Source organism: Phoca vitulina, unplaced genomic scaffold (genome assembly GCF_004348235.1).
Source record: "Phoca vitulina isolate PV1807 unplaced genomic scaffold, GSC_HSeal_1.0 scaffold3, whole genome shotgun sequence".
In the NCBI taxonomy this organism is placed as follows: Eukaryota; Metazoa; Chordata; class Mammalia; order Carnivora; family Phocidae; genus Phoca; species Phoca vitulina.
In genome coordinates this window covers 50,622,123-50,694,211 of record NW_022589706.1, presented here as the reverse complement: position 1 = coordinate 50,694,211, position 72,089 = coordinate 50,622,123, and the positions used below count along the sequence as shown (strand labels likewise).

The window sequence follows — 72,089 nt, the reverse complement described above, 5'->3', positions numbered from 1 at the left end:
CCTGGTTAGAAATGTTAGGTGAGGGGTGCCTGGGGGGCTCAAGTCAGTGAGATGTCTGCCTTCAGCTCTGGTCATGATCCCAAGGTCCTGGGATAGAGCCCCATGTTGGGCTCCCTGCTCAGCGGGGAATCTGCTTCTCCCTCTGCCCCTCTCCCAGCTGAGGCTCTCTCTCTGTCTCTCTCAAATGAATAAATAAAAAAAAAATCTTAAAAAAAAAAAAAGAAATGTCAGGTGATATGATATCATCTTCATAGATACTAATTTCTCAAATAGTTTTTAATTTCAGGGATTACTTGTTGTGCTCACACCAAACTCTGTTTCTAGTAATAATAGCTGTGAGGTGGGATCACATTGATTATAGCAATAGTAAGTCTTTTCTTTCCTATAGAGGATATTATTACCATTATCTTTTTTTTTTTAATCATTGACCTCAAAAAGGACACCTCACATTGAGAGTGTGTATCATCCATCAAAGAGCAGGAAGCATATGGTGAAAATCCTGGTGGGAGTGCTGTAATTTTAGCAATTTTGAGGATGGAACTGGAGTCATTTGCTCCAGGGAACATGGGAAACTCTTAATTGACCAATAGATCATTACCACCAAAGATATTAGCTGACTTAAGGACAGATTCTATAGGTGAGTTTCATTTTATCTAAGTAGTTGTTTCCTTTATTGTTGTAGTGTCTATTACTCTAATGGAAACTGTCTTTTCTCAGGAAAGCATCAAGTTTATGTTTAAGTAGCAAATTCTTCAGATCCACGATGAAAAAAAAGTTTTGTTTTTTTTTTTTTTAAGTGAAAAAGGGGAAGCTGTTAACAAAAGAAGGAGACTTCTCAATAAGGCCTCAGGAAGGTTATTTGGCAATTTAAGATTTTCATGGATACTTGACTAGGAAGAGTCCTCAGATACAGACTTTGAAAATGCTGATGTCATAGTGATGCCCACCCTTAAGACTTTGTATGGAGAATATCTTGAGATTTATCAGATGAAATGTCATGTGCGATTTTAAAAGAATCAATTGAGATAAGTGGTGTCTTCTATGGACACTAGAATTCCTACTTTAGAAAGAGACTATATATCTTCAAATTTTATTTATTTATTTATTGGAGAAAATAGAGTTATTAATCCTAGGTGCGGTGATTATAATCACTATTGGAATGTATTTGCTGAGGAGGTTTCAGGTTCAGTATCTTCATTCCTGAGAGAATTGCCAGCTTCAGATACAGGGAGGGAGGTGAGAGGAGCAATTACATCTTGAGATTTAATTATGACAACATCCACATTTTTGTCCTCTTCCCCTCCAGTGATTGGAATGTTGGGTCCATGAGTAAGGAAATTGTAATTGAAGGATGCATTGTCCTGTGGTGTCACTATTTTTTTGTTTCCGAGGAAAATGGCATATATTATAGCAGGGTCAGTTATGACACTCATGTGTGCTTTGTAGTTTGTAGGCTTCTCAGGGATGTCCTTTAGAATAATTGTTTCTGTATGTGACTGAAGAATATCAGCCCTAAAGAATTTCCTTTAGCTTGTGGTACAATAGAAATTTCTTGAAACCTAGATAATATTTTTTTTTTCTCGACAGTGGTTTCTTGTGTATCATTTGTGTTTTCTGAAGTTTGAAATTCAGTATTTGTTGCTCTGAAATTGGCTAATTAAATTCCAACTGAGGATTTTCCTCTACCATGGAAATGATCTCTGTGTAAGATAAAGATTTTTCATCGGTAGAAATAATGTCGATCACTTCTGTGAGCAAATTTGAGTTCCCAGTAATGAAGTAAGTTTTCTGAGGAACATAGCCATCTGGGAGGGAATCCTTTGGCTTGTGAAAGCTTGAGTAAGCTGCTACAGGGACAATGTCATCATCCTTATTCCCTGATTTATTATCAGCAATGACATTTTTATTTACAAGATAAGGCTTTAGGTCAGCATCTTTTAGAGAATTTGTTTCCACCTGAATAACTGGATCATTTCCTGTTCTATTTACATCTGTAAGGTGATTCACTTCAGCTGTGTCTTTCACTGCAGAAGCTTTAGTTATTTCCCTTGTGTAATAGAAATTTGGTTTACTATATTCATTAGGAGAAAGAGTAGAAAACTTGGTGGTGGTTTTCTTGGGTTCTGAATTTTGATCACTAAAGGCATCAATATCAAAAATTTTGCTCTTGGTGACAGTAGTAGCAGTTGTGTTCGCTTTGATATTAGCCATATTGTCTGAAGAACCTGTGGAATCAGCTTGGAGAACAGTATAAACCAAAGGGAAAGCCTTTGGGACTCTTTGACTTCTAGCGTTTTGTCCTTCTGAGGCAACGCCTTTATTGAAGTAAGGTGAGTCTATAGACACAGGCTCTGATGCTGCTGCTATTAACACTATTGGGTAATATATGTTTGTGCCTTTTATAAGTTTGGGGGCTGCAGTTTCTTTAGTAGGATCTTTCAAAGTTAGGATGAAAATTTCAGGTAGTCCCATAGATGCAAGTCTTAGAGACCTGACACTCTCTGATGATGGAAGGCTATAATGACCGATGTTATTTTTGTTCTTAGTAGAAATAGCAGGAGCATATGGAATGTTGGCTGACATCTTTTTCAAAGGATAAACGAAAGTAAGAGCTGTGTTGATTGCATCTTCTGCGTTTTCTTTCACATTGGAGATGTCATCACTGGAAAGCTGACCTATAGGAAAATTACTAAACCTTGAATCAGATATTGTAGCTATACCCATTTGATCTTCAGTAAAATCAGATGTACTGGATGTGGTAGTGTCTGCTTTCCTGAGTGTAAATGTCTTATAAATGGTAGGTGAAGTATTTCTCCTGAGAAAATTATCACTATTTTTAAAAGCATGATTAGTAGTATTAGTTGTGAATGTCTTGCTGTCAACTACCCGTTTCATGTCTGGAGAAAGGGAATGCTCAGTTATTTTATTTTCTAAGTCAAAGCCTTCAGAGGGAATTATGGTGCCATCATCACTATTTATGGTGCTTTTTCCTGCAGGTGTTTTGTCAGAAAAACTAGAAGGAAAGTTTATACTTGCATCAATTAGGAAGTGAGTTTTAGGTCTGTGAGCTTTGGTATTGACATTGGCATTGGAATTCTTGAGATCAATGGCATCAGTGTCAGTGCTATTTTCCTGTCTAGGAATCATAGGTTGGTAATTTTCTTTAGCTTTCAACACTGGAGATACTGTTTTAGATAAGCTGTCTGAAGCAGCAACTGTGGTATATGGTGCATGAAACACATGTGTCTTGGGGGCATATATGAGTATACCCATTTTTATCAGGGAATTATTTGCTCTATCTTCTAATTCAAAGGCATGCATATCTGAGACATATTCAGAACCACTGTCATCAGACGTCATAGTTATATGGTCCATATATGCTGGAGTGATTTTGCCTGCAGAAGAAATGTCATCCACTCTTTCTGAAATCTCTTCTGTAAAATAAGTTGTTCCATATTCAGCTGATGTCCCTCTCTTCATAAAATCTTTCTGCTCAGATATATTGCCTTGTAAATTACTTGCCATGTCTTTTTCAGAGGTAATAATAGGTGAAATGATAGCTTTATCAGATGGAATAATTATTTTCTCATGTGGAATGTTATAATCAGTCTCTTTGGTCATATCTTTTCCCATACTAGTAACTGGAACAAGTTCAGAATATTTGGAAGTCCCCGTGGATGTTGTGAAATCAGAAGGAGAAAAAGTTGACCTCCATTGTAGGCCATCTAGTCTAGTTGGAGTATTTGTGATGGACCCTCCTGTCTTAGTGACTTTATCATGAAAGGTAGGCCTAACATCTTCTGGAAGAATTAATGTGGAATTAGCTAAAAAGATTCCTTTTAAATTGGGAGGTGTTTGAGGCTTGTAGGAAGTAACATTAAATTTAGCAGTGAAAGAATCTTCCATATTGCTGTCCCTCTTGGAGAGGGGATTGGGTTCAGTTCTTGATGGAAGGATTTTCCTCATAGCTGGGATGAAAACTGTTGTATTTGTAAAATTATGTAATTCCAATTTAGCAGGTGGATCTTCTTGATCAAAAAGATCAGCTATTTTCCTTCTTTCATAGACACTATCTTGAGAGTCTTCTCTAAGGGATGAGGCTTTCATCACTGGTCTTTGAGATATGAAATATATTTTGTCAGTCTTAGTTTTATAAGTCTCAGGAGTATCTCTATTCAGAGAGAAAAATGAATCAACTTCACCATCTGTGGTACTATCTGAAAAAGTAGTCGATCCAGTTGGGGAAATATTCTGGGCCAATGGATAGGAAGGAATGTCAGCTTGACTTATTATGATTTGTCTCTCTGAAACATCACCACCATTAATGGCATCAGCATATTCAGTTGCTCTTTCTAACATTTCTGACCTATTTATTACAGATTCAGATCAGGATTTATCTGTTGTTAGACCAGAGGTTTCAGGATTTTCAGGCAAGGAATTAGGACTAAGCATGGCAGATGTTAATAGAGATGAGAATCCCCTAGATTTAACATCTTCTCCAGGTAACATAGAATCACCTCCTTCATAACTATCTTCAGCGGAAAGAACAATGGAATCAGCCACAGGGCTGGCTGCCTTATTCATAGATGAAGAAAAGATTGGAGCTCTGTTTCCTTTCTCAGTATTTTTACCAATAATGGGAAGATCATCATCAGGAATGACATTGAACTCAGCCAAAGGAATAATGTTGTTCTGTGAATGAGGCATGCCTGCCCAGTTTGGTTTATGTTTATTTGCATTGAATTTGGCTGATATGGTGGTTTTTGCTTCATTTGGGGTATCATGATTATACAAAGCAAATGAGACGTCTTTCCTGTTGAATTGGTCTTTATATTCTTTAGGATAGGTGATCACAGAAGGATTGATGGAATCAGTTGTGAATATCTTGCTCTCTACCTTTCTTATCATTAGTTCTGGGTCTGGAACAAATGGGGACTCCATTCTTTTGCATTTAGGGAGAATGATGATGGTGTTATCACCAACTGGAAAACTATTTTCCACAATTGTTTCATCTAGAAATTCAGGTAAAAAAAATCCAACTTGAATCAGTTAGAGAATAAATCATGGATCTGGGAAACTTGGTATTAAAATTGACAGAAGAACTTTTGAGAACATCATCAGAATTAAGACTTTTGTCTTTGGGAATAAAGACATGGTGTTTTTTGGTAGTTTTGATATCAGTTGGAGATCCTTGGGATGCATGTTCAGAGACTGCAGCACCGGCATGGTGTGAATGAGACTTAAATACATTGGAGTCATTACTGAGTGTGGTCTTTCTCCTAAGGGCACCATTTCTTTCCCTCACTAGTTCAAAGACATAGTTATCTGCAACATAGTCAAGGGAACTGTCAACAGGTGTAATAGTTAATATATCCTCATCATTTGGATTATTTTCCCCTGCCAAAAGGGTGTCACGTACCTCTTCTGAAATGTCTTCTGTAAAAGGATCTACTTCAGTGATACTTCAGTGGATATATCTTTTCCTATAAAAGTCTCATCTCCAAATTATTGTTATTAATAGTATTAATAGGGTTTTTCATGCCTTTTTTTAAAAGAATGATAGTAGGTAAAGTAGTAATTTTGTCAGATGGAGTATTTCTTTCTCCAGGTGGAATATTATTATTAGTCTTTGTTTTGGTGTCTTTTTTCATCTTGATACCTGGATCAAGTTCAGAATACTTGGATGAACTCATGAATGTTGTGAAATCAGAAGGAAGAAGAGTTGATTTCCATGGTGGAAGGCCATATGTCCCAATGAGAGTGTTTATGATGGTCCTTACTCCAGTAGCAACTTCAGGAGAAGAGCTTTGATCATTAGACCTAGATACTTCTGGAAGAGTTAATGTGGAACCAACTGAAAAGTCTCCTTTTAAATTGGGGGGTGCTTGAGGTTTAGTAGAAGCAGCATCAAATTTAACAGTGAAGAAATTATATTTCAGTGTACTTGCATCTTTTGGAAAAAAATTGCCTGCTTTAGAAATGTGTACTTCCCCTTCCACATTGTTGTAACTCTTGGACAGAGTATTAAGCTCAGTTACTGAGGGAAGGATTTTCTTCATAGCTGGATTGAGAATGTTTGCATTTCTGAGAATGGTTGCATTTGTAATGTAACTTAAATCAGATTTAGCAGCTGGATCTTTTTGATCAGGAAAATTAGCTCTTTTTCTTTCTTCAGGGACCCTGTGTTGAGAGACTTTTGTAGGAGAAAAGGCTTTCATGATTGTTCTCTGAGGTTCAGAATATATTTTATCTGTCTCAGTTTTAGAGCTGTCAGTAGTTTCTCTATTTGCTGAGGACAGTGACTCAAACTCACTATTTGTGGGATTGTCTGAAGAAGTAGTAGAACCAATGGGAAGTTTTGTTGAGATCAAGGAGTAAGGCTTGAGGTCTATTTTATTTTTAATGGGACTATCACCATCATTAATAGAATTAGAGTATTCAATCATTGTCTTAAACGTGTTTGACAATGCAATTGAAGAATTAGCCAAGGAGGTATTTGTCACTGGGTTAGAGATTTCAAGATTTTCAGTTGAGACATTGGGAATGAACATGGCCTTTTCTGGGATTTGTAGAGGTAGGAATCCCCTGGACCTAATATTGTCTTCTGTAAGCATAGAATCACCTCTTTCATAACTACTCTCAGTGGAGGGAGTAGTGGTTTTCTCCAGAGGGTTGACTGTATTCATAGGTAAAGAAGAGATTGAAGCCCTTTTGTTTAAAATTTCAGTATCTTCATTGATGAAAGAAAGTTTGCCCTTAGGGATGACATTGAACTCAGCCAAAGAATAATACTATCCCATGAGTGTTGCAGCTCTGCCCTATTAGTTTTACCTTTAACATTCTCTGCTTGGGATAATAAGATACTTTCTGCTTTACCTTGGGTATCAGTATTATATATGGCAGATGAAATGACTTTTTTGAAGAATCGATTCTTATTTTTTAATGGAGAGGTGATAACAATGGGATGCATGGGTTCATCTGGGAAAATCCTTCCCTCTGCCATGGTTACTGTTATTACCGGGTCTGGAACAAGGGTGTGTTCTATCAGTTTGTCTTCAGGGGAAATATTGATGGTGTCATCTCCTTGTAAAGTGTCCCTTTTCAAGGTTGTTTTACCTAGAAACTTGTGAATACTCTCACTTGTGTGAGTTAGGGGATGAGTCACAGATCTGGGAGACTGAGAATTTGAATTGACAGTAGAACTTTTGAGAACAATAGCATCAAGGTCAAAACTGGCATGCTCCTTTCTAGATACCAAATTTTGCAGTATTTCTTTAGTTTTAATCTCAGCTGGGGTTCCTCGAGATAAATGTTCAGAGGTAGCAGCACTGGAGTAGAATTGATGAGACCAAACTATTTTGGGGTCATAAATGAGAGTAGTTTTGTTAATAATAGTATTGTATTTTTCTTTCCGTGGTTCTAGGACATACTTATTTGTGGCATAGTTAAGAGCTCTGTCGTCAGGTACAATGCTTATCACATCTTCAATATTTGAAATATTTTCACCATCTAAAGTGATGTCTGAAATGTTTTCTGTAATAGGAACTATTTCATATTCAGTGATTATATCTTTCCCTAGAGAATCTCTGTGCACAAATATTTTATTAAAAATAGTGTTCACCATGCCTTTTGTTGAAGTATTGGTACTAGGTGAAGTGATGGCTTTGTGTGATAGAGTATTTCTTTCCTCAAATGGAATATTATTATAAGTGTTTGTTGTGGTATCTTTTTTCATTTTGACAACTGGATCAAGTTCAGAATATTTAGATGAACTCACAGACGTTGTGAAATCAGGAGAAAGAATTGATTTCTGTAGTAGCACGTTGGATCCAGTGGGAGCACTATGAAGCAAACCTGCTGTGCTTGCATCTTCTTCAGGAGGAGTGGAGTTTTTATACTTAGGCGTCTTTTCCAGAGACATGGTGGAATCAGCTGAAAGGATTCTTTTTAAATTGGGAGGAGCTTGAGGCCTAGCAGAAATATTAAATTTACCAAAGAAAGGATTATCTTCCAACATCCTTGAATCTCCTGAAACAAAATTTCCTGCTTCAGAAATGCGTTTCTCCTCCTCGTTATTGGTCTTGGAGGAGAGCATTGGGCTCAGGGATTGAGGGAAGTGTTTTTTCCAAAGTTGGAATGAGAACTGTTGCATCTGTAATGTGATTTAAATCAAATTTAGTAGCTTTGTCTTCTTCAGCAGAGAGTTCAGCCATTTTTTTTTAATTTCAGAAGAGAAGGGACTTATTTCTATGGTCAAAAGCCCTTTCATCATTGTACCCAGAGGTTGAGCATCTGTGTTAACTTCAGAAATGTTGATAGTTTCTCTGTCTGCAGTGGGTACTGAATCAGCCTCATCCTCTGTGGAATTCCTGGTAAAAGTTACTGACTCATTAGAAGGAATATTTGAGTCTAAGAGGTGAGGCTGAAAATCTGTTTGAATTTTAATGTCCTGATTTTCTGAAATATCATTTCCATGAATGAAGTCAAGGTATTCCATTCCTGTCTCTGATGCTACTGATACTAACTTTGAGGGGTCAAAGAATTATCACTCGTTAGAACAGAATCCTTGGTTAAGACTTTAGGCATAAGAACGATCCTTTTAGATGTTAGTAGAGATGGGAATTCTTTAGACCTAACATTATCTTTATCAGGTTGCAGAGAATCTCCCCCTTCATAACTGTTCTCAAGGGAAAGAGTAGTGGTATCAGTAACAGTGTGAGTTGTCCTCATTGGTGAAGAAGACATTGAAGCCCTATTTTTTTTATTCCCAGAATTTTCATCAACAAAGGGAAGTTCATTATTATGAGGGCTGACATCAAATGTAGTTGAAGGAGCAGTGGCATTCTGTGAATGATAGCTCTCTGCCTTGAAATGTTTATCTTGATTATATTCTGATTTGGGTGACATCTCAGGTTCCCTTTGGTAGTATGGAGCAGTGAATGTGACGTATTTCCTGTAGAGCTGGCCTTTGTTTGTTATGGGAGTTGTGCTCATGGTGAGATCAGTGATTTCATCTGGGAACATCTTGTTGTCTCCCATTGTTTCCATTGATTCTGGGTCTGGAGCATTGATATGCTCAATCCATTTGCCTTCTGGAAGAGTGATGATGTCATGTCCATTTAGGGTGTCCTTTTCTAGAGATAAATCATCTGGAAACTCAGGGGAGACTTTTCTGTTTCCATCTGTGGATAAGTGAGTCATGGTTCTAGTTGACTTGCTTTTGAACTTGGCAGTATAATCTTTGAGAAAGGTGCCATCTTTGTCAGAATCAGGGTTTCCTTTTCTGGAGATCAACATTTGGTATTTTTGTTTAGTTTTGGGTTCTCCAGGATTTTCATTCAGGAGACTGTCAGTGACATGTGCAGTGGGGAAAGGAGCATGAGATCCATGTCTATGGAGCCCTTGAACAGAAGGAAATGTTTTTGTTGTGGGGCTCTTTCCTTTTTCTCCAACATAAAAGGTATTTTTCTCTGATACATATTTAAAAGTATTGTCATCAAGCCCAGTGGTCATTAGGTTCATATCATTTAGATTGTTTTCCTCTGCCAGAAAAACTACATTTGACTCTGCTGAAAAGTCCTTTGTAAAAAGAATTGCTTCATATTGAGCAGCATTATCATTTCCTGTAGAATCTACATGCCTTTTTCCACTTATAGTGTTCCTTATATCATCAATAAAGGTAATATTGTCAGGTGAAATGATATCTTTGTCAGGTAGAACAATGATATCTCTAGCTATAATAGACTCATCAGTCATTTTTATGTTGCTCTCTCCTATAGCAAGCACTGGATCAAATTCAGCATTATTGATGTTAATAAAATCATCAACAAAATCAGTAGGAGGAAGAGTTGGTTGCACGGGTGGATATGATTTATTATAAGAGTTTGTGATAGACCTCTTTAAGTTATTACTAAGAGAAAATGAGCCCTCAGCCCTGGCCTTTCTCAGCTTTGTCATGCTCATTGTGGAATCAGGGTAAAATGTTTCTTTTAAAGTTCCAGGTGCTTTCTGTTCAGCAGAAGCAACATAAGGCTTAAGAATGAAAGGATTAATGTTCGCTGAATTTACCTCTCTTAAGATTACTGGAATTTTGGCTTCAGAAATATAGTATTCATTCTCCACAATAGCCTTACCTTTACCCAGGAAAGCATTCGTCCCGTTCCTGAGGTAGTGATTTCTTTAGCAGATGGATTGATAACTGCTTTATTTATATGGTGATTTACAGCATAGTCAAAACTTTTACTTCTCTGCTCTTTTTTTGTGGATTGCAGGTTGAAGAACTGTGTTAAGTGCAAAGGCCATTGTGCCAGTTTTAGGATAAATGCCCCCATTTCCAGTGGTAGGTATGTCAGTGGCTACACTTAAAGGGTTATCTGAAAAAAATAGTAGGATCCTCCAGAGGAACAAAGGAGACCACGGAGAGGGGCTGAGGTTTACTTTGCACCTTGGTGATTTCCCAGTTTTGGTCAATGATAACAGAGTGCTCACCTAGTGGCTCTAAGGTCACCAATTTATTAGATAAAGAATCATCATTTTGACTAAGAGCATCTGCAATTCTGTTTTTTTTCTGATTAGGAATTAATAGAGATTTTAATTTTATGGATACGACATCATCTATCTCAGGTACGGTAGAGTCACCATTTTTATTGCTCTCCTTAGAGTCAAAGGCAGGGGCATTAGGCGAAATGGTGGTAACATTTGTTGGCATTTTGGTGGCACTAACCAGATTAAGAGAAGCTGTTGAGGCTTTTTTGATTATACCTTTAGTATCTTCACCAACATAGGAGATATTCTTAGCTTCGGAGGCAATATCCTGAGCCAAGAGGTACATGTGATCCTGTGAAGGCATCACTTCAGCTAAGTCCAATTTATTTTCATTGACTTTTGATTTTTCTGATTTGATGGTATCTACCAACTCTGGGGCACTTGTGTTACCAACGTTGGATGAAATGCCTTTCCTATAGGGATAACCTTGACTTTTTATGGGTGCAGTGATTTCAGCATGATCAGTGGGCACAGTGCCAAAAGTGTTCTCTCCCATGGTAGCAATTGTTTCTGTGTATGGTACAAAGAAATACTTGATTTTTTTATTTCTCAAATCAGAAATTTCAGGGAGAATGATGATGGCATCATCTTCATTTAGAGTTTCCTCTCCCACAGATGATCTTTCTAGAAACTCAGAGGAAAAAGCCTCCGTAGCATCCGTTAGGGAGGGTGCCATGGTTTTCAGATGTTGAGTGTTGAAGTTTCTGGTATAATCTTTGAAAGAAGTGGCAACAATATCAGAGTCAGAATATTCTTCTTTGAGAATAATAGCTTGATATTTTTCTTTAGTTTCAAACTCAGGGTGAGTTATTCTATACAGAAGACTCTTTGAGGCCCCACCTTTAGGGGATGTTGAATGAGATACAAGTCCATTTGGTCCATGTATAAATGGAATAGGTTTTTTAACAGAACTGGTTTCTTCCTTCTCTAGTTCAAAGGAATGCTTATTTGAAATATATTCAGAATCACTTTTATCAGTTTCAGTGATGATCAGGTCCATAGCATCTAGATTATTTTCCTTTGCCAGAGTAGTCTCAGGCCTAAGAATATAGGAATCATCTCTTAATGTATTTGCATATCCTAGTGATAGAGGAGTACCTGTTTCAGATGTATGGGAATAGTTTTTCACATTTGTGTCTTCAGAGGAGATAGGAATGGAGAAGGTCACAGGTATAATGCCTATGTGAGAATTTGTTTTGCTATCTGTAGCAGTTTGATCTTTTTCTGTTCCTGGATCACTTTGCTCAGCAGTATAGGATGCATAATTTGTGTGGGAAGTTCCTTTACCTAATAACACAGTGCCTTCTGGAGCAGGGTTTGTATTATCTTTCATTGGAATTCTAAAATTTGGTGTTATAAAGGTAGATCTTCTTTCAGGGGAAAAGATAGAACCTTTTGGGACATTTTCTTTCATCATGGGATAAAGAATATCACCACCAAAGAATGGGTCATGTTCAGCATCACTATTACTGTTTCTCACTATCACTTTTCCTTGGAACTCTGGAGTAAATTTTATAAGTAGAGGTTTTGAGACTTCAGTCGTATAGGATGATGCAGGATTCTCAAATTCAAGTTGGTCAGCTATGGTTTTGCTTGTTCCTTTGAATCTGGTGGAATTATATACATCAGAGTGAAGAGAATAAAGTTTAGCTGTCAAGTTGTTGCCTTTACGAACACTATCACCTGCAATAGGTGTAACATAAATATTATCCCTCACATTTTCTTCTTTAAGTCTGTCTTCCTTTGCCATAATGCCTGTGTCTTTTTGGGGATATGCTTCAGAGTTCACTGTTATATCTTCCTTGAAAGGGCGCTTAGATTCATATTGTGTTCCGTAAAGCACGGTGTCTGTGTCTTCTTGAGAAGCGGCAGTGACAGCTACTGTCAAAGCTGCTGGGATAGACTTACTATGAAAAGTTTTTGGTATTATAATATCTGCCAAAGAGATCTTTTTTATAGGGTTTGTTGCATGAGGATTATTGAAAGGGTCAACAGACTGCATAAAAGCAGAGGAATCAGCTACTAATAGCGTTTCATCATCTGTAGACACACTGGGATCTTCTCTGGAAATGGTAAAGTCATCTCCTAGTTTGTTAGGTTTCTTATTAAGAGTATTAACTTTATTCATGATCAGAATGCCTTTCCTTATTGGCCAGGTGAAAGCTGTTGAAGCCAAGTCCGTTGCAGCATCAGTATTTTTATCCTCTTTGGAAATATCATTCACTATAGCAGGACTGCCAGGAGGGATATTTGTTATTTCCATCCCAGCCATTTTGCCTTTATTGATCAGTCTCTTATCATTGCTTGACATGATGGCAGCAAGGGTTTGATAGTCATCTCTATAATCAGTAAGGTCTGCATTGTCCATTGTGAAGAATGACAGTTTATGTTGCATGGTGTTCCAAGCAACATTTTGGTTCTCTTTGGTGATAGTGAGTGGATTATCAATTACACGGTAGTATAAATTAGAGAGTTTAGGGTGATCCTTTCTACTTTGGGGGTCAGAATTGCTTGGTGGAAGGAATTCTGTGCCATCTGCTGCTTCCACATTCTGTTTCACAGCTGCACTTTTGCCTAGACCATTAACTGTTGCTTTAGTGACTATAGTCTTAAAATGTATTTTGCCATTTGTGGGTTTAGTGACATCATATAGAATATCATTTTCTTCCCCAGGAGTGGTAAGGTCTCTGTCACTTACTGTTACTTCAGCAGTAGGTATACTACTACTTAATTTGGAAACAGATTTTGTACTATCCGCAGCTGCAAATCCCTTACTTTCAAAGCCACTGCTTAGTTGTGCAGGTAGAAGGTCTTCTTTTATCTGAAAAATACCATCTTCTCCCACTGCAGATTTTACTTCCATATAGGGAGTTGATTCTTCTTCATTAGTCCTTTCTTTATCTATGAAACTTCCAAATCTTTGTTTTTGTGTAAGAATACCAGCTGTTTTTGCAGGCAAGGAGTTAAAGGCTATAGTGGTCCTTCCTTCTGGTATGGTGGCCTTATTAATCATCAGTTCAGAGTTGTCAATCATATTTGTGGTTCCCTTACCTGTACTGTATTCAGCAGTGGGAGAGGTGAAATCAGGAGTAAGGAAAGTAGACTCCAATGGAATGTTTGAAGGATTTACTGATACTTTATTAATTTTCCATTTTTGTATAATGGCATCATTAATGAAATGAGGATTTTTAGCCACAGGATCTGATATCCAAGCATCAGTCAAGGAATCATCTTTAATTAGCAGGGAGTTTTGAGCTTGATTATTTTGGGCTTTGGGCATTAGGGTAGATGACTGAGCTACTGACAGAAGAGTGTGTCCTTTGTTCATAGGAAAGTCTGTTTCAGGGTTGGGACCTGTACCACTGCTGGCATGGTTATTAGTAGTAGAGAGACTAATGGTTTCCTCCAGAGTGAGTCGATTTATCTGAAGGAGTCATCCTGAGCTTTGAAACTGAGGTCATGTCAGCTACACTGTCTTCACTAAAATAGGCCGTCCCAGCAGTTCCAGGGTGAGTGATGATAGGAGTGATATTGCTCTGGAAATTGGCCATTTTAGACACATTAGCTCTTTCAACATCCATTTTGGCTTTGGCATCATTTGCAGTAGTCGTGGTGGGGGTTCTATGGTCACCTCCGTTTTTAATGAGGTTTTTGCCATCTATTATAAAGGGCTTTATTTTGTTTTTGGATAGGGGATTGAACACATCAGGGATTTCAGAAAGGAGGATGATCTTGTTTTCTGCTGTTTGGGCACAATCTGCATCAAGGTTAAGAGAGTAAACTTGTCTTCTCATTTCTGTCGTGGACGTGTCTGGGTGAAGAAAGAGACTTCCTCTGTGACTACGTCATCTTGGTCCATATCTGCAATTTGTTGGACCCCAGGAATGACCTCCTCAATTTCATCATTGCTCCCATACTTAAAATAATTCCTATCAGGTTTAAGATGTACACTGGCAGGGATATTAGAATGGAACTCAATTCCTGAATCATTGAGTTTAAATCCAGTTGCTTCAGCAATATTGTTATTGTTAGGTGTCGTGGTGTTTTCCATCTGCATAGGATGTCTGCCTCCTACTGTTGTATATTTCTTGGAAGGCCAAGTTATCTTGAAGTTAATGTTAGTGTTAGTTGCTGGCACTGTGGTGTTGGGGTTAGCATAATGCTTTGTAGAAGTGATGCCATATGTTTTGGAAACAATTAAGTCCCCTGCATGCTTCGTATTTTTAGCTACATCTAACATTGCCTTGGTATCATTAAAATTACTAATAACATTATTGCTTTTCTTATACATTCTGTAATTAGGGGAAGAATTTGTAGTGGGATTGATCCTGGAAGTGGCTTCGTCAACATCAGTGGCAGTCATGCTAGATTTGGTGTCAGCCTTGTTGTAAGTACTCAGAATAGGAGAAGATTCAAAGTCATTGGTATTTTTTGCAAAGAAAATCCTAGGCATTTGAGAATTAACTGTAGTTCTATGGTGATTCTTCTTGTCTGTGGCATCAATTACAATAGAATTGTCTTTCTGTGGAATATCTGGAGCATTGCTCATGGTTTTGCCATATCTTTCCAGGTAAGTAGTGTCAATTATAATTACAGTTTCATCCTCCATGTCAGGAACATCAGCCAGAGTTGTGTCATCTAGAATGTCTGTGGCATCAATCGTGGCTGTATTGCCTTCTTTCATAAGGGTGGTAGTACCAGTAAAGGGTATACTCTCTGGTCTTGTTTCTTCCTCACGAGTAGTGGTATAAGTTCCAAGGAGGTTGTTTGCATTTGATATGGCAATGTTGCTCTCATCTGCAGAGGCATTAAACTCATTCTTAGTGTTGTGCATGTATGCAGCAGGATTAGAGGCAAAGAATGGTTTAGATCTTCCAGTGGATGGGAAGAAGGATTCAAGACTTTGAGTTGCTTTGGAGTTTCCCTGATAGTGGGGAATAGCAATGGAATCAGACTTATACCGGTGGGTGGTTATGGATATGGGTGCTGAGATGCTCTTTTCCCCAGAAACAGCCATCCTGCTTTGTGTTATTGCGGAATTGGGTGCAAATCTGGAAATTTTGGTGCTGACAGCGGAAGTATCCTGCTTAGCAGCAGATGAAGGTGAAACATTCCTTGTTGGAGACTCTGCCTGAGTGTAGTTGCCTTCTATACCCTCAACATAAGCAAAGCTAGCTGAAGTCTTGTTAGCTGAAGGGTTACTTGGTACACCATTCCCAAATGGGGGAAAGTTATGTATGCTAGCTTGAAGAGTCTCTGAGTGGCTTCTCTTTAAAAGAGATCCAGAGTGCCTTGTTACTGTATCAGTAGACTCCGAGTAACTATTGGAATCATCTGTAGGTGCAGAATTATTTTTTGTTCTCAGGATGGATGAGAGTTGACTTGCTCTGTGGCTCTCTGATGCAGACAAAGGTGGATTGACAGACAAATGATTTGTCTGACTGTGTGTTTCCTGATTCCCATTATACTAAAGGGAAAGAAGTACAACGTTTTTGTGAGGTTCCTCTTGCTGATTATATTTTACTAAAAACCTGAAATCAGTAGTCACAGTGCTAAGTTGATCAAATAAAGCAACATTCTGAAGGTCTATGCTTTCTTTTTTATCCAGTAGTTGTTAGGTTAATCAAGTCAGAAGTACACAGTATCAATGTAAGAAGGAACAGCTAATATATTAGGGTTAAGTAGCCTCTGCAAATATAAATCCAGGTGTCCCATAGCAAACTTTCGGTATAGAATCTCTTACAGTAAAAGAAATATAGAGAAGCCCTTTAAATTCTATACTGTCATACATTATAGCTTCTGTTATCTTTACTTCATTATGTATATGATTAATTTTAAGGGAAGGAAATTTATAAATAGAAAATAGAACATTAAAAATACAATGATGTTTTGTTTAGCAAAATGTTCTTTCTGCATTAAACATAAGCTAATGATCTAAATCCATGTTTTCCCTTCATCTAATTTTTAGTTTCATAAGGATACTTTTATCCAAAATATTGAAACTTACCGGGAAGCAAGCCACAAAATTCAAGATGGTCATAATTAAGACTAGAATCTTCATCTTGTCTTGCTATTCCCTGCAACTGAGTGCAAGATTGTCCTATGTTACATTAAATCACTGACAATTTAAATGACAATTTAAAAAACATCAGAAATAATCTCTATTATATTTTAATATTATTAGTTAATTAACTAAACATTAACTAAAATAATGGCTTGCTAATAAGATAGACAGTGTCCAAGTAATTCTAGTACATTATTAGAAATGAAAATATGCCAGGGGCGCCTGAATGGCTCAGTTGGTTAAGTGTCTACGTTTGGCTCAGGTCATGATCCCAGGGTCCTGAGATGGAGCACCACATCAGGCTCCCTGCTCAGCAGGAAGTCTGCTTGTCCCTCTCCCTCTGCCCGTCTCCCCCGTTTGTGTTCTCTCTCACTCTCTCAAATAAATAAAATCTTAAAAAAAAAAAGAAGAAGAAATGATAGTATGTGGGATAGAATACTGTTTGCTAAGGTCCATTTAACCAATCACTGAGAATAGGAAGAATTTTTGGCTGTTTTTTATAACTTGCAGAGAATCAAGGAGTAAATATTTAGCAAGTACATTTTGGACAGTGTTCTTCAGTGGGGACTTCATCGTATAAATTCACCCTTGTTCTCATGTTGATATCTATTTGTTGCATTTTTTTCAGGACTATTTAGACAAAAGTTAATTTGTTGAATCTTTATTCAGCCAGAGTAAAAATTTATCCAGGTAGATCCCTTATACAAAAGGGTTATAAGAAAGTGTAGGCATTTGAAGAAAGAATGGCTCCAAACCTTCTGATTTATTCAAGCATTTACCTTGCAAAGGAATCTTTCCTTTCGGCCGCCTTCTAGCTTTAACTCTTGACCAAATCAGCCTGGTTCAGCAATGCACGAAGATGAAATCCATGCTGACAAAGTCTAAATCTCAGAAAGAAACACAAGCTCCTCGTTCTTCCTTCTCCTTTATTTCAGTGGGGGAGAGAAAAAGCTTCTCATATAAAGGATTGCTTCTGAGCTAATCCCAAAACAAAAGAAAAGAGAGGAAGTGTCTATTGGCTTTTGTGCATGCATTTCTCAGGCACAGAGTGAACCTATTAGCTTATCTTCAAATTGAATGGGGCAAGGCTCATATTTAATTATTATGAAGTCTTTAAAAATTAACTCTCTAGTTTCTAGTGCTATTTCCTACTTTTTTCCTGTTTTTTTTTTTTTAAACCTTGTTCCTTCTTCTGCTTCCATAGCAAAAGTTTGATTCACTATAATAGCATTTAGCATGTATTTCCATTATTTAGTTTACATTGGGATTCACACTGTAAGGCTGTGGTTTTTCTAAGGACAGAATTGTGTTTGGTTAAATGTTTGAAAAATATGTTTATAATATAGGAGAAGAAGAAATTTAAAAAAATAACATGCTCCTAATAATCTTTTGTTTTTTCTTTTCTACATCATTTATATAGATACCATGCTGATTTCTCAGGCCTCTACTTACTTTGGTCAACTCAACACTGGCTGATATTGCTGTTAACTCCAGTTTCTGAGACTAATTGTCCATTTACATGGAACCCACCAAAATACATCATCATTTTTGTGTCATTTGCTGAGGTGATTCATTGGTATGTATTCTAAAACCTCCCTAAAAATCTGAACTTAAGTTGTTTTTGACTTTTAGTTTATGCTATGCAAAGCATGGTACAATAGTACTTTTATCAGACAAAATAGAGACTCAGTTTGAACTTAATTGGCTTGCTATTTCTTCTCATTTGAAGACACCTCAAGATTTACTTACTGCCAATTACAATTTTTCTTTCACCCTGCATACTTCTTTCATACCATGTAACCCTAAAATTCAGTAATGGTTGTGATATATGGGTGTTACTAAGTAGAAAGACAAAGTCAAGCTTTTTGTACCTTTTTTTTCCTTTAGGCTTCCTCAATTTTCCCTATCCTCTGGCTCATCTTAATACTTTTCTATAGCTGACATTCTTTTATTACGCATTGGAACAAATACTGAATCCCCAAGTTATGTCCCAAACTGTCACTGGATTGTTCTTTTAATCAGGCAGAGTATTGATATATAAAACCTCTATGTACGTGATAATTACCTTCAGATAAAAAAGCAATGTGTCATGAGTTGAACAATTATAATGTTTATCACTTTGGTAGCTTAGAAATACCATTCCCATGACATTAAATATTGCTCTTCATGGCTCTTGAAGTAATTGTTGGAAAGCTAGTGCAATAATACATACTTAAGGATGGAATGTTCTTCCAATTAGAGATAATATTTGAAGGTCTTTTCATTTCAAGTAAGCCACCAGACTCAGACTCAGAATTCCTGGCTGGCACTAATTCATCTTTATAATATCTGAGATGGCTAAGGTTTCTGCCTCATGGTTTCCAAAGTTGAACCTGGGACAATAAAATCAAGCCTTTGTTAAGAAACTTCATTTTTGAAATTCTTTTTTTTTTTTTTTAGTCTAAGAAGTTCTAATCCATTGCTCCCCTTCATTGAGGTGAATAGTTCATTTACGATCTACTCACTATTTCTGGAGGTTGTCTTCTGTAATGCGTAAGTAAGCTAACACCTGCACTTTTCCATATACTACAATAATTATACTGTAAGAGGAGCTACAGATTAGAAAATAGGTTATTGGTGTCCACGTGTGGTTATGATTCTTACACGGCAAAAGTGAAGCTTACAGGCATAGTTCTAATTAATTTTCACAGAATGCTTCTTTTATTTTACTGAATCACCAAGCTTATCAGCACTATATGTTTAATGGATGAGGATACATATCAATTCAACAAGTATTATTGAGTGTCTGTGAAAGGCACTGGTGGAAAAACAGAAGTAGAAGATATAACACTGATTCTCAAAGAATTTATAATCTAGAATGTATATGATAACAATAGTTAGTGCCATTTATTTATTCATTCAAGTATTAATTGAGTGCTTGTTAACTTTAAGGTTCACCTCCAGGCCCTGAGTGACATAATGGGAAGCAAGATAGGCAAAATCTGGCCTATGAGTTACATAATCAAAGGACTATAATTTTGGGGTTTTAGTAGAGAAGAAATGAATTTTTGAAAGGTTCTTGGCTTGGAAGTTTGGGTGTTTTGAGACGAGTTGGGTTGGGGGTACTTATTTGGTGTAGGAAAAGTATAAACAATGACACAGAAATGAGAATTCTCAGGGTTGATTGGGGTTAAGAAGAGAGAATGTCTGATTTCCATACTTCTCTTTGGCATCTGTGGCCTGGGAGAAGAGTAAGATCAGCAGATATCTAGAGGAAGTCCTAGGAACTCTGAAGTAAAGAAATCTTCTCTTTCTCATGTCACTACACTCATTGGGCTCAAGGTAAAGTCTCATAAGACTGGCCCTTTTTAGGCCTTAAAGTCTGAATATATAGGAATGAATTCAAGGCTCCAAGTCTTCAGCCCCTTTCTAGTGCCAAACTCAACACATCTACCTTGAGATCATGAAGACTAATCTTATTGTGCCCTTTATCCTTTATGATATCCAACCTAGCTTTCCCAACCTGAAAACATGGTTTTACCTATCACTATTTTAAGTCTTGCCTCTTTGCTTTTTCATATCCCTTGTACCTTTGAACTCAGAAGTGAATTAGGAATCTCCCTTGCTCCTTATTGATGCTTCAGACCATTTTGTGTCTCTTTTCAAACTTTCAGCAGCTTAGATTCTTACATCATTATATACCTCCCACTACATATCCAATTAGTCATTTAGTGACACTGAACTCACTCTCCCTCTTCCTGTAAGATTTTGTATTCATCATGGTTCTCCAGAGAAAGAGAGCCAATAGGTTGTATATATACAGGAAGAGATTTATTATGAGGAGTTGGTTCACATGATTATGGAGGCTGAGAAGTCTCATGATCTACCATCTCCACGCTAGTGATTCAGGGAAGCTGAAGGTGTAATTCCAGTCCAAGTCTGAAGGTCTGAAAACCAGGGTAGTTAATGGTATATACCCTGGCCCAGGGGCAACTCTAGCCAGCAGTAGGAAGCATAAAGGGGAAAATTCCTTCTCCTCCACCTTTTTTCTCCTATTCAGGCCTTCAAAGGATTGGATGATGGATACTCATATTGGGAAGGGTGATCTCCCTTACTGAGTTTACTGATTTAAATGCTACTCTCAGTCAGAAACAACCTCACAGACACAATCAGAAATAATATTTAATCTGGTCACCCTTAGCCCAGTCAAGTTAACACAAAAAATTAACTATCACAGATTTTATCTCTTGGCTCATTGTAACTTTTTTTTATACCACTGCTTTCTCAATTCTTGGTGATTTCATTGTCTACATAGAAGGTCCTTTCGATGTTTTGTCCTCTCAGTTCCTTGACTCTTTTTTCCTATATGCTTATTGTTACTTTGTCTTAACCACTCATTCTCATGGCTATAACTAAAACATATCATTACTAATAATACCTGTTAAAAATCACTTACTTTCTTACCTCTCTCCACTACTGTGATTCTATCAATTCTTTAATCTCTTGAATTCCTTCAGTCCATGAATCATACGAACTTTTTTTTAAAAATATTTTTTATTATTTATTTGACAGAGAGAGAGAGAGAGAGTACAAGCAGGGGGAGTGGCAGGCAGAGGGAGAGGGAGAAGCAGGCTCCCTGTTCAGCAGGGAGCCTGATGTGGGGCTCAATCCCAGGACCCCAGGATCATGACCTGAGCTGAAGGCAGACGCTTAACCATCTGAACCACCTAGGCACCCCGAATCATACCAACTTTTAACCCTTCCTTACTCCCTGAGTCCTCACTGTTTCTCCTTATCCAGTTCACATTTTATAAACAATTACTGTAATCTTTCCCTTTCACATACCATTAACTCCTTTGTCCTGTTCTTGCTTTATTTTACTTATTTGGAAAACATCAATTCAGAGTAAACATAACTCTCCATCCACTTTGTTCTTATGCCCAGAGAAAAGCATACTTGATCACAATGTTTAAGTGCTTGTTAATGCTGATTGGTAATCAGAATGATCAATTCGAATTCATTCACCTTCTCAATCTTTTTATTATAGCTTCTCCTTCCTCTTCAGATTTCCAACACCTCCTGTTCATTCTCACTCTCAGTTGATGACCTTGCTTCTTATTTCATGAAGAAAATAGATGAAATCAAAAGAGAACATTTCCAAGTTCAACCACCATATTTCTGTGTTCTCTATAATTCGAATTCATGCATTCTCTCTTCTGTCCTTTGGTATAGATGCGTTCTCCTCCATTTTAGACCATTTCTTATCCCTCCTGCCCATCCAACGATTTAATTCCAGTAACCCACTCCCTCCTGTATTAGTATTTCCCCCCTCTTTGTTAGCTCATCATCAACATACAGACATGATGTGCTTTCTTCCACCATAAAACAAAAAATAAGAACAGACCTTTTTTTTTCCTTGACTTAATTTCCTCCTTCAAGTACGGCCCCATTTCTCTGCTCTTCATATAACAAAACCACTAAAAGCTTGTCTTCAGTTCTTTTGTCCCATTCTTTCAGTCTACCTCAAAGGTTTTTGCCTTCACTACTCTACCTAAATAAATTGCTCTCGTAGTTCATTCTTTCAAATTTCTCATATGCCTTCATGTTGTTGAATCAAGTTGTTTATTTTAGGACCTCATTTTACTTGATTTATCAGTGCATTTGACACAGTTGATTATGCTTTTCTACATGAAACATTTCTTCACTTGGTTTCCATGGTACCACATGCCCTTGCTTTCTTTTAATTTACTCGTCTCTCCTTGCTTTTTTCTGTTGGTGCTTCCTTATCTCCTGACCATTTGGAGTACTCCATGGATCAGTCTTTGAATCTCTTCCTTGTTCTATGGATACTCACTCCTGGACTAATATGTCTCTAAATACCATCAAAATAATAATTATCAAATTAATATCTCCAGGTCAGACATCTAGCCTAAATTCTAGGCTATTATATCCAACTTCTTATTTAACAGAGCCAATTAGATGCCATGTCCAAACAAAACTTCTGGTATACTCCAAATGTCACCCAGTAAAAAAGCTCCTATAGTTTTCCTCATCTTGTTTGTTGACAACTGTTAGAGACTGAATTTTGTCCCCCTAAAATTTGTATGCCAAACCCCTAATTCCCCATGTGACTATATTTGTGGATAGGGTCTTTAAGAGATAATTAAGGTTAAGTGAGCACATAAGGGTGAGGCCCTAATCTGATATGTCTGGTGGCCTTATAAGAAGGAAAAAACATCTTTTTTTCTCCATGTGCATGGTCAGAGGTAAGGCCATATAAGGACATAAAGAGAAGGCCATCTATAAGACAGAGTTCTCACCAGGAATTGAGTTGGCTGGCTCCTTGATCTTAGATATCTAGCCTCTAGAACTGTGAGAACATAAATTTCTATTGTTTAAGCTACCACTCTCTAGTATTTTGTTATGGCAACCTGTGCAAACTAATACAGCAATTCATTAATTCCATTGTTCACGTCAGAGTCTTCCTTGACTATTCATTCTATTTTATACTCAGCATCCAATTCTTAGGCAAATATTGATGGCTCTGCCTTCAAAATATATCTAGCACCTGATGACTTTTCACCAGGAACACCACTGCCACCCTGGTCCAAGTTTCAGTCAGCTCTCACTTTGATTACTGCTTTTGTATTTTAACTAGTTTTCTGCTTCCACTTTCTATTATCATTATAAATAGCTATAGTGTTTCTTTCAAATTTTAGTCAGATTATGCTACTCTTCTGTTCAAAGCCTCCGGTGACTATTCATCTTACTAAAAATAAAGCTAAACTCTTAAAGGCCCTACAAAATATTATCCCCCATTACCTCTCAGAACTCATTTTCTGCTTTCCCTATAGCTCACTCTGTCCAGCCATGATATCTTGGTGTGTTACCTAGAATATTTCAGTCATTCTTGCCTTAATAATGAGGAAGATGAATGAGAGTAATTAGAAGCAGGAAGACTAATTTGCAAACTATTAATCCCAGTCTAAAATCGAAGCCATAAGTCTCTGTGAAGGGCAAGAAAAGAAAATATCACTTACTAAAAAAACAACAAAATAATTGGGGGAGAATCAAGAGCATACAGTGAGGATTAAGAGGAGTTGAGGATAATATTGAGATTTGTAGCTTGGGCAACTGGGTGGGTGATAGATCATTGTAGAGAGGGAGACCATAGGACAGAAGACTATGGGAGGCAAAGATAACACATTCCTTTCCAACATGTAGTATTTGAGATGCTTCCATGGTATCCGGACAAATACTTTCAGTTCATAAAGCGATCAGAAGTGGGGATTTGGAGGTCAAGAATGAAATGATAAAGGGGATTAAGAGTATACTTATCTTGATGAGCACTGAGAAATGTATAGAACTGTTGAATCATTATATGTATACCTGCAACTAATGTAACACTGTATGTTTATTATACTTAAAATAAAAAAAAAAGAATGGAAAGATGAATGTCAGAAGGGCAGTTGCTTTTTGTCAAGAGCAATGACTAGAAGGAGGCATGTGAGAGTGTTCTGGTGTACCTGTAATGTTTTGTTTCTTTATGTGAATAGTGGCTGGTTACATAGTGTGCTCCCTTTGAAATATTAGCTAGACTGTGACTTGTGATTGTGCTTCTTCCCTGTTTAAGTGTCCATGCCAGCAAGGCTAGATGTGAATTTCTGTAATTTAGAAGTGGATGCTGCAACATACTTCTTTTCAAGTGTGTTTTATTTTATTTATTTTTAAATTTATTTTTATTTTTTATTTATTTTTTTAAAGGGGCTAGGGGCAGAGGGAGAGGGAGAGAGGAATCTTAAGCAGGCTCCATGCCCAGTGTGGAGCCGGATGTGGGGCTCGATCTCATGACCCTGAGATCATGACCTGAGCCGAAATCAAGAGTCCGACGTTTAACTGACTAAGCCACCCAAGTGCCCTTCAAGTTAATTTAAATGTTCTCATGTTTAAGGTCATCTCAGCTAAGCTCTGATGTTTGGTGGGTTCAGTGTATTAAATGAAATTTAATACAAACAGTTCTTTCTGTTCTACTGAATAGGTCCTGGGGTCAGATGAGTTCCTCTCAGTGCCCTGGGTATTGATATTCCAAAGATAATCATCTAAGTTTGTCAGATTTTCAGGAAATGGAAGTTCTAAGTACTATTTTCCTAATGCCATTTCTTTTTCTGAAGTACTTTTGCATTCAGCTGTCTTTTTTGGTCCTTTGGTGGAATGAAAATATTGAGTATCCAGTATAATCCTCTGAGCCATCTTACCATGGATTGTATATTAGAAATAACCTTAGTTTATATGCTTATTTCTTTCGGGGGGGATCCAACTTCTTCACATGCTTTGAGCCAGCTTTTCTAGGCCAAAGATGTTACCTGCAATTAAATTAGTTGTGTGTTAATCTTCATTTATTTTATTTTTTTAAGGTTTATTTATTTATTTGACAGAGAGAGAGAGAGTGCTTGCACGAGCAGGGCGAGGGGAAGGGGGAGAGGCAGAGAGATAGAATCCACAAGCAGACTCCTTGGCTGAGCAGGAAGCCTGATGCGGGGCTCGATTCCAGGACCTTGAGATCATGACCTGAGCTGAAACCAAGTCAGCTGCTTAACCAACTGAGCCCCCCAGGCACCCCAATCTTCATTTATTTTATGTTAAATCTAGATGTAATTTTATAAATGCTAGTCCAACACTTCTTAGCTGTTTGACCTTGAGCTAAACACTTAAACTCTCCAAGCCTCGATTTTCTTATATATAAAAAAAGGCCTAACAATGGAACCAACCTCACAGAGTTGTTACTAAGATCTGCTGAAAGTATTTTTTTTTTTTTTTTATTTTTCAAGTTTTTATTTAAAGTCCAGTTAGTTAACATATAGTGTAATATTAGTTTCAGGTGCAGAATTTAGTGGTTCATCACTTACAACACCCAGTGCTCATTTGGTGAACATGTAAAATGCTTAGGACCTATTTGTGCTCAGTAATTGTCAGCTATTGTTGTTACTGTTTTGGAATGTAAATGGTAACCTCAAAAGTACTGTAGATACACAGACAAGCTGGGCAATACCAAAGCCTCCAAGATGGCCATTCCTGTGATGCTGATTTATTTGTGAAGAGGGTGTCCCTGGGTCAGGCCTGATCTAACGGATTCACTAGAGCGATTAACATAGATGGTCTTTGACTTGTGATGGCTTGACTTACGATTTTTCAATTTCATGGTGGTGCAAAACTGATACATATTCAGTAGAATCTGTACTTGAATTTTGAATTTTTTTTTTATTTATTTTTTTAAAATATTTTATTTATTTATCTGACAGAGAGAGACACAGTGAGAGAGGGAACACAAGCAGGGGGAGAGGGAGAGGGAGAAGCAGGCTTCCCGCTGAGCAGGGAGCCCGATGTGGGGCTCGATCCCAGGACCCTGGGACCATGACCTGAGCTGAAGGCAGCCGCCTAACTGACTGAGCCACCCAGGCGCCCCTGAATTTTGAATTTTGATCTTTCCCTGGACTAGCAACATGCAGCATGACGCTCTCTCTTGCTGCTGGACAGTAGCAGCGGGCCATGCAAGTCAGCCATGCAGTCGTAAGGGTAACACCGACACTGACAACTGATCTGTTCTTCACTTTCCTATTCAATAAATTACATGAGCTATTCAATACTTTATTGTAAGATAGGCTTTGTTTAGATGATTTTGCCCAACTGTAGGCTAATGTAAGTGTACTGCGCACGTGTAAGGTCATCTAGGCTAAGCTCCGATGTTTGGTGGGTTCAGTGTATTGAATGATTTTTCAACTTATGATATTTTCATCTTGTGATGGCTTTATCAGGACATAACCCTGTCATAAGTCGAGGAAGAGCTGTACTAAGATGGTGCTCAAGGGGAAGATTAGCTCAAGATTTATGCATGTTCTTTGTTTTATAAAGATGTCTACATGTTTGTTATTTTAATAAAACTGTGAATGATATGACTGGTTCTCAGCCCTTGTAACTTTGAATATTGCCTCTGTTCCTTTGTCTTTATTATGTCATTGGAAGGGAAATAGGCAATTTCAATCTATGTCCAATGTCTCTTAAATTCTCTTTAATCTTTCAGACTCAAGTGGGTATAACACATTGTTTCTCGATTCCCTCTACCAGTTATCAAAATGTTTTGAATCCCTTTAAAGGTTGTGGCTTTCCGAGAGTCCCAGGTTTATGTGGAGAGACTTAATTCCAACTGTTTGTCTGGAGTGGGCTCAATGCCCATTCTTTTGTCTTCATCTAGGTTTTAAAATTCAAGCTCTTGGATTACTAAGACTAGCCACATCCTTGAGGGCAGCCTTAGAGTTCATGCACATCTCCTCCCTGGATTTTATTTTCATTTTATTTTTGTATTGTAGGGGTTTTCCTTGTTATTACTTTCTTTCAAAGTCAGCTATACATTTAAAAGTACACTTATTATACTTATAAATTCAGAATTTCTCATTCTCCAAAATATATATTTTTTCATGGTCTTAAAAGTAGCCATAATGTGAAAGACATTTCACATTATGTTAGTGGGCCTGACCCTGTTTTTCATTCCTTTTATGTCTTGTGGAGCTTGACTGATGGAAGTTTTAACCCAGACTTTGTTTATAGTTTCTGCATTCTACACATTTACCTTGTCAAAGCAAAAATTGCAGGACAGAGTCAAACAGGCAAGGAAGACTTCATTCAATACTATTTAAATAGTCAACTCTGCAGGAAAAAAATGTGAGAGGTTTTTTAGTGCTGGGATGAGCTACTGGATGTTATGAGGATGTTGATAAATGGCATGTGTAGAGCAAATTATGTAATTCTCGAGTTTGCAAATGTTTTACTGTGATTTAGACACTATGTAATTGCTAGTTGGTGCTTATCTAAATAGGCTCCTACCCTCCCACAGAGACTGGGAGATAGGGGCACTATCTTCCTTGGCTCCCAGGTCCTTAAGAAAGATATTTCTGGTTTGTAAAGTTGGAAAGAGGCTTTTAAAAACATTTACATCTCAAAGAGGCAGAGAAAGAATTTACAATTGCAGGTTTTCTAAAGAAATGTTCTAAGACTCCAGGGGCCTAGGAGAAACCTGTCTAAAATTTAGTCAAGCTGAGGGGAACATTAAGGTCTTGGTCAATCTTATATTTAAGTATTGCTCATTATTGGAATATTTTTTAGAAGGACAGGGATATTAATCTTTTCATTCATTTCCAAACATGTGAGAGTGATACAAATATGTGCATGGACCAAATGATTTTCAAAATGATTTATTGAACAAAAGCTGAAGAAGTAAAAATGAACACACATAAGAAGTGAGAGAGTGAAAGCAGAATTTCTAGAATGGTTTCATTTCTGAAATGTGATTGCAGTCAATTCTTGAGGCGATATTGGCAAAAATTAAGGTGAGAAGTTTAATATTTAGGGAAATTAAGACCTAGAAAAAATGTTGAGAAATATAAAATTAATTTTACAGTCCTATAAGTATCATCTAGTTGGTTTAAAATTGCTATTTTCCATTAATTACATGAAATAAATTCCAATCTATATACCCTTCCCTGCCCCAGCATCACTCTCTTGTTTTCATGACAGCTCATGATTCTATTGTAAAGTAAAACATATCTAGTCAGATAATTCTGTGTTTAAAGCATAGCTAGTTGCTATGTTTAAGGCCTACTTCTTCATTATAACAACCAAGAATGCTTTCATCCATCTTTAAAGAAATTAAAAAACCCAAAAAACAAACAAACAAACAAAAAACCCTTTATACAAAAATTTGATATTATGTGTTCCAGCAATCCTTTCTCTGAAATAGTCTTAGATCTGCTCCTTGTATTTTAGAGTTTAGATCATGGTTCTAATCTAGACTAGTTGTTTAATTGTGTTATATTTTAATAAAAGTTTATTTTGTAAATTTTTCTAATTTTTTTTTCTTCTCCATGGATTTTCCTTATTAATAGTAGCAATATTCCCTCATTTCCATCTGAACTTAACTGAGGTGGCACTTTTGCTATAATCCAGTTAACTATTTACAATAAATTGATTGTGATACTCATTCTTGTGTTTGAGCTTGTATACTTGTCAGTTTCCCTTTCTGAAATACTATCTGGGTGTTTTTACACTATAACCTCATCAGACTCCTCCTCACTCCCCAAGAATTTTATTTAAAAATGTATAGTTTCTAGAGTGTTAGAGCTGAGTAATCTTTATTTTGAAGAAGAAACAAAGTGAGTGTGATTCAACTGCCTACTAAACTGTCTGTTGGGATTAATTCTAGAGTTCTAAGCTTTCTGACTGTTGGTTTAAGTATTAAGATATTTGGATTTTAGTCCTGGTTTTGCCACCCTGTGTTCTGAATTTGAGCCAATTCCATACCTCTGTCTCTTATATGCAAAATGAGACACTATCTGCTCTTTTTCACAGAATTGCAAAAAATCAAAACTTATGCATATCAAGAGTAACTAGTTATTAAGTAAGGTGTTTGGAGATATATAGAGCACTACTGAATTTCCTCATCTAAATCTTTTTTTTTTTTTTTTAAAGATTTTATTTATTTATTTGACAGAGAGAGAGATAGCGAGAACAGGAACACAAGCAGGGGGAATGGGAGAGGGAGAAGCAGGCTTCCCGCGGAGCAGGGAGCCCGATGTGGGGCTGGATCCCAGGACCCTGGGATCATGACCTGAGCCGAAGGCAGACGCTTAACGACTGATCCACCCAGGCGCCCTCCTCATCTAAATCTTTGCATGCAGTGATTTACCTGTTATCAAGATGCTTGAGATGCACCATGGCATTGCTTTTACCGTGGGGAAGGAGTAGTAAGGCCGGCTGTAGTTATATTGGCTGTGGTCGTAGTAGCAGTTGGTGGTTGTGTGCTGCTGTCAACAGCAGAGGTGGTTCCAGCTGAGGCTGCAGGTGTGGAAGCCTCAGGGGGTTCTGTGGATTCTGCAGAAGGAGTCATGGCAGCGTCAGTACTTGCTGCAGAGAGAGTGGTATCATCTGCTGTGGCAGCAGCGACCTCCTCAGTGGGGGCAGTTGTTTCAGGTTCTGGGTTGGTAGAGTTTTCAGTGGCTAAATCTTCAGATACAGTGGTGGAGGTAGAACCCGATGGAGTTGTAGTGGCAACTGTCCCTAAAGATTCAGTAGTGTCCTCCTTCCCTGGAGTTGCAGCTTCAGTGGTTGAAGAAGCAGGTTCAGCAGAGGTGATGGTTGCTGCTACACTGCTACTGGCAGTAATTGTGGCATTTGGGGCTGAGATCCTCGTGGAGGCGGCAGTTGTTGCAGTGGTAGCTGCTATAGGAATTGTGGTTGCAGATGATGCAACTGTTGCAGTTGTAGCAGCAGATGTAGCGCCTGCTTCTAAGGTTGTGGAGTCAGCTGAACGGGTTGTGGCACCTTCAGCTGGAGTGGTGGCACCTGCAGTGGTTGTGTCATCTGTTGGTTCAGTGGTAGCCTCTTCCCCAGGAGTTGTAGCATCAGGGGTCTGGATGGTGGTTTCACTGTTGGTCAGTGCACCAGATTCAGTAGTAGAGGCAGCACCTGGTACAGYTGTGGTGGCACCRGAAGGAGATGTGSTACCAGTGACTGAAGGTGAGGTGGTGACCCTTGTGGTGGCATCGACCCCTGGAGTTGTGGAGGCTGCTGTGGTTGTGCTGGTAGCTCCTCCAGATATTGTGGTTGTAGCTGAATCAGTTGTACTCCCAGCTGGAGATGTGGAATCTACTGCTGGTGATGTAGGGTTAGCTGTGGGGGTTGTGGCATCAGCAGATGCAGTTGTGGCAGCTTCAGTGGTTGTGTCATCTGTTGGTTCAGTGGTAGCCTCTTCCTCTGGAGTTGTAGCTCCAGAAGCCTGAGTGGTGGTTTCACCCGCACTGGTCAACACAGCTGGTTCAGCAGTGGAGGCTGAAGTCCCAGGGGTTGAAGTGGTAGCACCTGCTACAGTTGTGCCGGCAGCAGCAGTTGTAACACTGGTGGCTGAGGTTGTGACTGGACCATTGGTGGTCGCATCCAGCCCTGGGGTTGAAGAGGCTGCTGCAGTTGTGGTGGTGATTGTTCCCACAGATGTTGGGTTTGAGGATGCAGTAGTTGTAGTAACAGTGAGTGAGAAGTCTGTTACTGAGGTGGTGGAGTCCGTTGCCCCAGTTTTTAACCCATTAGGTGAAGTTGTGGTGGCAGCTGCAGTGGTTGTGTCATCAGCTGTTTCATTGGCTTCCTCACTCACTGGGGAAGTAGCTACAGTGGTTGTGTCATCAGCTGGTTCAGTGGTAGTCTCAGCCACTGGTGGGATGGCAGAACTTGAGGCAGCTATGGTGGCAGTACCAGGTGCACTGGTGTTTGTAGAACTTGGTGCAACTCTGGTTGTGGCACCAGATGTAGCTGTCGTTGTGACAGAACTAGAAGCAGTGGTAGAAGTTCTGAGTATTTCTGTGGTAGCAGAAGCAAGAGTTTTGGTAGCACCGGCTGATGATGAGGTGGCACCAGTGCTGGTAGCACCAATCCCTACGGTTGTGGGGGGTGTTGCACTTGTGGCTCCAACATGTGTGGGGGTTGTGGCTGCAGCAGTGGTGGCAATGGTAGCAGGGGCTTTGTTTGCTAAAGTTGTAGAGGCAGCTTGAGTGGTGGAACCGTCCGTAGCTGGGAGAGTGACGTCTTCTGCTGGGTTTCCTTCAGCTTCTGAGACCTCTGTGGTAAAATCAGGTGCAATGGTGGAAGCAGAGGTTAAGACGGTTGTGGAGCCAGCCCCTGGGTTTATGGAGGTTGCAGCACGGGAAGCAGCAGACTCTTGGGATGTAGATTCCACTGAAGGTGCCACTGAGGTCACCACAGATTCTGGGGCAGTTGTGGAGGCAGCATCTGTTGCCGAGTTAGTGGTTGATGTCACTTGGACTGTGGTGGCGGCCATTGGAGATAGAGTTTCAGGTGTTCTGGTGGTTGCATCTGATCCCTTAGTTGCAGTGGCAGATGTACTAGTTGGGGCAACTGATGTAGATGTTTTGCTATTGGATGTAGTGCTAGTGGTGGCAGCTAAATTAGTAATACCTACGGGTGCTGTGGTGATTGCATTGCTTGGGCCACCAGTTGTAATGTCTTCCTTTCCCGTTGGCCTTGTTGGAGGTTTTGGTTTACGACAGGGTGGCTTATGAGGCCAGTGAGGTCGGTGATGCTGCTGCTGGTGTGCATGGGGATGTTGGGCACTTGGCCGTGGTTTTGGTGGAACTGGATAGATTTGGTGAGCAATCAGTGGACACTTATGTGGTTGATTTGGTTGTAGACAGGGATGAAATTTAGATGGTACATGTAATGGAAATGGGTTTGTGACTTTGTTATGTGAGGACTGTTTCTGTGGCCTTCGAACAGATTTAGATCCTTTGTATTTGGATGATTTCAACTTTTTTTTGGCAAGTATGGATTTCCTTTTTTTTGGTTGTTTTACAGTTTTGCCTGCTGCAGAAGGTGGTCTTTTTTTTCCTTTGAGGGATTTAAGTTGATTTACACTTTTCTTAGGAGGTTTAGGCAGTCTCTTTTTGGATTTACTTAGCCTCTTCTTTGCTGTTAGAGAGGTGGGCTGCCTTTTTTTAGATGGTTTTATAGATTTACTCTTCGCAAGAGCTGTTTTCACGGTCTTTTTACCTGCTGCGGGCCCTTTCTGTGTAGGTTTCTTTTGAATTTTCTTCTTGGCTAGAGATCTTTTTGGTCTGGGTTGAGCAGATTTAGACAAATTGAATAGTTTTCTAGCAGCTGGTTTAGATTTTTTTAGGTTTTTCTTTTTGGCCAGAGTTTTTCCGAGAGTTGGAGATTTGCCTTCTTTTGTTTGATTTGACTGCTTCCTGGCAGTTTTAGACAAGGAGCTTTTCAATTTATTTGGTCTTTTCTTTGAGGCTGGTTGTGTTTTTAGTACTGACTTCAGTGCTTTAGGTTGATTCACTTGTTTCTTGGCAGGTGAAGTAAAGTTTTTGGATTTCTTTGACACTTTATTTTTGGCTTTAGATATTTTCCTTTTTGTTGCAACTTTTCTTGGCTGATTGAGCTTTTTCTTGGCAGATGTAGATGCTGTCTTTTTAGATGTGGTTAGATTTTTCTTTTTGACTTTTGAAACTGCTGTTGTTGCTGTTGCCTTAGCTGGCCCTTTTTTGACTGGAGTTAACTGTTTATTCTTTTGTTTATTTAGAGTTTTCTTTTTGGCTGAACTTTTTTTGGGAACTGCTTTAACTGCTTTTGCCTGATTCTGTTTTTTCTTGGCAGGTGATGGCAGAGTCTTAGGAGATTTAGTTGGTCTTTTCTTTAGAGCTGAAGAAGTTTTAGGGGAGCATTTTATTGTGGACTTAGATTGTGTTTTGGATACAGACAAGGTTAGTTTATTAATATTTTGAGATTTCTTCTTAGTTACTTTTTTTTTTGGAGCTGATTTAGTTGTGCGTTGTTTTAACTGTTTCTTTGCAGGCGTAGACTGGATTTTCTTGGATTTTTGTGAACTTTTCTTTGAAGCTGAAATTCCTTTTGATGCCACCTTAGCTACTTTTGGGAAATACAGCGGCTTCTTGGCAGAGGTGGACAGGGTTTTTTTAGATGCATTTTGACTTTTCTTTACAGCTGGAGATGGTTTTGGTGCTGCTGCAGTCTGTTTTGACTGTTTCTTGGCAGTTGCCTTCTGATTTTTTTTCGACTGTTTTAGAGTTTTACTTGTGCTCTGTGGGGTATTTCGTCCTGTTAAACCAGAGGAAAGGGGGGTCAGCCCTTTCTTGGCAGAGGTTAATGTACTTTTCTTAGGCCTGACTTGTAGACTTTGCCTTTTTGATGTCAGGACAGGTTTTTTCTTTTTACTTGATGTCTTAGAATTTAAAGATAATTGTCTGGCTGCTTTGTTTGGCAGTGCAGGTGAAGCAGAGGCACGAGAACGGGTTTGAGGTTTCCTACTGACTTGGGTGGATGGAAATCTGTTTTGTGAGGTCCTTGCAGGGGAACTTTGCACTGGCCGACTATTGATTGTTTTCCCTCTTGCCTGGCGCTGTGATTGCTGACTCTCACTGAACTACAGGAGGAGAGAATAGAAGATACTACCAAATGAAGTATTCAATCAATTCTTGTTTTGTATTTTCACTTTAGTTATGGAAGCTGTTCTGCTCTTTAGTTTGGAAGGTGCTTTGGTTTTAAGTGCAATATAAATTTAGAATAAACTGCACTATGAATTTAAAAGAACAAGGCACAATATGTGGATAATTAGAGAAAGTATCTTGGTGTTACTTTCAATGCTTTTAGTATTTACTAAGGAAATCCAACAAAATACATAAATCTAATTTGGGGAAATCATTGGTTTCATAAAATACCACATTAAATCTATGAAAACTTGTTTTTCGCTTAAAAATTGCAGGATGAAATCATTCTCATCTCCTTTAGGAATTAACAAAAGAATCACATAGTAAGGCAACCATGTTACATGAATCTCAATGAAAGTATTGTAGCTAAACCCTCATTTAGAAATTATATAAAAGAGAAGTATTTGGTGTTGAATTCAGAAAGCTGGATATTAAAAACTGCAACAAAAAATGAGTTTGTCTTGCTTGTAAAAGCTTTGTCTGAGGCATTAAATATTCTGGGAAGAATATGACAAAGATATAATAGCAATGGCAGAAAAGGAAAGGATCCTTGAATGAAGCATGGTTGGTTAAAATAGCATGTAACAGACACTTGAAGACCACCTGTAATTCTAAAAATGGTGGATACTATGCTCTGATCAAAGAGAGATGTAAGGAACTGGCAAATAGTATATAATTAAGTCAGAAGAGCAGAAAAGGTTGTTTGTTTTTAAAGTAGGCTCCACTACAAGCATGGAGCACAATGTGGGGCTTGAACTCAGGATCAAGACCTGAGCTGAGATCAAGGGTCAGATGCTTAACCAACTAAGCCACCTAGGCACCCTGAAGAAGGTTTTTGTTGTTGTTGTTTTTGTTTTTAAAACAAAACAAAACAAAACTCTGCAAGAGATATAAAAGGGTAAAGCAAAAGCCCACAAAATTCAAAAGACCAAGGCTAACTCAGAGAAGTACATAAAAACCTATTTGCACAAGTCATGTTTCAGATGAGTCAAATATGTATAATAATTGTCTATTTTGATATCAATAGAAGAGACTGTCTTCTTTTTCATTGTCTTTATGGCTTGTGTGGAAGAATGTGTTGCAGTGTTTGATCATGAGAATATAATAATAGACCCAGAGGTTGAGTGAAAAACAAATTTGAGACATGGGTAAACTCACTCTTATTTTTCGCCTTCACAGGGGAATCTCCTTACAATGGAGGTGGTGAGTGAATATGGACGGGAGGCAGAAGTGGAAGTCTTGGTCATTTCTTTGCAAGTTTAGTTCTAGTCCTCCAAATTTTTTGGAGGTTTTCTCCTACCTTATCATACTCAATTAATAGTCATTCTCTTCTACTTTTCTCCCTCTCTTTCTCTCTTAATTTCCCTTCCACATCTCCCTTTGCTTTGTTTCTTCTCCTCAAATTTCAGGTGATTTTTATGGGTATAAGTAGAAGGTAATTGTCCCTGTTTCTTCCCATCTCATGTGACTCTATTTTGTTTTTTAAAAATACAATGCCATAATCTCACTCCAAATGCCGTATCAGTGTTAATGTAGCTCTCAATTTTAGGTAGTTCTTGTATTCAGATGTATAGAATCTTACCGGGAAACAAATGGTAAAGACCAGGATGAGCCCAGTCAGGATTAAAGCCTTCATCCTGTCCTTTTAACCCCTAGAAGTGAAGAAGCAAGAGAAAAGATTTGTTATGTGCTTGACAATGAAAGAATAGGTTTTACCAAACTGACTAGTAAATCAAAATTAAAATTTTAGTAGCAAGTTTAAGAGTAAAGAATTTTTTTTCCTAAAATTAAGCTCAAAATGTGGATGTGAAATGAAAAGATGTCTATATGTGTTTTGTAAACACTGTCATTATTTGAAACCACTAAACATCAGGTTTTTCCATTTGGTATGCTAATAACATGATTATTTTTCTTTAAATTCTCTCCTAAAAGGAGACCCTCATCTTCTATCAGGAATTATAATAATTAAGAAATCCCTCACCTATCCATTATCCACTACTGCATGTGTATTTACACACACACACACACACACACACACACACACACACACACACACACATGCCCTACTTGTCCTCTTCCCCCCAAATCCCATCATTGAGGAAAATTGTAGCAGTTGTGACATAAAGAGAGTTCTAGGAAGGTACATGGTGTGCTGTTAAGTTGAGTGGCCAACTTTATGGAACTCGGCTCCTATATGTATGATGGAGGGCATGGTGCACTATGTATCGTTGTATTGCAAGGACAGTTTTCAAGAAATCCTGAGATTCTATGATGCTATTTGACTTTTGCTCTCCTCCCCCCTAATTTTTAGTTTTTAGTCTACAGGATCCTTTACCCGAAAATGTTTTACAAATTTTATTGTGTACTTTGCCTATGGATAATTCATTTTTAGATGAGGTACACATCACAATGAAAGTTATTGAATATATCAAGTCTATTTCTGACCTGTATTAGTCTAATTTTTAAGAACCCCATGTTGTTCTTCCTAATAGAAGACAGTTTTATGGGTGGAAAATGTACAATGTTTCCATGATGCCAGATTATTAGGATGAGTATAGGAAAAAAGACTTCTGATTCCAAAATTTTGTGAAAGAAAAATGGAAAATAAAGGCAGCCTGTACCTGTCTTAGGAATTACCTTAGGGAAGCTCAGTATAAATGAGCTGGTCTCTAGTAGAACAAGGCTTATGATGATGTGATGGGGGTCCCTCAACTCTAGTGGCTGTCAGTGCCAACAGATCACCTTTTAGAATCGTCATCAGAGAACTGTGAAGTCACTTGGTGTTTCAATCTGAGTCTGAATTGAATCAGTTTCCATCATCAAAACAGTCTCTTCCATGTGTCCCCATTTTAGTGAATGGCACAGTATTCACCCAGTAGTTATCGTAAGCTAGAATCCCAAGTCAGTCTTGACTCTTCCTCTCATTCTCCTGTGTCCATCCATCACTAAATCCTCTCTATATTTTACCTTCTTGACAGAGTTTTGAATGCATTTGCTTCTCTTCATCTTTACCACCAGCATCCTAGCTAAGTTAGCATCATATCTTACTTGAGCCACTCCTTAACTTAGCAAATATTATTACCTATTAAGTAGTAGGCACTGTTCTAGGATATGGAGAGATAGATAGGGGAGATCAGTTCAATGTCCCTGACTGATTAAGTTTTCATTTTCATGATTACCAAAATAGCCTCTTAACTGACCCACAGCCTTGCTTTTAATTAACTACAGTCACTGTGATTTTTATAAAATATAAATCTGATTATTTTAGTTCCCTCATTAAGATCTTTCCTTAGTTTCCCATTGCTCTTTATCCTAAAGCCTTCCCCCACCCACACACAAAAAATTCTTCAAGTGGCTTACAAGCCCCTTTGCAACCCCGCCTCTCATTGATCTTCAGTCACATCTCTCTTAGTGTCACCCACATTGTGTGTGTGTGTGTGTGTGTTATACTCTTTTCTTCCTCGAAGGTCCTTACATATTCTGTTACACAATTCAGTGCAAAAGGCTTTGTATTCCACCTGCCTACTGGAACAACTCCAGTCAAATTAGCTAACGATGTGTTTATTGTCAATCTAATTCTTATCTTACGGATGGAATTCTGTCCAGTGTTTGACAAGACCTTCGCTCTTCTCTTGGCTTTTTTTTTTTTTTAAGATTTTATTTATTTATTCGTCAGAGAGAGACAGAACAAGCAGGGGGAACAACAAGCAGAGAGAGAAGCAGACTCCCCACTGAGCAAGGAGCCCGATGCAGGACTCTATCCCAGGACCCTGGGATCATGACCTGAGCCGAAGGCAGATGCCTAATCGACTGAGCCACTCAGGTGTCCCTTCTCTTGGCTTTTGTGAAACTACCTTATTCTTCCTACCTCTCTGAAGTTTTGTTTTGTTTTTAGGACTGTTTATGGGTTTTCTTTCTACTCTACTCACCCACATTATGGTTCTAGCATCAGTCCTATTTTTCTCTCACTCCATAGCAATGTCTCTGTGTGATCTGCCTCTGGAAACAGTATCCATATATATGCTGACTTCTAAGTTTATTGATCAAGATTCATATATCACACTCTTTCATGGACATCTCCATTTGGTTGTACCATTTCACCTTTCACCCAGCCTGTCTAAAATTGAATTCATTAGTGCCCCCTAGCCTCTTCTTGATTAAGAAACAAGATGTTAACAGAGAAAAGGAGATTCTGGAATAAAAGTGCCCTAGAAGCAGTGTCGTTATCCACATAATTACCTTGGGAGGGGTGTCTCCTTTGGATCTTGGTGAGATTTGCTTCTTCTTGACTCAGCAGTGCCTCTAAGACTTGATACCTGCAGATGTAAAGAGAACTAATTGAGTGGTTATTCCATCTAATAAGGCAATCTATGCCTCCCCTTTGTACCTCCTACTTTCTGCCTATTGGTTATGGTAGGGAGTGGGGGCTAGGAAAAAAAATGTGTATGTGGGATTATTTCAATTTAATCTTGAAACATTTGCCCTTTGGATTTTCTGACTCGGGAACATTGAGAACTCTTATCTTTTACTTGGAATAGGTAATGATAAAATCTGAGAGTTAACAAAATGCATAAATTAACACTATAGCTTACATGTATATCATTCATTTTAAGAAAACTAGGGTTCAGTTTCTTATTTGCAGTTATAGAATAATTTATATGTTGTCAAATGTCCCCCAATTTTTTGCATTTGAACAGCTTTATTTTGCAGTTTGTTTCAATATTTCAAAGTTTAATAGAATTGAAGAGATGAATGTCTGAGAGAATGTAATAAGAGGATATAAATAATCTTTCCTCCATTGTGTTAAAACACATTTATTTAACATGTAAACTCAAAGTGCCCACATTAGAGAAATTTGTGAAATATGTCTACCCTGCTGCACCCCCATTCTACTTACTTCCTTGTGCCCTTTTAATTTAGAATCTCCCATATTTTGAAAAGCACATGTTATCTAGTAATCTACTTTCTAAATACTTTTTCCGTTGCAGTTGACCATGCAATGAGAGAAATGTAGATAATATCCATTAGGCTTACTTGCTTTTATTAATTTTTTAAATTGTATTATACATAGTTTTATATTGCACTTTTTTGCTTTTATTAATTTTATACTGATTTATTTACCATTTTTACATATTCATCTATATTAAACCACATACCAGAACAAATGGCAAATGCACTAATTCTGAAGAAATGTAGCTATGAGAAATCACCAGTGTATTTGAGAAAAAAATGCAAAAAAATTTTAAAGGCAATCCGAGAATGGTAAAAAGAGCACTGACCTTGGAATCAGAAGGTTTAGGTTTTACTTCTAGTTCTGTCATTTTATTTTTGTGTAACCTTGGTAAACTTATTTGCAAATTCCATTTTCACATCTATAAAATGAGAATCAGTCCTGTTCTATTTACCTGAGTGTGTTGCTATTAGAATTAAATTAGAATATTCATTTACTTTGTAAATTCTATAGCACTTTATGACAATATTGATTGTAATCTGACTTATTTATATATTGAATTTTTATAACTTATTATTTATAGATATATTTAATATAACTTTTATTTTACATCTATTTATAGATGTATTTAATATAACTTGGCATTACTGGATTTGAAATGACAACTTTTATTTACTTGTTCATTTAACAGATATTTATTGGACATCTATCTATAGAATACATTGTGAATTCAATAAGGACAAGAGAGACTAGTTCCTGCCTTGAGGGGCTAGGGATTTATTGGAAGGAAATATAACACAAACAGAAAAGAGTGACTCTGATCCATTGATATCTGGTTAACAGAGAAAGCACACTTCCACTTAGCCGTTTTTTTTGGACAAACTTTCTTCATTCACCTTTTCTTCCAAGAATCTTGTGAAGATCAGAAGTCAGGGTTTGGCTGCACTTGAATGGCTGGGTGCCTGCATGATAATTGATATCATAATAAGGACTGTGCAATAACAACGCACAATATTGTCTTTTCTGAGAATTGAGGTAATCACTTTAAAGTTAATAAAATTATGTACACTTAATACTGATACACGGATTTGACTTATAATAAAGTTGACCTCCTTTCTCTTTCATGTTAGTCATTACTTTGGAACATTAATCATAACACTCTCCTTTATGAAGTCAGTATTATTATATGGTTTTTATTTTGATCAAATATTGGAATATGGTAGAAAGGACTTTGGAAGCTAAGAACTTTGGTCTGCATATCCCTAAATTTGAGTTTATACTTAATTTTGTAAGGACAGTTCTTATATGGAAATTGCATCATATAACATTATAAACTCTATGTTTTGTGAAAATTATTCATGCCTTCTTCAGTGTGAACTCAAAGATATTTAAGAAGTTTTAGAAAAATAGACTAAGCTTCTTTCAGTTATGAATAAGATACATTGCACAGTTATTAATATGTTATTGATATGGAAGAAAAAGATTATTAATCGTTTTACATTTAAACACCAATCAAGATTAAATAAATATAAAATATCTGCATATGTTCTTATCAAATTCTTGGGTATTAGCATGACGTTAGACATTTTTCTATCAGGTTGTTTTGAAAAAAGTTAGGAGAATAATTATTGACATGTGGTTCATATTCAGTAATTAGAGAAGGGAGTTTCAGAACGACTTGCCCATCTGATCTAAAATATAATGTTTAAAAAATCAAGACAATGTAAAGTGATTACCTTGTAGAAAATTTGAAAGGAAAATAAATATATATGTTTTTGAAGGAAGGATAAAAGTAATTGGATAAATAGAAGCTATAGTCAGATTAATTGCAGATAGTGGGTAGCAATTCAGAAATAGGTGAGAATTTGCAGGTATAGTGTCATTTGAGGAACAATAAAATCTATTAAGTAGACATATCTTTATTCTGATATATATGTGCATATACATATTCTACAAAGTAAAATTTTATTTCAGTTGATTTCAGTGTGAAATGTTTTTTATCTTTTGCGTTTGTAATTATCTGATAATGCTCATCTTTCTTTGCTCACAATCATCATCATTCAACTCAGCATTATTACCATGAACAACCTCAAAATTATGACTTTTTCAAGAATTAATCAAACATGATTTCACTCCATAGTTTATAATTTAAGGGAGTAAATGTTTGTTGAATGAATAAATAAGTCAGAATGTAACACTTTAACACCTTAACACTCAATATGGTGCTTTTTCTGAAGTATTGAAACACCGTATTTCAGTTATAGAGTTTTGGAACTATTTGGGCTTTTAATTCAACAGTGTTGAAGAAAATTTACTTATAGTAAAGTAAAATTCACTTGTGGTAAAATAAAAAAAAAATCCATTATCTTGCCAAAATCCCTATGACCTTATGATGCATGATGACTTTATAATATGTTCTTTTAAGAGAAATTTAAAGTTCATTTTTTGTGTTAACATTGTCCACTCATATTTCCCTTGACAGAAGAATTGTGTAGCTTCCATTGGTTCTATATTAATATGTTTTTCCAATCCACACTCTTTTCTTATCATGCCCTTCATACCTAAATATTCATCCATTTGTCCATTCTTACTTCATCTTGAAACTGGTGAGATAATCAGAGAATGTCTTTCTCCTTTCATTCCATGCTAGTACTCACTAATTATTGAATCTAGCCAGAAGTATGAAAGTCAGGAGCTTAGTGAGTCATTTCACGCAGGTGAGCCTCCTGTGGCAGAGAGCAGAGAGGAAAAGGTGGAGAGTGGATCTGGAGGCTCTGAGAGGAGATTCAGCACAGTCATGAAGTCGTACATGGGCCCTGCAATTTCCAGGTCATTCTGATGTGCATACCATTCCATGACACACAGAATAATTATTTTCCTCCTTTTACTTGGATAAATAGCAGTTTACCAAGAACCAAAGTGACCATGGGTCCTTTGTTGCTTAGGGGAACCAGTGCCCTTGCTCTTAACACTAGTTTGGAGAGCCCAAACAAGAAATCCTTAGAGTATGCAATATCAGCAATCCACAGCTCAGGCAGACAAAATATCACTGAAGATTTTAAAATAGGAGGAACTTGATATCTGGGTGAATTTGAATTAGAAAACACATCTAATCAACATTAAAAACAAACTAGGCATTTAGTCTTGGTGTTTTCTAAAATAGGCCCAGGCACAATTCATAAAGAATAATTTTTGTAAGGAGTGATGTTTTCTAGAGATGCTACTTTGTAAATGTATAGAGGAAGGATGGTTAACTCAACTAAAATTTCATAATTATTGAGGCATATCTCTCTATCCCATCTCAGGCCTTATGAACTGGCTTTCTCATCCACCCACCTCCCTGGGACTATGAACTTAAAATTGAACTGCAGATAGTAATGACTAGTTAAGGTAGTTGCTCCTGCAATGTCCATTTTCACTTGAACTATTGTTCTGTACTTCAGTTCAAGCTAGCAGTGTTTTGCTACTATACTTTCTCAAAAACTTTGGGACTCTTGTCAATCTCATTAGAATTCACTCTTTTAGGTAAAAGCATCATCCACAAATTTCTTTAAGATAAGCTGACCCTAGTTTGATTTCCTGCTAAGACTGAAGAACAATACCTTTCAGCTTCCTAGAAGCTTTATGGTTTGATTTAAAAAATCTGTGAGGCATACACCTAATCTTTTTTTTTTTTTTTTTTGAGTATGGTTGACACACAATGTTATATTAGTTTCAGGTATACAACTTCTCTATATGTTATGCTGGGCTCACGAGTGTAGCTACCATCTGTCACCATACAACGCTACTATAATACCATTCACTAGGCTGTGTGTTTCATTCCCATGACTTACTCATTCCATAGCTAGAAGCCTGTATCTCTCACTCCCTTTCACCCATTTTGTCTGTCCCCTATACCCCTTCCCTCTGGCAACCATCACTTTGTTCTCTGTATTTATAGGTCTGATTGTTTTTGTTTATTTGTTTGTTTTGTTTTTTAGATTCCACATATGATTGAAATCATATAGTATTTGTCTTTCTTAGTCTGACATATTTCATTTAGCATAATACCCTCTAGGTCTATCTATGTTGTGCAAATGGCAATATGTCACACACTTAATCTTTTAAAGGTCTCTCTGTGTGACCAAATAGTACTTTGAAGTACGTTTTTGCTTATTGAGGTTTTAATAAAATTTTAAAAAATTACCCCCTTGGTTACACCCATATTTTCCTGACAGTGCCTTGGATTTGAACTTTGTTTGGAAGTTATTTTTTAAGTTTAGCATATCTTGCTGTCTTGAGAGGCCGAGAATTTTCAAAACAATCAAATCCTGTCTCTTTTTAACAGTCTGTCCCTTAATTTATAATTTATTTCTATCCTCTTGAATTTTATTGTAAGCAGCAAGAGGAAACCAGGCATATCCTTAATACTTTTTGGAGAAATCTTTTTAGCTAGGTTATTGAGTTTATTAGGCACATTTTCTGCCATCCAATAACTTCAGGAGACAAAGGTACCTTCCTTTAGTTGCCAATAACATGCTCCTCACTTCCTTCTGATCCAGCACCATCAGTGTTTTTAAAGTTTATTTTTCTACTGAGTCTGTTCGAGGCAATTTAGGATTTCTCTAACATGTTCCTTAATATCCTTCCGCCCTCTGTTCACTACCCAGTTCCAAGTGACTGCCACATTTTTGGGTATTTGTTATAGCAGCACTCCACTTCCAGTTACCAAAATCTGTATTATTTATCTATTGCTACATAACAATAGATGCCTTATGATTACTTCTATACAATATTATATTGGAGGTCTGACCCAGGGCAGTAAGAATAGAAAAAAAAAAAAAAGAATGGAAAGAAAGAGAAAGAACTCTTAGAATTTACAGACATGTTTGTGCATGTGGAAAGTTCAGACAGATGTATAGGAAAATGATCAGAATTATTAAGTGAATATAGCAATATCAGTATAGAAGATTAACATATAGAATCAGTTGTATTTCTATATATCAGCAACAAAGAGAATATAAAATTTAAAAATGATTGCCATTTACAATAACATAAAAATGAAATAAATATTAAATCTAATGATATGTTCAAGCTCTACACTGAAAACCATAAAACCTTATTGTATTAGTTTCCTTTTTGGGGGTGGGGATGAGGGGCCAAGGGAGAGGGAGAGAGAGAATCATAAATAGGGGCTCAATCTCACAACCTTGAGATAATGACCTCCCAAAATCAAGAGTTAACTTACTGAGCCACCCAGATGCCCCCCAAAACATTAATTTCTTATATCACAGTTCTTAAAATCAGAAATCTGGTACAGGTATCACTAGACTAAAACCACGACGTTGGTAGGCTGCTTTCCTTTTTGAAGTCCCTAGGGGAAAATCTGTTTCCTGTACATTTTGGTTGTTGGCAGAATTTAGTTCCTTGCAGTTGTAGGACTGGGGGACCATTTTCTTTTGGCTATATGTGAGAGCCATTGCTAGCTTTTATGGGCTGCTATGTTTCTTGGCTCATGACCCCCTCCCTCCATCTTCAAAGCCATACAGTCCTTCTGGCCTCATATATCTCTCACCCACTGTTCTGTCTTTCTCTTCTTCTTGTAGATTTATGTGATTAAGTTGGGCTCACCTGGATAATCTATGATAATCTCTCCATTTTAAAGTCCTTAATCATATAGGCAAAGTCCCTTTAGTCATGGAGGATAACATATTCACGGGTTCTAGGGATTAAGGGATAGTCATCTTTGGGGCCATTATTCTGTCTATCACAGTTATTAAGCAGAATTAAAAATAACCTAATAGGGCGCCTGGGTGGCTCAGTTGGTTGAGCGACTGCCTTCGGCTCAGGTCATGATCCTGGAGTCTTGGGATCGAGTCCCCCATTGGGCTCCCTGCTCAGCAGGGAGTCTGCTTCTTCCTCTGACCCTCCCCCCTCTCATGTGCTCTCTCTCTCTCTCTCTCATTCTCTCTCTCAAATAAATAAAATCTTAAAAAAAATAACCTAATAAAATGGAGTGATCTAACTATGTTTATGAATTGGAAAATAATAGTCTAAAAATGTGGGGCACCTGGGTGGCTCAATTAAGCATCTGCCTTTGGCTCAGGTCATGATCCCAGGGTCCTGGGATTGAGCCCCACATCAGGCTCCCTGCTCAATGGGGAGTCTGCTTCTCCCTCTCTTTCTGCCCCTCCCCACCGCTTCCTGTCTCTCTCTCTCTCTCTCTCAAATAACTAAATAAAATCTTTAAAAGAATACCCTAAAATGTGAATTCATTTTTATTGTGAATCAAAGCCTGTGTGAGGCCCAAAATATTATGGAAATAATTCTTTAAGAAATGAAGGAAAAGAAGAGAAGAAACTTGGAAAAATGGAGAGTTGTTTAAATGAATTTACACATGTTGTCAAAGAGGAATCTATAGGAATTGTGAAAACAATGTCATTTTACAAAAAAAAATTATATGAAACTACTGAATAATGATAAGCTGGAAAAGCATAAGAAAGGTACTTGATGAGTATTCCAAGAGATATTAAATAAAAAACAGAGTGCTTCAAATTAAGGGACCCAGTCTCAGAAAAGCAAATAGTATTATGGTTATATAATCTGTGTTTCTGAATAGTCTAATTTAGGAAACAACTGTGTACTTGATGTGTGAGTGGAAAAAACTCTTTATTGGTTTTTAAGACAAAATCATAGGAACAATTATCTGAAAGCAAACAAGTTTGAGATGTAAACCCTCTCCTAACATAGACTTTAGAGGACATCACATCTGTACATACATTCTAGGTGGGAAGATATAGAAGTGGAAGGGAAGTGCAGTTTTGTTAATCTCACAGATTTAATTCCTCCTAACCTGCTTAGAGAATTTCCCAAATCCTTCTGTGCTTTCTGTCCTGTTTTTCCTTTGAATTCTCTATTTACTTATTGTCCTCTTTCCACCCCCCTTCTAATCCAAAGAGATACTAATTAATGTATTCATTTCTAGTGTACAGAGTCTTTACTGAGAAACAAGTACAATGGCTAGAACATAGACCAGTACCTCTGAAACAAATAATACATTATATGTTAAAAAAAAAAAGAAGAAGAAGAAGATAGCAGGAAGGGAAAAATGAAGGGGGGTGGGAAATCGGAGGGGGAGACGAACCATGAGAGACTATGGACTCTGAGAAACAAACTGAGAGTTCTAGAGGGGAAGGGGTGTGGAGGCATGGGTTAGCCTGGTGATGGGTATTGAGGAGGGCATGTACTGAATGGAGCACTGGGCGTTATACGCAAACAATGAATCATGGAACACTACATCAAAAACTAATGATGTAAACTAGGGCACCTGAGTGGCTCAGATGGTTAAGCGTCTGCCTTCGGCTCAGGTCATGATCCCAGGGTCCTGGGATCAAGTCCTGCATCAGGCCCCCTGCTCAGTGGGGAGCCTGCTTCTCCCTCTGCCCTTCTCTCTCTTCCTCTCTGTGTCTTACGAATAAATAAATAAAATCTTAAAAACAAAAAACTAATGATGTAATATATGGTGATTAACATAACATAATTAAAAAAAAAAAACAAACCCCAAAACAGAATGAACCTAATCAGTGTTAAAGCCTTCATCTTGTCCTGGTAACCTGTATAGGTTTCTAAACAAGAGAATTCTATGTTAGTTATTTATGTTCTGATCCCCCTCTCAGAATTACTTTTTCCAGAAACCCTGCACTTTTTCACTTTCTCATTCTTTGCTCTTTGAGTACTCGTAATGATTCTTCATAATGATTATCGAATTCATATATGAGTTTATGTAATTGTATGTTTAAAAGCTGGTTTCTGTCCTAGTTTTTAAATTCTGCAAGGGCAGAGATTGTGTTTATTTTGGTTAAAAATGTATCCTGCTGTGTATTTCAGTGCTTAGTGCACAGAAAGTCATACATAACTATTTGTGAAATGACTCTAGTGATGTTTATCACTGCAGATATGCAGAAACCTATTTCGGTTTCCTCAAATTTCATTCATCATGATGAATAATTGAATTTCTTGTGGGTGATCTTTTCAGCTACCTCGTCTCTGCTTCTTTCATGGTTTTGTATTGCTAACGTTTAAACGTGTTGAAAACCTTCCCTGTCTCCAACCTACATTCAACCTGTATTTACTATCTTATCTCTCTCTTTTGCTTCACTGTCAGTCTTCTTAGAAGACACCAGGCAATAATCTCAATTTTAACTTCTTCTTCCTTAACTTGCTATATAATCTGCTGTCCCTGAAATTGCTTGTCAGGTTTGAAGTTACTTGTCAAAGTTGCTAATGACATCTTTGTTACCAATACTAATGGATATTTTTTAGTTTATATTTTAGTTAACCATTTTTCAGTAATTGATACTTTGACCAGATCTTCTCTTCCCTCTTGTCCTCTGTTGAATTACCCCTTCCTGGCTTTTCTCTTAATCCTCAACTTCCTTCTTGGTTTCATTCCCTTATAGATTGGTGTTATATGAGATCTCACTGCATTTCTCCCACAGTCTCCTGTAGAATTCCTGTGTATAGTCACACATTTCCTTGGCATTAACACCATCTGTATCTGATTCCTTCCAGGTCTCTTGTGAAGGATTCAACAGCTTAATGAACTGTTTCTATTGTTTTTATCATAGCTCTTCAAACCTACTGCGCACCCTAGTTGACCTCTTAATTTTTCCAGGCCTCTTTTCTTCGTTTGAGGAATTGGTAGAGAAGTTTATAAAGAAATCTGAAACAAGAATGTTCTAGAGCTAGGTTTATCTAACTGGATACCCTGGTAGCTGTGCTTTCCCTGGATCCTGATCAAGAATTGTTCTTTTTCAAACCTAAATAATGTCCCCAAATGTCTTAATGCCTTTAGGTGATTATAGGGGACTGAGTGATTTTTCATTTGATAAAGTAATTCAGATTTTTTCTCGTCCCTCTAACTTTTCTGGGGTAGGTGGATTGTACTGTTGAGGATAGAGGACAACAAATAGTTCATGTAGTTGGGATAACTCCAGGTTAATCTTGAAACAACAGCAACCATGTAAGTAGATAATTCCTAAAAAGGAGGATTTTCTCTTTGCAATTCTTTCTCAAGACCATATAAATCCTTGCATTTGTGTAGCATAGAATGTGATAATTAATGATTTTTCTTAATAATTTATCTTGGAATTTCTAGGCTATCATTCTTTTTTAAAAAACTTTATCAAAAAAACCTTTAGTAACTTATTAATTACATAGTAATTAGTATATATTCCTATAGTCTTAGGACTTTAATCAACTATTTTTGCATATTTTACCTCCATGTATTTTTAGTAAAGCTGAATAATCAATGTATGAAAGTATTCAAGGAGAAAACTACAATCAAAATTCTTCCAGTTACTTAAAATGTGTTGAAATATTTTCTTAAATAATTTTATTTGGAAAAATATAGAGAACATCTTTCTCATCAACGTGATAGGAAGTGCATATCAGCATTAGTTTATTAGTAATTACTTTAGAGCTTTTTGAATATATTGTTAATTAATGAAGTTTACTTTGCCTGGATATTTGTTATTTTATTCTCATTTACCGTTTTTTTCACAGTAAATATATATTAGATCACAAGCCAGGACAGATAGGAAAAAATTCTGTGCCTGAGGAAATGCCGGTGTGAAAATTAATTGGTGTATTTGAAAATTCATTGAAGAAGTAATTATGGTAGTGTTTGGATGGTAAATGAAGTTGTCCTTAGAAGGAGGAGTTCTATATTTAAATCTTGCTTCCACTTAGCAATTTGACCATAGGGAGATCATTTCACCTATCTGTAAAAAAAGGGTAATATTTTCCTAATTTACATTATAAGGTGTTCTTATATTTAAATGAGGATGTTTAGTAATGCATAAAATACATTGTAAAGTTGTTTGTAAATCTGGTTAACAACCCTAACCATTTATATATTGAATTGAATTAACAGCTGTTCACCTTAATTGACTTGAATGTAAAAATATTGATTATAACTCTAAATCTCATACTTAAGGCATTTTTTATAATAAATCCCATTCATTCATTCAAAAATAGTAAACAATTTTTCTCTTATGCTCTGTGATTGCTCTGTGAGAATACATCAAAATAATGATTATGGCACTAATGAAAGAATAAGTGGAAGAGAATAGCCTTCTTCTTTCAAAACGACCACTTTTGGTAGACCCAACATATTTCAACTGGGCAATTCCTCTACTATTAGAAGAACATGTCTTCTAATTCACCTTTGCTTCAGAAAGCCTCTTGATCTGAATGTCTGCTGGATAATTAACAATGTAGTAAACATGTTAGTAACAGAACAATACATAATACTGTCTCTTCATGAGACTTGAGATCATCAGTTCAAACTGGAAAGGTCACATACACTTAAGAGTGTTACACTGATTTGACCCATAATGTGATTTGCTTTCTTTCGCTTATTAGTTTTCCATTTGCTTTAGAACACTAGTCACTATATATCCCTTTATGAAATTCATAATTATAGTTTTGTTATTCAAACATTGTGACATAGCCAAGAGGATTTTTGGGTGAAGAGATTCTTGTCAGACATCAGAAACATAAGTTGTTTTGTTTAATAACTTTCTAAGAGAAGGATCTTGATCTTTGCTTTAGCTGTTCCTTCTGTGTAGTATGCTTTCTCTCACTTGGTGTCCACTTGGCTAACAATATTTGCAGTGGGAAAATATCCCTTGTTAACATTATATGTTTATCTTTGTTTAAATATTTTATTATATCTTCCTTAGTGTTAACACAAGGGGATTCAGATATTTAATCAAAGAGAACATATTAAATTTCTTATTAATAAAAATAATTAAAATAATAACTTAGAGTTTATTTAGAAACTTCTTAATATTGAAGTGTCCCAGGGCTTGTTGCTTGACTCTTCCGTTTTCTATCTACAGTCACTGCTTTGATGATCTCATCTAGTCTCACGGTTTTAAATGCCATTTCTATGGCATCAACTCCTAAACATATAATCTTGCTGATCCTGACTTCTCTCCTATACTCCAGACTTGAATATCCAACTCTGTCCTTGATATCGCTATTGAGATCACTGAGAAACATCTCAAGTTTGATGTTTTCAAAATGGAACTCTTAATCTTCCTTAAACGACAATCAACACCTGCTATATTTTTAGGCTTCAACATCTTTTCAGCTTTTCAGACCAAAAACTTGGGTCATTGTGACCCTCTCTTTACCTCATACCTCACATCTAGTTAATCAACAAGTCCTTCAAAGAGTATGTAGGATCTTTCTTCTTTTTGACTTCCTCATCCAAGCCACCATCATTGGCTTGGAGAATCTGGCTTACATTAACGGTCTTCTAACTTGTCTGTACCAGACCAAGGTCTCATAGCAAGGATGTGATAGTTTTAGGTCAAACCATTTCACTGCTTACATTTGCCACTGGCCCTTTATGGCTTTCCAAAATCAGCAGTCAGAATATAAAATGTTTGTAAAATCTCTAAAGACAAATGTCTGTATATAATGTTGTGTTGCCTTCATTCATTTCATGTCTAGGAATCTATCCCATAGAAATGATTTTGGATCCCAGCAATGTGTGTCATACAACTGTTTGTAAAAGAAAAAACAGAAAATATATCTACCTAAAAAGAAAATTGGTTACATAAATTATGATGCATTAGTAATATAAAGCCTTTTATATGATGTTGTTTAATGACATAGAACTTGTCCTTATATGTAGAGAACATATTTTATAGCAGTGTGAGATGTACACATTTGGATTAGAAGACCATTTTTCCTCCCTCTGGGTGGAACGATAATTGTGTTTTGTTTGTTTTTCTATTTCCCAAAATTTCAAAATAAATGATTACTCTTCAAATAATATTTAAAATTAAAATATAAATGACATAAAATACTAATTTTAGTTTCATCCAGTTATTTAAAATTCTGGGATGCCTGGGTGGCCGTCAGTTAAGCATATGCCTTCAGCTCAGGTAGTGATCCCAGGGTCCTGGGATTGAGTCCCACATCAGGCTCCTTGCTCAGCCGGGACCCTGTTTCTCCCTTTGCCTGCCACTCTCCCTGCTGTGCTCTATCTCTCTCTCTCTGATAAATAAGTGAATAAAATCTTTAAAAAATAGATAAAATTCCTTCACTCAAAGATTAATTTGCTTTCATTAAGTTTTATTGAAGACTAATGAGTACTCTTGAGAAACTTGAAAGTACACTGACAAGATGCAGGGAAAAGTTTTATGGTCCTCAAAATATATCACATTTAAATTGAAGATAGGTGCTACTGAATATCTGAGAAACATTTATCAAATACCAAAAATGCTTGATTGAGTTTGAACAACGCTTGGAAGAAAATATAGAAAAAAATCATTCCTAAATAAACTTAGAACTATTTCTTTATGCCTTTCTATTACGTATATAGGTTCTTTTAAAGATTGCAATATTGATAATATTCTATTTCTCCCCTCTTGTTATATAATATTAAGATATTTAGATAAAAATGACAAGATCTTTAAATGTGTATATTATTATAGTATGTCTATAAATTAGGAGATACTAATAACTTTTTTTTTAAAGATTTTATTTATCCGACAGAGAGACACAGCAAGAGAGGGAACGCAAGCAGGGGGAGTGGGAGAGTGAGAAGCAGGCTTCCCGCTGAGCAGGGAGCCTGATGTGGGGCTGGATCCCAGGACTCTGGGATCATGACCTGAGCCGAAGTCAGATGCTTAACGACTGAGCCACCCAGGCACCCCTTTGACATTAATATAGATTTTACTTCCACTCCTGGAAAACTAAACAATTTAGAGTGTGCCTTTCTTTTATATCTTTTCATCTTCACTACCATATCTTCTTCTTGTCTGTCTCAAACTAATTTATAGTGTTTTAATATTACCTCAGCAGTTTACAAGTTGAATAACTACAACTTTCTAATGATAATAGATTTTTCTAATGCAGTATCACATCTTTCATTATATTTCCAATATTAGCTACTGTTTTTAATTATTCAGTGTCATTGTTCTTAAAAGCATTCTTTGAGCTTCATGAAAAATCATGGAAAACTCAATGAATTTTTTGCCCAGTAAGATAGTTTATGATAAAATTTCACTCAATTAAAAAATACTTACAGATTATAAAATGAAAAGAGTATTGAGAATATCAACTGATACCAGTATATGAATATTTTAAATTGGACATTCAGGTTGAGTGTCTGTTCTGGGCAGTGGACAGGCACGGAGCCGACATACTTGAATTCAATCCTAGCTGCCCTGCCTGGTAGCAGTGTGATCTTGCACAAACGGCTTACTTCTCCGTGCCTTAGTTTTCTCTGTAAAATGGGCATAATGATAATTCTTATTCCATAGGATTGTTGTAAGGATTAAATGAATTAATGTTTGTGAAATATTTACAATAGTGCCTATCCCACAGTAAGCATTGTGGGGATGTTAGCTATTATTATTATTAGTAGTAGTATAACATAGTAGTAACACAAACAGCAGCAGCTGTATGTTCATGTGTTCTATTAATAGGGGTTTGAAGAACAACAGAACTTTGGAATAATGACTCTCAAAATTGAAAATTATATTGGCAGATGAAGTTGGAGATCAAAGTAGATTTTATTAGGTGCTATAAATCGATACATGCTTCCATATAGTCTTCCATAATTATCTCCTCAAGTGATTCATCTGTCACGTAACTCTTTTTTTAATGGGGTTGAAAGTATTGCTCTGTACAGCAATAGAAAATTGCAGTAAATTATTTTGTGTGTCAGTAAATCAATAACGTTTAAAATGAAAACTTAATTTCTTAATTAACTGCTACAGTGCTACATAGTTGGTTCTCTAGCTTGGTTCTTTTTCTTTTTTTTTTTAAAGATTTTATTTATTTATTTGACAGAGAGAGACATAGCGAGAGAGGGAACACAAGCAGGGGGAGTGGGAGAGGGAGAAGCAGGCTTCCCGCGGAGCAGGGAGCCTGATGCGGGGCTGGATCCCAGGACCCTGGGATCATGACCTGAGCCGAAGGCAGACGCTTAACGACTGAGCCACCCAGGCGCCCCTGTTCTTGATATATACTCTTGAGCATACCTTTTTACAAACTGTGATTATAGCATTATCCACTGCACATATTATATTAAAATATAATCATCATTGGGATTGTCACCATTTGGAGATATAGCAATTGTTTCTTTTTCAGAAGTGCTGTCAGCTTTGAGGAAAATGTGAAAATCTATATGATCAGCATCACCATTAGTGCTGAACTTAATAAAAAATTTTCCTTTGGGGCGCCTGGGTGGCTCAGTCGTTAAGCGTCTGCCTTCGGCTCAGGTCATGGTCCCAGGGTCCTGGGATCAAGCCCCGCATCGGGCTCCCTGCTCAGCGGGAAGCCTGCTTCTCCCTCTCCCTCTGCCCCTGCTTGTGTTCCCTCTCTGGCTGTCTTTCTCTCTGTCAAATAAATAAAATCTTTAAAAAAAAAAAATTTTCTTTTAAGTAACTATTTGAGGTGATGGATGTGTTAATTAACTTGATTGTGGTAATCATGTCACAATGTAGGAATATATCAAATTAACACATTGTTAAATTTTAAATCTATACAATTGTGTTTGTCAATTATGCCCCAGTAAAACTGGAAAAAAAGATCTTTGTCTTTTTATGTTTCCCCTACCCTATTTGGAATTCATTTGCTAAATAACTAGGAATATACCTTTTTGATAATATGATCTTCAAATGGTAATAATGAATACAGCATTTTACTTCTTCATGTAACTTTGATTACATCCCACTAGCTTGATTATTTAGTCTCATTTTTAATGAGACTAAAACTCATTTTAATTCCTTATTAATATTGTTTAATTAGTTTTTTAAAAATATTTTATTTATTTGACACAGAGAGACACAGTGAGAAAGGGAACACAAGCAGGGGGAGTGGGAGAGGGAGAAGCAGGCCTCCCGCTGAGCAGGGAGCCCGATGCGGGGCTCGATCCCAAGACCCTAGGATCATGATCTGAGCCTAAGGGAGATGCTTAACGACTGAGCCACCCAGGCACCCCTAATTACAGTTTTGTTCCTTTGGAAGAGTAATTGGATATTTTTGGTTAGACTTAAAATTAATTTTTAGTTTTGTTGTGTTCTAGCAAGAGGTCTCCACTTGTAAGATTTCTGTGTTTTTAACATGTGGGGAAGTTATATCTGTGGCTTAACCTATGATCCATTTTTGTAAATGCACCATGGGTACTTGAAATGATGCTATGATCTCAGTTTTTAGGACACAAAGATTATACAATCTGGCTCATAGAGCTAGAAGAGAGGGGATAGAGTATCTCAAAGTAAGTTCTTTCTTGCAGACTGACTCTTTCAGTTTTGGTCTGTGGTATTACCTTCCAACTAGTCATCCAAGCCAGAAAATAAGCTGCTTCTTCACCGCTATCTTACCAAAAACACCAAGTATCAAGTTCTGCTGGTATTAATTACTTAACATCTCTCAAAATTGTTCTTTCAGCTTCCCCATTAGGCCTTTACTAGCTCTCACCCCAGGCCTAAATCACATCTCAGGGAATTCTACTTTCCTTTTCAGACATTTTATGTGATTTCATTGTTAAGAGCAAGGATTATAAGTTTAAATGTCTAGAGGACCTAGTTAACAGTGAATCTGTGAAGGAGGCATGGTGGAGACTGGGGGAGAGCATGCCTCATTAATGAAAGCAAGGAGTAGCCATTTCTTACTTCCAGTTCACTGATACTCAAAGGACAGGTCAGGGGTTAGATGAAGAGTTTGCACCAGAATATATTGCTTTTGTCAGCAAGAAAGTCTTACTGCTAAATAAATGAATGAAAACATGAATAAATCAATTAATATAAAGGAAGCTGAAAAAAAAAAAAACCTGTGTGCATTAACAACATTGATTTATGTCCTTCATTCTTGACTGGTCTGTAACAGTTTGTGGATTAGCAGCCAGTTTGCAGACCACTCTTTGAGTAGCATTGCTGTGGTTGACAGTTGTCACACAAGACTGCATGGCCACAATACCAGATCTTTTGTGTACTGGAGGAAAATCTGGACTTTCATGAGTTCTCCTATTTTTTAAAATGTTTTACTTATTGGTAACTAATTCAGTTGTTAAAAGTTCTCTTTAAATCAGAAAAATTGAGAAAGTAAAAATTCAACCTGTTCTTTAACATCCAGTTCAAATAACACCTTTTGCATACACTTTTCCTTTTCTTTTTTTCCCATGATTACTGCCCTGGTCTCTCAGTCGGTAAGAAATCTCTTCCATTTTGGATTGTGCCATCATTAATTATATAGATATGCTATATGCCTGCCTTTAGTCTCAGCTCCCTTAGAGCATTGTCAATATTTGGGGTCTTTTTGTATTGTCTTATAGTGCTTAGCACAGAGACTTGCTATTTGTAGATGGTCAAAATATGAGGTTGATTGTGTTAATTTAATATATGCAATTATCTGAAATTAGAAACTGTTTACACAGGAAAGAGCCTTGGACAACATTTTAGATGTATAAAAGGTCATAAGTGCCTAAGAATGAGAATATCAGCAGAAATCTTTTAGACATATGCATTCATGGAGCTGTGGAACAGATCCCGATTTAAGCCTGTGCTTAGCAAATCCTTATGATATTTCTCACCTACATGTAAACTATCCTCAAAGGCTGTAAAAAGAAGGGACATCTTATCTACTAGTTTGGTTTGCTTTTATAATACCAATCCAGATTATGAAGGTGTTCCCAACCAATATGAGTACACTGATTTAAAATTTTTCTGTGGGGTAGTCTTGAGAAGGAATATGTTAAGATAAAAATTGATAAACCTAAAATATATTCAGAATAAGGAGAAAAAAAAACTTTATTTTTTTTTCAACTCTAAATTACTGTTACATATATGCCATTTGACTCCACATTGTAGAAAGGAAGAAGGAATTTGTGGTAGGAAATGGAAATAATAAATGTGAGTACAGCCTTTCAGGTGTGCTATAGATTGACAGGCAACTTCCTCCCCCCCATCTTCGTCTCTCTTTCTCTCCTTCTCTCTCACACAAACATTCAGGCCCTATAAAAGAAGATCAAGCCCCTACTTATTTCTCAGAGGATATAGAAGTTTTAATGAAGTGTGATGGTCATGGAGAGAAAGGACAGGGGTAGGATTTATCAGTTTAGTTCTACTTGGGTCCCAGTCTATGAGCATATAGTTACAGTGGTGGAGTGGGGGGGAAGAGCTGGTCCCAAAGACGTCAGTGACATTGTCCATACAAAACAGCATCTTACCGAATCTAAGCTCTTTCTTGGTCTTTCAGTGCTTCATAGCTCAGGAATAATTTAAATAGTCTTTTCTGTATGAAGAAATATTTACAGACCTCTGGAACCCTCTTGGTATTTAGCAGGGCCAACTTTTCATTTGGGGGAAAAAAAGCATGTTTATTTTCCAGGTTCTCTGAATAATATGTCTGCTTCCAGTTTTCTAGTATCCTAGAAATCTCATATCCTGCATAAGGGATTCTTATTATTCCATAGGTAACACCTGTTAAGTGTTCATTTCCTTTCATAAAAGTGAAATTCACCAAGTTAATAAATTATTATTTTGAACTGTAAGAGACAAATTTTAGGGGGATAATATAGTGAAGGTCAGTGAATGGGAGATTTCATTGCTTAAGAGGGGAATTAAGAGGATTTAGGGATTCTTGAGATGACAGTTCTCAGGGTGCCTGGCTGGCTCAGTGGGTAGAGCATGTGACTCTTGATCTAGGGGTTGTGAGTTGGAGCCCCACGTTGGGTGTAGAGATTACTTTAAAAAATATTTTTTAAAAAATGCAATCACAATTCTTAGGGTATTTCAAATATGTGAAATGATATTGGGTGATAGACGAAGAAAGGCTAAAATGTACAGTACAGTATGCTTAAAGAATTATGGTATTTTCACTACTCAGATCTTCAGTATTTCATACCTTTTTTTTTTTTTTAAGATTTTATTTATTTATTTGACAGAGAGAGACACAGGGAGAGCGAGAACACAAGCAGGGGGAGTGAGAGAGGGAGAAGCAGGCCTCCCGCTGGGCAGGGAGCCCGATGCAGGGCTCGATCCCAAGACCCTGGGATCATGACCTGAGCCAAAGGCAGACGCTTAACGACTGAGCCACCCAGGCGCCCCTCATACCTTTTTTTAATTTAAATTCAATTAGCCAACATATAGTACATCATTAGTTTTTGATGTAGTGTTCAAAGATTCATTAGTTGCATGTAACACCCAGTGCTCATCACATCACGTGCCCTCCTTAATGCTTTGATTATCAGTTGGGGTATTAAGTCAGTCTTCAGGGTCTATGTGCAGTAGCTGTCCCCTGTGGGTTCTTGGTAGTGTTATCAGTTGTAGGTTCTGAGGCCTTTTATTTAGGAGAAGGGGCTGCTGGAGTTGAAGGAGTAATGGGGCCTGTGGCATTCGATTCTGGAATGGCAGTGGGATCTTCAGCAAGCCCTGGGTCATATTCATAATCCAAGGCTGAATCATAATCTTCAGTGCCATAGGGATACTCTTCAGGGTGGGTGACATCTTCAGGCACAGTGTCAGCAGTTGTACTCGTAGCAGTGGTGGCATTAGGGGGAGCAGAAGTGATGTCGGTCACAAGCAGAGCAGTGCCAAGGGTGGACGTGTTCACTCCTGGAGCAGCTGGGGTGGTTTTCGGAACCTCTGCAGCGGCCGCAGTGTCAGTTCCAGTGCCCCTGGCACTGTTGGTGCTCACCGCAGTGGCTGTGGGGCTGGTCACGGGAGCAGTCACAGCAGTCTCTTCGGTAGCGGTACCACTACTGGTGGTGGTGGTGTCAACTGCAGAAGTGGTTGCCGTAGCAGTAGTGCCAGTTCCATCGGTAGCTGTGTCATCTTCCCGGATAGTGGTCTCTTGTCTGGTGGTGGTGGTATCAGCCAACTGGGTGGTGATTCGAGATGCAGAGGTGGTAGTAGCAGGTGAGAGGGTGGTAGTGCGGGATTTTGCATTAGGTGTAATTTGAGCTATGCTAGTAGTAATATCATTAGGCTCTCCAGTGGTTATTGTGCAAAGACAGTAGTTGGTGCTGTGTGTGATGCAGGAGCTGCCTCTACAGAATTCTCAGATGGCTGCTGTTTTGGTTGATTTTGAAAAGGCTTATGAGGTTTAGATATAGGAGTTTGAAGTTGAGATGGAGGAGATTTTATTAGACAAGATAGTGGTGGATGAGGTTTGTGCACAGGGTGCCTGGGAGCACGTAGGAATGCTGGATCCACTGGAGACTGGTTAACAGAATGCAAAGGTCTCATCTTCCTTGGTTTGTGTTTGGAAGCTAGACGCTGGCTTCTGGCAGAACTACATCCTTGGGGCGCCTGGGTGGCTCAGTCGTTGGGCGTCTGCCTTCCACTCAGGTCATGATCCCAGGGTCCTGGGTTCGAGCCCCACATCGGGCTCCCTGCTCAGCAGGAGGCCTGCTTCTCCCCCTCCCACTCCCCCTGCTTGTGTTCCCTCTCTCGCTTTGTCTCTCTCTGTCAAATAAATAAAAAATCTTTAAAAAAAAAAAAAAAAAAGAACTACATCCTTGAGATTTGGCTGTGAACTTAGCAATTCTTTTTGAAACCGACCTGGAGCCTGGTAAATTGTTTGGTGGAGACCTCCTGGAAGAAGCTCTCTTTGTTTCACTTTTAGAAACTTTAGACGTTGGCCGTTTAGACTTAGGAACTAGATGGCTCCTCACTGCACCTTGGGAAAATGATGTCTGTTTAACTGCAAGTGTAGCAGCTGGAGCCTTTTGTTTTTCTGTCTTTACAGCTGATATTCGTGTAGTATTGGCACCTGAAGACCTTTTTCCTGTCTGGTGGGAAAATGATGTCTGCTTGGGTAGGGACTTGGTAATTTTTGACTGTTTCTGCTTAGGCTTAGTAGTTTTCTTCCTTTTTATAGCAGTTTTGGTGGGAGATGGTTGTTTGGACTCAAGACTTGTCAGCTGAAATCAGTTTGTGTGCAGACTTGTGGATTAGTTCTGTTTTTTTGAAGTTGATTTTGATTGTGGCTGTTTTTGTGCAATCTTATTAGCTAAGAATTGCTTTTTGGTAAGGGTAGACCTTTTTGCTGCATCTTGGGAAGATAATGAGCGCTTGGATGTAGACTTGGAAGTTGAAGATTTTTCAAATTTAGGTGCTAGGGATTGGTTTGGTAAAACTGATGAAGGTGATTTTGGTTGAGTCTCGGTAAGTGAAGCCCGGCTTGATGACTGCTTTGATGTCTGGGCTTGGGCCTGTCTTAGTGCAGCCTGGACATGTGAGGACTTGGGTTTTCTGGTTTGGGAAGGTGATTTCAGCCTCAATAGCTTTTGTCTTGACTGGTCATAAGTTTTAAGACTCTGACTTGTCTGCAAATAAAAAAGTATGCAAATTTTAAAAAATATGTGGCATTGGTCACAATCAAGTCACATTGGTTGAATTTAAAAATATTCACTAGTAAAAATAAAAAAGTAACCATTTTTAATTTTTCTTCAGATTTTATTTTTATTTTTTTAAGTCTATTTTTTGGAGCAGTTTTAGGCTTATAGCAAAATTGAGTAGAAGTTATTGAGAGTTTCTATATACTCTCTGCCTCAACATATGCAGTCTCCCCTACTTTCAGTATACCACACCAGGGTGGTACCTTTGTTACAGTCAGTGAACTTACATATGCACATCATTATTCAAAGTCCATAGTTTACATAGATTTCACTCTTAATGTTGTACATTCTGTGAGTTTTGACAAATGTGTAATGGCATGTATCCACCACTATAGTATCTTATAGAATGGTTCACTACCCTAAAAATTCTTTGTACTTTACCTATTCATTCTTCCTAACTCCTGGTAACCACTGATTTCAGTTTTGCTTTTTCCAGAATGTATTATGGTTGGAACTATACAGTATGAAGAAAGATTGGCTTCTTTCACTTAGTAATTTGCATTTAAATTTTTCCATGTCTTTTCATGGTTTGATGGCTCTTTTTTTTTTTTTTTTTTTTAGTACCAAATAATATTCCATTATTTGGATGTACCACAGTTTATTCACTCATCACTGAAGGACATCTTGGTTGCTTCCAAGTTCTGGCAATTATGAATAGAACTGCTATAAACATCCATGTGCACATTTTTGTGTGGACATTTTATAATCCCACTACATGAATATGTAAAGAGGGATATAATAATCAGAGTTCATGGTAAATTTCTTAAAGCAACAAAACATGCCTTATCCTGGTTACAAACACAATGATATTTGACTCTAAGATTTCTTTTTGGCATATGATTGATATGAACCTCTTTATCTTTTTCTAAGTGAGAAAAAAAATTACTTGTTAAAGGTCATTGAAAACTTACTAAGAAGAATGTAGTAAGGTTCAAGATGATCATAGATAAGATGAGGATCTTCATCTTTTCTTCATAGATTCTAACAAAAAAGGAAAGGAAAAGAAAGAAAAGGAAAGGAAAGGAAAGGAAAAAAGAAAGGAAAGGAAAAAGGATAGGAAAGGAAAAAGGAAAGGAAAGGAAAAAGGATAGGAAAGGAAAAAGGAAAGGAAAGAGAAAAGGAAAGGAAAGGAAGAAAGGAAGGAAATTAAGAATAAAGACAGTCCATACTTAATTGTGTAAATAGTCTAAATTATTTTAGTAAATCATGATATTAAGACTTCTCAAGGAGCAATGCTATCACTAAATAATTTGCTGGTTACCCAAGACCTTTTTGCATCCTTTATAAAGTTCTAATAATATGAGAGTAATTAGAGTAATTGGAGTTAACAGCATAATGCTTTAAATATAAGAAAAAGTCCATTATTTAAGTAAAAATTATTTTTAAAAAGTTTTAGTTAAAAAAATTGTAATTCATACTTTTAGGATGTTTAAGCCAATACTTCCAGAGAGAGCTGGAAGTGTTGAAGCAAGCATTGAAGTTGGCACCCACTTTTTCAGCAGAGTGTCAGGCAGAATGAAGCATTCCTACTATAGCAGTTTTTACTTAACAAAGACAAACTTGCTTTGTGATTTTTACTTAAACTGCATTTTATCAAATATTGCTATTCAGCCATAGAACTTGAGTAATTCATAAGAATAAGCTTTGATTAAACTGCCCAGAAAGTGAAACTCTGTCTTTTGATAGTATGTGAACAGTTTCCATAGTAATTAGTATAATAATGTTAGAAACAAGTTCAGTTTGTCTAAGTCAGCAGATAATTTCAATGATTACATTTGTGTCCAAACTTTGGAAAGCCCAGAGTCTAATGAAAAATCAACATCCCAAACTCTTATTTGTGTTAGATGCCTTAGAAAAGTTTTCTCCTCTGTGTTCTGGTCAGATTTTATCTTCTCTTAACCAAGCTGACTCTTCTCCAGTAGACATTGTCTCCAAATGAAAACTAGTAAGCACCCTTTGAATAAATAAACATTTCATCCCTGGATATCCCTCCTACTTATTTCCTACTGGGGAGAGACTGAGAAAACTTTAATATCATTACTGTTGGCAAGGGTTAACACTAATTAAAAGAAAGTCAAATCTGTTGACAACATCCGTTGCTTTCATGGATTCTTTTTGTAGAAATATGTTTCACTGATAAATTTTAGAGAAAATAATTTTATTCCTTATAAAGTTTTTATTATTTTTACTATTACTTGACATCATTAGTGTAAAATTTATCATTTCTATGGCATGAAATATTTAAAGGTTTTATTCATTAAAGTTCTGTCTTAACATCCCAGTAATGGTTGTGGGTATTTTGTAATGAATGATTCAAAAGAATGATTTTTAAATTTGGAAAATAACTATGTTAATGTCAAATACTAATTTTAAAGGAATGTATAAGAGTTTAATCTTGCCTTAAAGAGTTTCTGGGATTTTTCAGTATATTCCAATAAAATGTGCACATAAAAGAATACATTTGATCTTTTAAGTCTGTTTTTGTTCATCAGCCTGACTTTATAGTCATGATTTAAATAATATGGGCATCTGGCCACTACTCAAGTGTATCATATTAGGAAGAGAGCATGCCATCATCTACTTCTTTTAAATAGTCTGCTAAAGTTAAGATAATACATAATGTTGATATAGCAATTTAGTTATCATTCTGTTGACATTCAGCTTTCTTTCCTTGAAAATTGAGAGTAAGTTATAAAAACATTCTCTCTTTATACTCTTATATTGCCATGACTGGTAATAATGATTTACAGTAATTCTCTTTTGAGTTTAAACTTGGTTTAACAATATATCACTGGCTTTGGTGGTCTGATTCGTGATCACTAATAAACTGCTAAGGTCAACATTTATTTATTTTTTTAGATTTTAGCAAGGAAAGTCTAGGTTATTTAATCCTCTTAAATGGGTATTTCAACTTCAGTCATTAACAATCCACTTATTCCTTTATTTACTCATTTGTTTAACAAATACTTATTTAGTTCCTGCACTGTATCAGGCCTTACCTTGGAGACAGTGGTGGACAGAATATAGTTCTTATGTTCATAGGGCTCATAGGCCAGCAGGAAAAGTAGACAGGCAGGTGTAACAGAGTTTGATGAGTACTAAGGGGGAAAGAAATGGCAGGGACAGGATGCTATGGTAGTACATTAGTGGATCATTTGATCTTGGAAGTTCAGGAAAGGTTTTCTTAAGAATGTGATATCCAACGGGCACCTGGGTGGCTCAGTCGGTTAAGTGTCCAACTCTTGATTTCGGCTCAGGACATGGTCTTGGTGTCATGAGACTGAACCGCGTGTGGGCTCTGCACTCAATGGGAAGTCTACTTGAGATTCTCTCTCTCTCTGTCCCTCCCACCCCCCCCCCACTCTCTCTAAAATAAATAAATAAATCTTTTTAAAATAGAATGTGATATCTAAGTCAAGGAGTCAGATTTTGATTATGTGATATGAATTATCAGAAGAACTTGAACAGCTTCAGAGAAGCGCTGGTGCTGTTACAGCTAAAGCAGCCGCAGGAGGTTTTGAGTCGCTGGAGTGTATGGTATGCAGATATAAGGGAGAGAGATGATGTGGAAAGGTAATAGCAAAATCATGAAAGTTGACTTTACCTTGTGGGCAGTGGATGTCCTTGGAAATGTTACTTAGCGAATTTAGGGATAAAGGAATGAACATTGACTGAATGCCCAGTTTGATATAGGGTACCTTAATGAGTATCTCTGATTAAAGGTTGTATGTCCTAGTAGTAAGATAATGAAGGCTGGTGGATTGAATTGCTAGAGTTCAAAGCTAAGCTCTACCACTTAGTGGTTTACGATCTTGTGTACTTAATTACTTAATCTCTCTGAGCCTCAGTTTCCTCATTTATATATGAGCATAATAATAGTACCTAACAGAGTACTACGTGTGGAATAAAGTAATACCTGTAAAATCCTTGTTACAGAGCCTGACACATATATCAATAAATCAAAAATATTAATTTCCATTCTATTTATTGCTCAAGGTCACATGATAAGGATAATTTTGAGCTAAAACTTTAAGGGTTTATCCTAATCTAAAGCCCATAAATTTTTTACTATCTTATATCTGCTTTGAAGTTGTTTTCACATACGGAAAATGAAGAGCAGTAACAAATTATTTCAGGAGGTTATTGGTGAAGATTAATATATGCAAAAGTGCTTTATATGTAAGATTTTTTTTTTTTATTTCAAAGTAGTTTGCTTCATATTTTATTTCACCTACCAGACTGGAAATGCTTGTATAGTACTGTTCACATGGTTAAGAGCATGGACTTTAAAGCAAAACTATCTGTGGGGCGCCTGAGTGGCTCAGTCGATTAATCATCCAACTCTTAATTTCAACTCAGGTCATGATCTCAGGGTCGTGAGATTGAGCCCTGTGTCAGACTCTGCACTGGGTGTGGAGCCTGCTTGATTCTCTCTCTCCCTCTGCCTTTGCCCCTTCCCCATCCCCCCCTTCCCCTTGCTCTTGTTTTCTCTCTCTCTTTAAAAAAAAGAAAAAAAAAACAAAACTATGTGGATTCAAATCCCAGCCCCATTTGGGGAAAATTATTCATTTCTCTCGCATAACAACAGCAGCAGCAACAACAACAACATGTAGTCCATGGGTACATATTAAATGAGTAAATATGTGTAAACAAATAGAAGATTGACTGGCCTATAGTATATATTGTACAACTGTTGATTGCATATTATTATTAAACATCATTATTGTTATATGCCCCACAATAATTCTTATAGTACTTTGTACCTATTTGGTGATCAATGTTTTTTTTTTTAATTAATAAAATAAATTCTACCTCTTCCACATTTTTACTTTGTTGTTGTTGTTGTTTTTTAAGATTTTATTTATTTATTTGACAGAGAGAGACAGTGAGAGAGGGAACACAAGCAGGGGGAGTGGGAGGGGGAGAAGCAGGCTTCCGGCTGAGCAGGGAGCCCGATGTGGGGCTCGATCCCAGGACCCTGGGATCATGACCTGAGCTGAAGGCAGACACTTAATGACTGAGCCACCCAGGTGCCCCTTTTACTTTGTTTTTTAAGAAATTAATAGTTATTAATGGTCACAGCAAATGAGGCTCAGCCATACCATGCTCCTGACTATGCCTCTCTTCCAGACTCTAGAATTTGAATGAGAGAGCTGGTGAAAGGCTACAGATCATTCCTAATAATAGCACATCTGTTGAGAATTTCAGCAAAAGATTAGATGGGTGACAGGTAAGCAATTTGTAGGGGTTGAGTGATTTGTATTTTCTCTGGCAGGATGTGTTAAATATGGAGCAAGCACATAAACAACCCATTTATTTACCTTGTAATATGTGTTTAAGGGAAAACCCTATTTTTGGACTTTAAGTATTCATCAATGTTTGTAGACTGGAAGACCTCAATTCCAGAAACTTCCTGGTGTGTGTGTGTGTGTGTGTGTGTGTGTGTGTACATGCACATGCACATGCTCATGTTTATGTTTGGACAGATGTGAGACCATAGCTTCCAGTCTGGAGGAATCTGGTCATGCAGGTCTAGCCTCCATCAACTTCTGTAATTTTGCCATGTATGTGTGTTTGTAGTCGTGGTCATCTGTAGCTTGCCTGTGCCCAGAATTTCCTCCTGGGAATGATTTAACATTAGCACTTAAATTTTATGTTAACTCCAGAGTTTCCAGGGCTCTCAAGAGTCACTTTGTGGTCCCTTGGATTGGAACATCATAGCTTAGTTCTTTTCTGGTTCCAATGATTTAGTTGTAAGTTTAGATGTTCAGTGTCATCCTGGAGAAGACGTACTTAATCACTGTTAGACCGTGGACCACCTTGAGAATTAGATAACATTATGAACTTTGCCCCCAGATAAACTTGTTTACTGAAACTCATACTAAATTTGCCTTGAAATGTCAAGGTTTCAAAGATCCTTGAGGTACATCTACAGACTCCTCAATTAAGAGATCCACTTGCATTCAAATGGCTTTATTGTGCAAGAAACAAAAAATTAAATGTGATATGGACGTAAAATGTGAGGGGAGAAGAGAAAGGAGCCAAATCCATCAAAATTACATTCTCTCTTGAATGAAGGTAGATGAGTGACCAAAGGAGAGTTTAGAGTAGTCATTTAGCTTCATCAAGACCTATAAAAAATCATGACAGTTTAGGAATTTAGTTCATAGTATGCTAACAGTTCTCATGTACAATTTTACTTAGCTTAAATGATTTGTCTCTTATGTCTGTATCCAAGGATTTTATCAAATTAAATATTTAAATTTAAATATTTAAAATTGGCTTATAGTAACTGAAAATAATTGACTTCACCTAATATTTACACCAAGACAATGTCCTTAACATGCTTCTTTAAAAGTAATATTATATACTGGTTTTAACTTAGAAATCTGGGTTCATGAATTTTGAACAATTGTAACTATTGAAATAATTATTATTTCATTAAAAACATAATCATGTAACATTTTGAATCAATATAATATATAACTGTACTACTTGTTTTCATGTTGTCTCCATTAATTTTCTCATTTTGTTTTCTAAATTTTAATAAGTCCAAAGTTTACCCAGCATCTTATCTTCTTTTTCCTACCATATGTCCTATTGAAGAGCAACTAAATAATGCAATTTATAGATACATTGATCTAAGGAAAACATAGTGAGTTTTCTGTTTTTCTGTATATTAGACAGTCCATATAGAAATAGATAGCAGAGTAATTACACTTTACTATCTGAAACCAGACAAGTTTGGTTTGGTTCCCAGTTTTGAACTTCTGAGCTGTGGTAATTTACTTAAGATTCATGGGCCTGTTATTTTTCTTTTGTGAATTGAAGATAGTAATATAATCTGTTCCATATGGTTGCTATAGGAATAATCTGAGATAACTATATAAAGTTTTTATCATTTAGTTAGGACAGGGTATTGTTTAAAAATACATTTTAGCATTTACTGATTTTATTTTTCTAATACAGTTGGCGCACTGATCAGTTTTTACAATCTTTTCACAATATGCATTGTCACTTTATAGAAACCAAAATTACAAGAAAATGAAAGTTCAGAAAGGGTAATGACTTGTCTAAAGTCACAAGATGGAAGAAACAGCCCTCTGGTCTAATGCTGGTGTAACGCTATTCCTCTTATATCACAGGTCACTGTGTTGTATTTCAGATTATATAATATATAGACAGGTTGATGTGCTGAAAATATTTATTGCAAAGAAACTCAAAATTTTCTATTTTATTGATCTTTCCCTTTAATTTCTTTCCGTAAGTTTCAGGTTATTTTAGACTCTGCCATTATTCATTGATCCAAATAATAAATGGAAGTGTTGGCATCACATTTAAGGTTCTGAAAGTATTTTAAAAAAGATTCTGAAAGTATTCTTTTAGCATGTATGTGCTTTTAAAATTAAGAATTACAATTCTTCCGTGGGTTCATCTTAGAATACAAGAAATTTTGAGTGCTTAAACTTCATGGATCCTTTCAGAAATGATGTCTGAAATAAAGAAATGCGTGGGAAATGTATTTCCTTTTGCTTGATTCAGGGCAAAATTAGAGTGCAAGAACACAGTTAAATGTTTAAAATGTATTTAGACTCATATTCTATATAAATGTTCTCAGAACATTTATTTTTGAGATAAGAAAAATCACAAGTTTAACAGAGTATTTCACTCTACTTTCTGTGTGTATAAATAGGAATGAAATAAAACTAGTAGATTCGAGGAGTGTTTTGATTGTTGAAATAGGTTTGATAATAACATCTCCAATTTTTCTGCATTTTGTAAAATAAGATATTTCACTTCTTATTGGAACAGAATCTAGTATATCAATGCTATGGCATTATCAAATTAAAATTATAATGAACCCATTTTGCCTGCTCTTATAACAGGCTTAATTTATCTATTATACTAGTTTAAGTATTATGATTATACCGATAAATCCAGGAATCTTGTCTGTACTATTTATTTTTGTCTTTTGCTCACTTACCTGTGTTGCCTTTGATGTTTCCTCAGAGTTTTTAGACCATAGGTGAAGTAACAGGAACTGTGGTAGTCTCAGGTGTGCTTGTGATGGTGAATTCTGTGAAAGCCTCTGAAGTGACTACAGTGTCCACTCTTGGTTCAGTGGTAGGAATAAGTGTAGGCTCAGCAGTAGCAATGGTATTGATGGTAGGGATGCCTGTCTTATCCTGAATTTTCTTTGCGGGGATGGCAATAAATGATGGATGTAGGTGTGGGCGATATACCACGGTGGGTGGGTAGGCATTTGGCAGGACTTGCCATTGAGGAATTTGGGCATGTGGCCTAACTGCAACTGGTTTTGCATAATATGGATAAGGCACATATTGATGATTAATTGGTACAGCTGGTCTATGTGGGTAGTAAGTGTGTTCATAGCGAGGATAGTTATTCAGCACATAATGAAATGGGATATACTTGGCAGTTTTCTGATTGAATGATCTTTCATCATTTTCACGGCACTGTAAAAAGAATACGTTATGCACATGGTATTATTGTAGGCTAGAATGTAGAGATATCTTAAATCAGAACTTTTCAAAGTATATATTTTAGTGTTTGACATTGAATAACTATAATATTGGAAATAGTGAACTCAGCAACCATATTATTTTATTAGATCCAGATTTGTACACTTCCCTTCTCCTTTTTGATTTTCAACAAATATTAAAAATAATATTAGTTTCAAACAAATTAGATGAAGTAATCCATAATGTAAAACCACGTTGCCTAGGTCTTGTCATAGATGAAAAGCACTCAGTAAATGTGGGACATTATAATAAGTACAATAGCTAGAAAAATCTCATAGAGAGCTTTAACATACTGTGTACAAACTTAGCACACACACACAGGAATATATGTGCATATATAAATATTTTCATGTATTTGTGTATATGTATATATGTATTCTTACCACATATTTGTAAATGTTTACAAATTTTATTTATCTAGAGACTAGGCTGAGGGCACATTTATTTTTTTTTCTAAATTAATTATAGCAGAATAGTAAAATAATGTGATGTGGGAGGATTCCTGGATTTATACTTTGGATTCTTTTCAGCTTCATTTTATTCATTAAAGATCAGTTAGGGAATTTCCCATTTTTATTTGTCTCTGTTGCTTATGTGCATTTATAAAAATATGTCAGTAGATCTTTCCATATGAGTAAAACCAAGCAACAAAATTACACTGCAAAGCAAGTATTTCTCATGAAAGGAGATGTATTTAAATGTGTTCATTCAAACATATTTGGGGAACAAAAAGAGGAAGTAAATGCAAATGTATGAGAAGTATTCAAAGGTGGGTCAGAGAGGGATCTTTCCCCAAGTCTTCAGTCAGGAGAGATACTAAACCTTACATTTGTTTTCCTTTATTCTCAATATTAAACTCTGAGACAGTTTTCTCATGCTGCAAAATATACCTGAAAACCCAAAACACATGACTTGGGTTATAAAAAGAATCCAAGATTTTCAGATGAATATTGAGGTTGATTCGTATGATTGGTTGCTAAAGTGGTATTTTTTTTCAAAGATTATTAGATTATTTTATGGGGTTTATTTATTAATTTTTAGAAGGCATTTAAATATCATTGGACTTTGCATAATATTATACTTTAGAGTTCATGTCTCTACTAGAAATAATGAAAATAAACTTACAGTTGGTTGTTCCTGGTTTTGCACCTCTGCACCCTGCTGAGGTTCACAGAAATAAGAAATAAGTTAAAAAAAAAGCATTGGGTAGAGTCCAGATTTTTTTTGTGGTTTTAAAAATATTTTGTACTAAAGACAAAACATGGTTTCTTTGTTTTTATTTTAATATTGTAAAATATTGTAAATCATTCTCCATGGTTATTTAATCTATAAGGCCTGTGAATCACTCAAGAAGTGACAGCAATAAACTATTTAAAATCACCACTGGGGAGAAGAAGAATTTAAGGTTGAAAACATATGATCATCTGACTCCTATGCCAACAAGTATACATGATATTTGCTTAAATGAAAAATATGAATAACCTATATTCAGCTTGTATTGAATGTACATTGGGTTTTTTGTTTGTTTTTTGAATGTACATTGTTAAAAATAAGAGGAGCATTGAGTATATTTTTTTTCTGCTCTCCTACCAAGATGATACATGAGGTTTATCTAGATTTAAAAAAATTGCCTTTCACATAACATTAGTATATAAATATTATATGATAATAGTGTTTTTTTTAATCAACTTTCATTTGTTTTTACAATACTTTTCTTAATTCTGGATTGCAGCATGTATAGGGAATCAGAAGTGAGAAAACAATTTCCATAAGCATATATATAAAGCTTTAAAAACTCACAAAGGTTTTATAAAGTTTTGAGATGAGGTCATAATGATGTGGAAAACAAAAGGAAAAGAAAAATTATTAAATTTTCTTACTACTTACAGCCCACTGACAAGTCCTTGAAATAGGCAGAGTGACATTCCTCTAGGGACTCAACTGCCTCAATGTTGACATTTTGCTAAGGGAAAAAGGCAATCTTAGCCTGACCCCCAGGATCCTGTAAGTCTACTTTAACATATAAAAATTCCTTTGGAAACTTCCTTTATCTCTACCCCCCAAGATACATGTTGGCAATCATCCCCCAAGCATATGACCCACCGATATACATCTGAAGGGTCTCATGACTAAGGTTTTATTAGACAGTAATAAATGACCTTTTCCCAACAATAGCTAGCCCCCTCAAGGTCCTGGAAACCTTACTTCCAAAATTCCTTATAGACTTACACTATCCCTAACCCCCTCCCAACTTGAAAGTATATAATGGGCCACTCCTCATGACCCCAGTGCAGTTCTTTCTGCCCACAGGTCCTGTCCCTATGCTTTAATAAAACCATCTTTTTGCACTAAAGACATCTCAAGAATTCTTTCTTGGCCGTCGGCTTCGAACCCTAATGTCTTTACTACATCAATAACATTAAGTGATATTTTTTAAGTGATAGATCTAGTTTAGGACTTTTCACACATACCCTTTGGGTATAAAAAGACTCTAGAAACGTTTTGGAAGATGTAGGTAAAGAAAATCAGAAATTTGATAAAATAATAAAATTCAGGATATGTTGAGATAGAGAATTCTTTGCTCTAAATGTATTATATTACTAATTTAAAATTTAAAAAGTCATAGAAATATTATAGAAAGTTTGCCTACACTCAAAAATTCTGATAATCTAGACATCTTCATATAATATCAATTTGTACATATGTTCCTGGTATATGTTCATTTTAGTGCATTTCTTATATCTTGCTTTTTTTCAAGAAGCATGATCTCATATTATTTTTCAATTTATCTCATAGTTTTTATACATGGATAGTTATAGTTGAAAAATGAATGCTTAATGATTATGTCATGAAATGTTTATTCTTTATTGCTAACCATTAAGCTTCTTTCAAAAAACTGTTTTATTATAAATAGATGAATAACATCTGTATACCAGTGTCCTTTTTAATAGTTTTCATAGATTCCTTAAGATAGTTTTTAAAAAATGTAACTTTTGGTGGGACAAAAATTATTTGATAGGAATTATCAGATTGCTGTACAGAAAAGTGCCAACTTTAATGCCACCAATAGGCTATAAGAGTGTGCAAATCATCACATAATTGTTAGTAGTAAATATTATCCTGACTATATTTAGAGAGAAGGGATAAATTAACACATAAAAGATACGATCACGATATATGTATAATTTTGACTACTCATAAGATTGAATGGTAAATCTATAAACTTTTATTCTTCTTTTGAATTATTTGTTCATGTCCCTGGGACTTGAAGCCTTTGTGAAAATGGGAAGGAGTGTTTGGGATCTAGTTGCTTAAGTTGCTCAGGAAGAGGTTTCCATAGAGCAGGCAGCTGTGGATCATGTGATACTGCAATTTATAATAAGAAATACATATTTGGTCTTCATTCTAGTTTCTGGCACAGTTCTCCTAAAACCCTTGTAATTTCCTAAGTGATGGGAGTGCGTTGGGGAAGAAGGTATCTTTTATTATGTTAAAATTATCTTTTATTATGTTATTTGGACCCCACCTAAGGATGGGGGCTGGTTGCCAGAGAAACCAACCACTTGATTTGAAGGTTGGGACTTTTAGTCCCACCCCCTGATCCTCCAGGGACAGGAAAGGGCCTTGAGGTTGAATTGGTTACCAGTGGTCAGTAAGTCATCCCTGTGTAATGAAGCCTCCATAAAAGCCCAAAAGGATGAGTTGGGAGAGCTTCCAGTTTGGTGAACACATGGACATTCGGGGAGAGTGACTTTCCTGGAGAGGGCATGGGAGCTATGCCCCTCTTCCCAGGATCTCTTACCCTAAGCATCTCTTCCATCTGACTGTTCCTGAGTTCTATCCTTTTATGATAAACTGGTAATCTAGTAAGTAAAACATTTCCTGAGTTCTGTAAGCTACTCTAGCTAATTAACCAAACCCAAGGAGGAGGTTGTGGGAATTTCCCATCTATAGCCAGTCTTCAGAACTACAGATAACAGCCTGGGCTTGCAACTAGTATCTGAAGTGGGAGGTATTGTAGGTCTGAACACTTAACCTGTGGAATTTGACCCTATCTCTGGGAAGATAATGTCAGAATTGAGTTGAATTTTTCAACACTCTGGTGGTGTCCAAAAATTACTTAGTGTTGTGTGAGAACCGCCCCCCCCGCCCAACACATATTGGAATTGTGTCCAGGAACCTAAAATAAGAATCTCCTTATTTAAATTTTAATCCCTGCCCTTCAAAGAGAAAATCCAAGTTTGGAATGTTCTGGTGGCCACAATAAAATGGAATTTCAAAGAATAAATGAAAGAAAATAAATGTGAAAGTCATAATAATGCAAATTTTTAAAGAGTTTGACTCTAAGAATTTACCTGATAGAATTATTTAATAGATATTAACTTAAAAGCAAGTTTAGTAACGAATTATGAAACAAGGACTAGTGCCTTCCAAAATTTATAACCTAAGAGATGATCATATAACATCTTCTGTTTGTCTTCTTGCTCTTGCTGTTGGCAAGGGTTCCCTGAATGAACATGAAAATGAAACA

The 72,089-nt window shown here is 36.8% G+C and overlaps 3 protein-coding genes across 3 annotated transcripts in view; all 3 read right to left on the bottom strand.

Annotated features, from left to right (window-relative positions):
• Positions 1 to 29,363: 29,363 nt before the first annotated feature.
• Positions 29,364 to 35,293, bottom strand: LOC116629258 (mucin-5AC-like). The gene is made up of 3 exons (XM_032399558.1): positions 35,240 to 35,293; positions 32,952 to 33,593; positions 29,364 to 32,618 (listed from the first exon to the last, which is right to left on the bottom strand). Exons 1-3 carry the CDS (start codon positions 35,291 to 35,293, stop codon positions 29,364 to 29,366), a joined length of 3,951 nt encoding a protein of 1,316 aa, XP_032255449.1.
• A 21,663-nt stretch (positions 35,294 to 56,956) lies between these two features.
• On the bottom strand, positions 56,957 to 59,980 carry LOC116629247 (cell wall protein DAN4-like). Its single transcript, XM_032399547.1, has 3 exons — positions 59,927 to 59,980; positions 58,657 to 58,943; positions 56,957 to 57,581 (listed from the first exon to the last, which is right to left on the bottom strand). Exons 1-3 carry the CDS (start codon positions 59,978 to 59,980, stop codon positions 56,957 to 56,959), a joined length of 966 nt encoding a protein of 321 aa, XP_032255438.1.
• A 7,029-nt stretch (positions 59,981 to 67,009) lies between these two features.
• The window catches only part of CSN3 (casein kappa), a 5,885-nt gene continuing 805 nt past the window's right edge, over positions 67,010 to 72,089 (bottom strand). The window contains exons 2-3 of the mRNA XM_032400501.1: positions 68,684 to 68,716; positions 67,010 to 67,492 (exon numbers count right to left, since the gene is read on the bottom strand). Coding sequence (XP_032256392.1) covers positions 67,031 to 67,492; positions 68,684 to 68,716 — 495 coding nt within the window. The 3' untranslated portion in view covers positions 67,010 to 67,030. The remainder of the gene's footprint in view (positions 67,493 to 68,683; positions 68,717 to 72,089) is intronic.

Excerpts from the sequence above, each read along its gene's own strand:
- LOC116629247 (XM_032399547.1), bottom strand. The coding sequence starts at position 59,980 with ATGAAGATCCTCATCTTATCTATGATCATCTTGAACCTTACTACATTC. Across the intron at positions 58,944-59,926 it reads ACCTTACTACATTCTTCTTA|ACAAGTCAGAGTCTTAAAAC; the intron begins GTAAGTTTTCAA and ends TTTTATTTGCAG. Across the intron at positions 57,582-58,656 it reads TCCCAAGATGCAGCAAAAAG|CATAGCTCAAATTACACCTA; the intron begins GTCTACCCTTAC and ends TATTACTACTAG.